General features: G+C 39.2%; 3 protein-coding genes and 1 long non-coding RNA gene across 6 annotated transcripts; 2 read left to right on the plus strand and 2 right to left on the minus strand.

The window, feature by feature from the left end:
* The first annotated feature begins 284 nt into the window (after positions 1 to 284).
* Positions 285 to 7,595, plus strand: rnf141 (ring finger protein 141). 2 transcript variants are annotated; one of them, XM_034587427.1, is made up of 6 exons: positions 285 to 375; positions 2,559 to 2,753; positions 3,520 to 3,628; positions 4,650 to 4,831; positions 6,692 to 6,799; positions 6,931 to 7,595. In XM_034587427.1, exons 2-6 carry the CDS (start codon positions 2,617 to 2,619, stop codon positions 7,079 to 7,081), a joined length of 687 nt encoding a protein of 228 aa, XP_034443318.1. In that variant the 5' UTR covers positions 285 to 375; positions 2,559 to 2,616; the 3' UTR covers positions 7,082 to 7,595. The 2 variants fall into 2 exon arrangements, with proteins under 2 accessions (XP_034443318.1, XP_034443319.1); XM_034587428.1 differs by lacking the exon at positions 285 to 375 and adding an exon at positions 388 to 466.
* A 122-nt stretch (positions 7,596 to 7,717) lies between these two features.
* Positions 7,718 to 10,058, plus strand: LOC117762812. The gene is made up of 2 exons (XR_004614082.1): positions 7,718 to 8,013; positions 8,114 to 10,058. It is a non-coding gene; the product is annotated as an uncharacterized LOC117762812 (long non-coding RNA).
* A 2,041-nt stretch (positions 10,059 to 12,099) lies between these two features.
* LOC117762784 (AMP deaminase 3-like) lies at positions 12,100 to 29,687 on the minus strand. 2 transcript variants are annotated; one of them, XM_034587382.1, is made up of 16 exons: positions 29,531 to 29,687; positions 26,302 to 26,365; positions 21,862 to 22,084; positions 21,583 to 21,751; positions 20,960 to 21,125; positions 19,347 to 19,566; positions 19,017 to 19,146; positions 18,728 to 18,922; positions 18,250 to 18,381; positions 17,018 to 17,181; positions 16,514 to 16,640; positions 15,994 to 16,157; positions 14,892 to 15,012; positions 14,525 to 14,698; positions 14,204 to 14,314; positions 12,100 to 13,124 (listed from the first exon to the last, which is right to left on the minus strand). In XM_034587382.1, the coding sequence occupies exons 2-16, from the start codon at positions 26,357 to 26,359 to the stop codon at positions 12,948 to 12,950; spliced, it is 2,331 nt and encodes a 776-aa protein (XP_034443273.1). In that variant the 5' UTR covers positions 26,360 to 26,365; positions 29,531 to 29,687; the 3' UTR covers positions 12,100 to 12,947. The 2 variants fall into 2 exon arrangements, with proteins under 2 accessions (XP_034443273.1, XP_034443274.1); XM_034587383.1 differs by lacking the exons at positions 26,302 to 26,365; positions 29,531 to 29,687 and adding an exon at positions 24,599 to 25,212.
* A 3,899-nt stretch (positions 29,688 to 33,586) lies between these two features.
* LOC117762805 (ADM-like) lies at positions 33,587 to 36,665 on the minus strand. The gene is made up of 4 exons (XM_034587431.1): positions 36,538 to 36,665; positions 36,060 to 36,175; positions 35,484 to 35,612; positions 33,587 to 35,137 (listed from the first exon to the last, which is right to left on the minus strand). Exons 2-4 carry the CDS (start codon positions 36,161 to 36,163, stop codon positions 34,852 to 34,854), a joined length of 519 nt encoding a protein of 172 aa, XP_034443322.1. The 5' UTR covers positions 36,164 to 36,175; positions 36,538 to 36,665; the 3' UTR covers positions 33,587 to 34,851.
* Between the last annotated feature and the right edge of the window lie 17,210 nt (positions 36,666 to 53,875).

The raw sequence follows: 53,875 nt of genomic DNA on the forward strand, positions 1-53,875 counted from the left end.
CCAGCCAAGATGGAGTTAATTTTGTTTATCCTTCATTTGTGTATATAAACTTTGACCATGCAAGATCAACGAGTTGTTGTCCAAATTAAAATATGTAACTACAGTCTTGCAGTTCATTTCAATATTATTATTGGTCGTACAGTATAAAATGAAATATGATCGAATGAAGTTTGTATGTGTGCAATGATAAAATACATGTGTAACAGATAAAGATTATATGTTCCGAGAAACATAAGTTATATAAGCTTAAATATTGTGTGTATGTAAGCAACGTCATCTACTACGTCAGCAAACAGCGACTGAGTGCGCCAACCCAAACAGAAGCTACAGCAGCAGAGCTGGTTGTGAACTTCTGCCTCTGGTGTTGACAGTTTGGTAAGAAAGCTGTTTCTCTTTGGTGTTCTGTCCCCACACAGTCACACCAGTGCTCCCCACCTTTACAGCTGCTCGTCTCTTCCACCCCGAGGCGCGTCGAGTGCTGAGTTTGATGCTAACTGACGCTTTTCCTGGTTCGCCAGCGGTTTATTGTCGCTGTTATTATGGCAGAGAAGTCTGTTGTGACTGGAGCTTGAAAGAAGGATTATCCTTTACTTGCGTGGTGTTTTTAAAAAGCCACTAGATTCTCACGAAGCCACACATTTACTGCTGTTATTGGCTGAAGTGACGGGAAGGTTGTTCCACCTCCGCAGCGTTAGCATCCTTGTTATTCGATGCTAATAATTAGGCTAATTCAGGTCGCGTGCACTTCCTGTGAGTATAAATGATGAACTTATAACTCGTGTTCGTGTTTAACGGAGATCTGATGCCTCAACGCTACTAATGTTTGATATCTGTTGTTGTTCTCTTCGCCTGACAGGGTTGCTTTCTATTTCTAAGTGAACAATAGTTTCTTAAAGCTGAGCAATAGTTTTACTTTTCCAAACAAATTCAGTTTGAATACACTAGTGTATAACACGCTTGCTGTTAATTACCCTCCACTGTTTTTTACATGGACACACACTGACCACTTTATTAGGAACACGTGTATACCAGTTTATTTCCCCACTTATTAGCCTGTGGTGGCAGGCAGAGCTAGGGCTGGAGGATATGGCCGAAAAGTATATTAATATAAAAAGGTTCATATCGATTCATATTGATTGATAATCATAATATATATTATTCTTTTATATATTGTGTTATAAGTGTTGAGACTGATTTTTCTGAGTGAAGGTTTCTTTAAGGAATGACAAACACTTGATAAACAGCTAAACACATTTAACATATTAAAAAATATGTGAGTATTTCAGAAGCTATCGATGTGGTATTTTCACACACAACACCACACCTATATGAGTATTGTTGGTTACCATGCGCATCACGCTGTGGCTACAGTTTACCATCTTCTAAGGACTATTACCAGAATGATGCAGAAGTCATCTCAAACTGGTTTCATTAACATGACAGTGAGTTTAGTACACTTGTCCTCAGTCACCAAATCTGAAATCAACAGAGCACCTTTGGGGTTTGGTCAGACAAGAGATGGGCAGCTTTGATGTGGAGCAGAAATCTCAATGGAAAGTTTACATCATCTACTGGATCAATACCACAAATAACTGAGGCTGAGTAGAGGGAGGAACCGCCCAGTATAATTATAGTGTTCCTAATAAAGTGCTAGTGACGGTGAGTGAAAGTGTCCTTCGTGGCCTGCAGTAACGTTAAGGTGTAAACACGTCTTTGAGAACTCTATGTGGACAGATGCCCCTCTCAACAAACTCATGTGCGTGTTTGGCTGGGTGATCTTCACACTGCAGGCCACATTTCACTAATTTCACTTGTTTGGGGAAGATCCTGTTCAGTTTCTTGCACAAAACCTGGTGGTGTGGAAGAATTCTACCAGCCTGCACACAACCTTGACCTCAGCCACATCCAGTGTAAAGTTTGGTTTATTTAATTTCCATCAGAAAATAAATTAGATAAATAATTGGTATAGATTAAACTGTCTCATCAAACTAGTGGGTCCAACCAAGGTAATTTCACTTGAGCAGAAACAAGACAAGTCTGGATCAAGCTATTAAGTCCCAGCGCTTCTCTCAGGTGACTGTAGGATTTAAAGTCTGATGGTTTAGTCATAGCCACGTAATGGTGTCACGTGTCGTCAGGCTGAGTAAATTGATGACAGCTTATCTTGGCTAAATACTACTATAGGAATCCTAATGAAAATGTTTGCACATTCACTGTAATGTTAACAGTCAAATAGATTTTGCACTTTTTTTAACCTCTACTGTTTTCTAAGTACAGTTTTACATTTGGTTCACACGGAAGCGAAAGTGGCCTCTCATAACATGAAGGTGATTCTACAAGACACAGCAGCTGAGCAGACACTTTCAATTCAACTTTGTCATTGCACAAAGCAGAAGTGAAAAGACAAAAAATACAATTAGATATCTAAGCAGATGTGCAAAGTAAGGAATAAGTGCACTGTTGTTAGCATGTATAAATACAGGTGATCACAAACAAACCGTCCGATCTGGATTGTGAAAACTGACCCTAATTTCTTTATTTGCTTCTTGGCTCTGCAGAACTGAATGAGGTGCGGTCCCCTGCCTTTGCTGTTTTGTAAGTGCTGCTGCTGCCGGGATGGGCCAGCAGATCTCAGGTCAGTCGGTGATGACCCGTCTGCCTGAGAAGCTGGTGAAACACGTCGGCCTGGTGCGTGACAGTGGCTACCTCAACTACGAGGAGTTCTTGGGACGAGTGGCCGAGCTTAATGACGTGTAAGTCTGTAAAAGTTCAATGCTACCAGCACATGCAAAGTCGGAATAATAGATGTTCAATCATTCAAAAATAAGTTGTACATTTTTATTGTAGTGGAGGTCAGTGGGATAAATGGCAATGACTGACTGAGAGGGATTTAAAGATGGACCTATGTGACCTTAATTACATCACAAAGGATACCTGAACCTGGATGTTTTGTAGGATTTGTCATTTGTACTTTTGGGTTGTTCCAATTTGAGAGCTAAACCCCAGAGCTGCAGCACTATTCCATCAGTGGCCCATTTTATTCCCCTGCTCCATTAGGCCCAGCTTCTGCCAGTTTAATTTTAGCTTCCCTGCCCTCAGAGACAGTATTATGACTGATGGATAATGTGGTTAAAGTGAGCTAGTCTGTGTTGTTCCAAAAAAAATTCAATAATATGAAATGAAACAGTCATTACTTAAATCCATATATAGTTGAGGGTGAGGTTGGGGCTGGAGCCTTTCAAAGTGTTTGTCTGTTATCACCTGTAGGTAAGTGGCTTCAGTATGTTTTACACACTTTATTGTGTTGTAACTTTAATTGTGAATTGATCAAATATTTCTTTTAACGTTTTAACATATATTCAACATAAATTATACTAAAAGTGAATAAGTCTGAAAACTTTCTGAAGCCACTTTATGTCCAGAGCTGATCTGCAGAGTCCGAATCTGTACAATTTCCAATCCTTTGCATTATATCAACATTTTGCACATACCTACTCTTGTCTGCTGGATCTCTCTCAGTACGGCCAAGCTTGCTGCCGGACAGCAGAAGCACCTGCTGTTTGAGGTGCAGCCAGGATCTGATGCAACAGCCTTGTGGAAGGTGGCCGTCAGGATCGTGTGTACCAAGGTGAGACCAAATGTCCTCCTGCACACACACATCACACGCCAACACATGCACCAGTGTGCACCGTTTCATTTTGTGTTGGACAAAGAGACCGATGCCTTTGAAACCGTTCACCTGCAAACTGTGTGTGGCGAAAGTTTGCACAGGGATATTTCTAATGTTTGTGCCAGTTTAATGGAGTCAGACAGATTTGTCAGATTGGAAATAGACAATTATCAGACAGATGCCCCTTTTTTAAGTCAAAAGCTTAATTAGAAGGATTTCTAATATCAGTTTGTAAAGTCAAATACAAACAAAATAATATATAGTTACATTATACAATACACTTGCTCAATGGAGTATTGAGTTTCTTTTTGTCTAATTTAATTTCAGTGACTTCACATTTGTTTCCGCTATTTTCTCTTTTCCATATAGCGCTGCTCACGCAGTGTAAACTAGAATTACAGCACTGCGGTTGTATGCCTTTTCCAGATTCATATAAGGTCACTGTGATCTTTACTTTTCACGTCTCAAATGAAATCACTTCATCTTTGAGTTCAAGTAACAACTGATCAGAAGTTGAAGAAATTCCCTCAATTCGGTGAGATCACATTCAATAGGCCAAATTTGTGTTTTTTTAAACCTTGTTGTGACCTTGACATTTGAGCTTTGACCACCAACATCTTTTTCGTTCATCCTTGAGTCTAAGTGAATATTTTTACCAAAATTAAGGAAAACCCATCAGGGCATTCTTGAGATATCGTGTTTACGAGAATGGGATGGATGGACAACCCGAACACATAATACCTTCAGCAACTGTCTGTAGCCAGCGGGAAGGCATACAAATGTTTTGATTGACTATGAATCCGTGGCAGGACAAAATAGAATATGGCGGGCTGCCACAGTCTAGATAATTAATAGGGAACACTAGATCATATTGTGTCTATTTTCTCTCTCTTATATAAGAAGTTGTAATCCACACTGAAAACTTTTAAAACTAAAAAAAGACCCTATGAGTAATGGGACTGCCTCTCCCTCCTCTCAGATCAACAAGGAGAATGGTTCGTTGGAAGCATCACGGATCATGAACCTGTACCAGTTCATCCAGCTGTACCGGGACATCACCAGTCAGGCTGCTGAGGTGCTGTCTGCAGAGGGCGCCATCCAAGGCCCGTCTGGCCAGCTCCCTTCCACAGGCTCCTGCCAGGCCAGCATGTGGATGGGCAGGTCAGTGACTTGATCCTTGTCAAAGTATTTTACCACAATGTAATATTTTTACATTAAACCGTTTGATTTGAACTCATTGTTTCAAGTGATTCCTCAAAAACTCTTTGTGGACAAATGCGACATAAGCTGTTGAATGCAGGCCCTACTTGACAACACCTACAAAGGCTTTTTAAGGTTTTGAATCAGCTGTGTGTTGTTGTGCTTTTAGTCCGGAAGACTAATGACTAGTGTTGTATAAAGTATCACAATCCCCCATTTTATTCGTGTTGACACTTCAATTAACTATGTTTTATAAAGGGCCATATGCCTATACAGTGCGAAAATGTATGACAGTGGGACAGTGTGTGAGTTTGTATGTGTAGGGCTTTGCTTCCATTCCCTGCATAACAGTGGATGTGCTATTTTTAGCTCTCGTGGTAACACCAAGACCAGAGGCTGCAGCTCCAAGTGCTCCTGCCGACCCTCCGTGGCTTCGTTGACAGACGCAAGAAGCATAATATGACATTATTTAAATTTCTTAGCTGACAGTCTGCCATTATTCAATGCAATAACTCGTGAACAGAGGGGGAGGTTGTGACCATATTTCTGGCAACTTGACAGTAGTTGTCAATAATTATTTCTATAATCAGCAAATGTGCTCAGTGGAGTGCAGGTGTCTGCCAAGGAAGTGTATTAAACACTGATGTAAACTGTCAGAGAAATCGCATTAACTGTCATAAGTGTATAGGGGACCTCGGATGACTGCATACCAGGTTAAAACTTTAATAAGACAATGCCCTTGATCCTATTATGTACAATAATTAAAATATGAATATTATTAATTCTCATGATTAATTATTATTAAACACTTTTCCACAGCTGCTTCAGGATTGGGATAGACACACATTATAGGCCCAGTATCCCGGGCGCTGTTTTACCCAAAATATTTAATAAAGATATATGAAAAAGAAAGAGCCCTGTGGAAAGACTAAGCCTGTGTGTGTATGTGTGAAACCAAAGTTTCAGATTTTCAGTTTGTTCCAGGAGGTTTATAAAGAACTCTGAGTTTGATCCAGTTCTTACTCACGGTGTCAGCTCAGCTCAGGCTGTGACACACGGTGCACTGACTCCGAGGCTTTATCTCGACCTCAGACAGAAGCAGACACACACCTGGACCTTTTAAAAAATAAAAACTTTATAACAGAAGGTATGGTACCCTGTCATAGTCATGTTTCCTGTTTAAAACATGAAACTTCTGGAGTAATTTATTGTCAAAAATATAGGTTTATATGAGTCCCTCTTCTATGTTCTCTCATTATTTTGTCATTAATTCTCCTAATGTGAGTTATTTAGGAAGGTTTCATATTGAAGTCATAATGTTTTTACTGTGACACTACTAACTACCACCTTATACAGGCCAATCTAAATTAACTTTATTGATGACATTGAATTGCAGTTTTAACTATCCTGGGGTTTGGGTTCACACCAGAAACATTTTTGCTCAACCACAATATAATGATTTCAGATAAAGTTGTAATAATTAGTATTTTATTGATTAAATGAGCAAGTGTATGTAAAATGGGTCAATCATTACTTTTGCCACTCTGAGGTTCAGCTTGCTTTTTTTGGTTTTCTGGCCCCCGTTTTCTCAGAAAATTGATTGTTAGCCATAGGAAGAGTTTTGGGCAGGCTGAGTGTAATGTCTCAATTCTCATTCATTTTTATAACACTGAAAGATATTTGTCTTTGTTTGACAAATCCCCAGCCAACAAAGAGCATTTAGTTCACAAATAACTTATCGGCTGCTCAGAAGTGAAAAAACACCTTCTGTCTTTGGAAATAATTCAAAGTTTACCCCCTTTTCTTTGTGTCTCTGTGCAGAGTGAAGCAGCTGACTGATGAGGAGGAGTGCTGTATCTGCATGGACGGGAAGGCCGACCTCATCCTGCCCTGTGCGCACAGCTTCTGTCAGAAGTGTATTGATAAATGGTAAGATGACAGAAAAAGCTTTAGTTTGGTTCAACAGTTAATCTATTACTTTGTAAATCATTTTATTTTTATCACAGAAAAGTTTTAGTCTCACGTGATGCACACGACAAATGGTAATTCTTTTCCTGCAGGAGTGGGCAGAGCCGAAACTGTCCGATATGCCGCCTGCAAGTGACTGCTGCCAATGAATCGTGGGTAATGTCAGATTTTCCCACAGAGGATGACATAGCTGGCTATATCCTCAACTTGGCTGATGAGGCAGGCCACCCACACAGGCCTTAACACACCGAGCCAATAAGATGCTACATAAGGGACATTGGCCCTTACCAAGTAGACTTCACTACACAAAATGTCACTTTTGAATGAGGCGGAGATTTTTTTTCTCTTTAATAGCTAACAATGCAGAGGAAGCCCCTTTGGTTTCCTAATCTTCACGTTCTGACATGTTTGGAACATGAAACCAGTAACCAAACATTTAACAGGTTCCCTCTTTCTAGCAGACTTCCTGGAAATTATCCACAAAATGTCCTAAAACTGGCTCTTATCTAACTGTAAATCACCAGTATTTTTCTATGAAATGTCGACACAATTTAGTACTAATTTTAAGGGAAATGGAGATGGTCTTGCTGCTGTTGTTGAGCACTTGCTTGTTCTATTTGTGAAGGAAAATAAGAAATGATGTAGTAGGTATGTAAAAAATACTTCTATCAACTGACTGAAGTATAACTGTGAGGTCTCTGACGTTTTATTGCATGTAGCGTTTTATTTGTTTGTCATCATTCCTATCGGTTTGAGACACAAAACTAAGGAATTTCCAACGCAGATGGAAAGTACAGATTAGCCTGTATTTACCCTGTGTATATATATATATATATATCCATATCCATATCCATTGGGTTATTTATATATATGTATAAATTACCCAATGGATCTATGATTTATGGCCTTTGAAAGATGAATCCAAATATGGATTTATCTGTTAGTCTCCCTAGAAAACTGAGATAGAGGATATTAGTTTTTTTTTTAACTTACAACCATTTTTTTTAAAGCAGGACATTGTGATTTACAGCTAAATACCAGCTAAATTGTAGGGCATTTTGAGTAACGTTTTCAGGAAATTAGCTGTAAAATATATGATCAGTAAAATAATGTGTTAACACTCGACTCACTTAAAATTCCAGGATGCTATTTGTAACCCATGTATTGTAGATGTGGTGCTTTATGGGAGCTGTGTGTGATAATTTATAGTCTAAAGTGAAAATTCTGTATTTTCAGTATATTATAATAATGATAATAATCTAATTCAACACACAGAATAACCAGGAGCACAGCTCTTACAGTACAAAAACACTTAGGTCCAGACAAACTAGACACTTTAAAATATGAATGCTGATCTGAGGTGAAGTTTGTCATGTTAATATCACACAAAAGAGGTGAACTCATATCAGCTCTCATATCAAGGGAGGGCTGATGAATATGACTCCTAGCAGAGATTTGATTGAAATGTTTGATAGCACTCTTATATCTGTCTTACCTGTCTCTGGTTACCTGACAACATCTCAGAGCCAAGAAATAGTCTGGCCCACAACATAAAACAGCCAACTGACAAGGTTCTATTGTAATTTTTTGTGGATATGTTGATAAGTGAGATTTAGAGGTGCAGGCTGGAGCTGTCTGTGTAACTTACAGATTTGAGAGTGGTGTCGATCTTCTCATCCGACTCCAGCTGATAACAAATAAACATGTTTCCTGAAATGTAGAACTTTGGCTTCATGTGCAAATCTAAGACACTGACACGCGACTTTTTTCCTTCAGAGTATCTGGTCAAACAGTGAAGCCAAATGTATTTTCCACATGTAAAACTGATCTGTAGTCTGTGTAATGTAACCCTGCATGTTTATACCCCAGATGACACGCCTTATAAGCTGTCATGTGAACATGTTATAAACTGATGCTCTGATCCACCTCGGACCTGACTCTCTGGGTGTACAAGACTAATTAGTTTTACATGATTTTATTAACTTGGCTGGCTGTGCTGTCTTTTTTACTCTTGGAATTAACCACTATTTGTGATCTTTGCTGTTCTCATCTTTAAATGTTTTATAGATATATTTTTTCCATTAAATAATTATACAGTATTACGATTATTTTATTCAGAGTGCTGGAGTAGTACTGTTTTTCATATTTCCAAAGCTGTTTGTTTGCTTTGATTTGTCATGCCATTAATTCAAGATTTATTGAGATGGGCAGCTTTTATTTACACTGACCTCTTATAGGATCACAGTGATGCAGAAGATTTTCTTTTCTTGTTTCCAAATGAGTGAAATCACAGGAAGCACTTTTAGGAGTGGTTGTGATTTATGTGAAGTGGATTCCACGCTGATGTTTTTGAAGAAATGTGAATATGTATCAACCTAATTTGAATTAGATTCATAAACTTATGTTTTAATAAAGTCTAATGCTTTATTTAAAGATGTAGAATAATTAATTGCTAATAGTTTTTGTTGACTGAGTCAAATTTGCATTTGATTGCATTACATTTAGAAATTTGTTTTCCCGGCATGAGACAATAGCTTCACTATTATTTAACAAAAATCGGACATAAGAATTTTACACAGTAGTCATTTACTATGTAGCATTTCATTTCTCTTCTGTTAAAAGACCAAAAACATGATATCTTATTGCACAAAAAGTAATTTTTGGTTGTTGATCCTGACAAATCGCACCTTAAAACCTGTAGCTTTCCATCAGTGTATGTGCACTACAACAGCAGTTGATTTTATCTCTGTGGTGTAGAATAGAATATAATCTAATGGCACTGTAGTTCAGTTAAAATGATGTTGAGGCGTTTTTCACCAAATGAATCAAGAGTTTGACCAGAGGCCTTCTGCTCTGCAGGCCACATGACTGCGTGGTCTGAAGACAAATTTATTAAAAAATATATATTTAAAAAATGAATGTTCAATTAAGTTCCAAGGTCATGTTTCATAATTCCAATATATGACTGATATTATTCATTTATTGCATCTGAGCCTACATACGGGACATTCTATGTAAATGTCTTTGAATATGCCCTAATCACTCAACCTGCTGTGTAATGTAATGTTGAATCCAAAAGGTGGAAGCATCGTCCTATAACTTTACTGATAACTGTTCTGGAATCATTGGAGGCATTTCATTTACAAAACTGAATGGAAGGTGTATGTAACCTGGTTTTGTTCACACTGTATAATCCTTAATAAAGAGGTACTTGCTTGTTTGCACTTTCAAGAATTTGTGTTAGGATGGATTTAAAGGTTCACAACACTTCCTCTTGTCGACATGTTGTATAATTGACCATTTAAACTTATTTATCCATCTCATTTAAGCATGCAAAGAAACTTTTATGCGATAAAAACCTAATGATTCAATGTACCACTTATTAAGCATTCAAGCTATGTGCTATATTTTTTTATTATAATTTTTGCCTTTATTGCTTACATATTACCCCAGTGTTGTACAATTATGTTTCACATAACAGCAGGATAATAATCCTCACAGTCCCTTTAATAAAAGCCAGGGATCATAGTGAGTTATAATCATGAAATGACTTTGACAGACTGATGTCCCTGCCTGTGACTTTGACACTTGGACACTTTACGATAACAATAACTTTACACTTTGCACAATCCCTCCCTCTAACTGTATATTTTTTATTTGAGTATAGTATTTTCTATTCAATTTTTTCTATTTAATTTTTGTTTCCTATTTTTTATGTTCTCTATATTTATAATTGCACAAACACACCGCAGCAAATTCCATGTATGTGTAAACCTACTTGGCAATAAACCTGATTCTGAAATTATATGATTTATTGTATACATCAAATATACACAGTGGTGGAGGAAGTACTCAAATATTTTACTCAAGCAAAAGTAGAATTAAATAGACAAAGAATGTACCATTTTTAATTCTTGATTAAAAGTAAGTAAGTACTTGCTTTTGAATACATTTCGTATCAGTATTAAAAGTAAAAGACTTTGTCAGAGTAGCCTGTTCTCGAATGTAACGATCTATGACATTAACTGTGCCTACTGTATATTTTATTTAACACAAGAATAGTTAAGACTGTCACATTAATAATGAATATTGCAGATGATGCAACTGAAAACCCTGTCAAATTAATGGCCGAGTGTCCTCCTCCAAACCCATTGTAGATGTTTCTTCACCAGTGATGCTGCTGCAAGAGGTGGGGTCTAATGTTACCTGAGCAGGCAGGTAAAGTTGTGTCAGATAAACTTCAGAGAAAGTTGTATTTTAGTCATGTTACACCCTAAAGACATGGACGTATTGTAATGGAAATTTACTTAATTAACTTCTTTGTTTATGCTTACAGCAGACATTTCCATCTAGGGTACAGCTCGACATAAACTTTATGATGCACCTACTGTCTGTTCACGTCTTGATCCTGAGGTCACCTGAATTCTATAGTGACCTTTTGTTGCACTCTGGTTTAAATGTGTTTGTCCTTGGTTTGAAGAACTCAGCTGACTGACAAAAACAAAAACCCTTATCATACATGACACTATTTCCTCTCCAACACATTTAGGATGCAGCCTATAAGTCACACATTTACAGACGATATGTTCCAGACACAGAACAACCCATTCACCCCCCTGTGTGTTTTGGGGTCAGGAGGTAACCCAGAGACACTTAAATGTGAGCACAGACACTTCACTTTTCATCTCTCTTGCAACCTCCACCTTGCCTGTGTGATCCTTTCTGCAGAAAGCTTTTACAAAGTCAACTTACAAAGACAACTTGTCTCAGAACCTCGTTTGTTGACCAATTTCCCCCACAGTATTCACACCTGGTGGTTTGCTCAGACGTTCACTTCCTCTCAGGTCAGTTTATATTTTAAATATTCTTTTATAAAGCTTTTGAGCAATGAATACATTATTATTTACTTACTCTGCATGCTAAAGTCAAGCTAACTATAAGCTTCTGCTGTTAATGGGGTTAATCAGGGTTTCCAGGGTCACTAACTTGCTAATTGATTAGCATAGCAAGCTAACTGCAGGTCCTAGGCTGTGCTACAGACAGTAGAGAGAGTACAAAAATTCAAACTTGTCAATAACTGAAACATGGTTCTTCTGTCAAACCTGTGGCAGATAAACTTTTGGTCAACTGATCATTCTTTTGTCTCATTATCTCAAGGTTTAATGATATCTTGTACATGTTCCTTAGACTGAATGGTATGTTAAGGTAGCAACAGGTGTCAGGTCGGACATACACAAATTCAAAGTTATGCCAAAGCTATGTTATTATGTTCAGATCTTTATTTTACATATTAAAAACTATGAGAAATTACAAACATAAGGTACACACAAAGTTTATCAGACGTTTTTGATTCGGTTACATCTGCATTAGTCTGAGAGTATCTCCCTGGCCTCTTGTTCATCTGACAAAATCACGCAATTTATAAAATAATTGTAAAAAGGCAAATCGGACTGCTGCCTTAAATTATTTGTTTTTTTCAAATTTGCAATGGACTATAGGTTTGAAATAAAAATGATTTGAAACATGCATCTATGTGAATGTGACACAAAAAAACAATCACCAAACTGTCCATTCTCGAGGCACAGGCACACATACACGAATGCAAAGCCAATATCACTGGTCAAGGTTGACCAAAGTTGAACTCCATGCTATGCCAGGCTGCGGATTTGCTTTGGCCCAGGAAGCAAAGGTTTTATTTTTATCTCCTTACTCGCACAGATTGGAAGTGAACTGGAGGCAAAGGTTCATCACTGCTACATCCGCGTCTGTGTGACTGTGCCCTACTTAGGGTTTCTCGTGTCTAAAATGTAACTAGATATCACTCTCTTCAAAAGGAAATAAATTCTATTTTAGTAAAATGAGGCACTCAGGGATTGGTAAACTTCATAGACACAACATTGAATACAATCTTAAGAGCAAGTTTTATCAAGCTGTAGTAATATTCCCCCCAAATGCCTGCACAAAAGTCAACGAACAAAAGTTTTTTTTTTTTTTTTTTTCTTACTTTTTTTCTAATCTGGGTCAAAAATATTTATGATGAGATGTATAAAAATGATCTGTAACCTATGCTCCGAACATATCCAGGTACACTTTGTGCTGATGCACTCAGTCACTCAGCTGGGCTATTGCCAACCTCCGTCTTCACTGCGTCCACTAGAAAACTGAGCTCATTCCTCAGAGTCTCATGGCGGTAGGCCATGCGGATTTGTGCCACATTTGTCCGCCGAATGTCGTTGCCCTCTGGTCCATCCTGTAAGTAGTTGGAACCAATGAAATGTTTCTTCTCCTGTGGGTGAAAAGGTAAATAATATATAATGAGAAGTTTGCAAAATGTGGCTGGCTCTTTTTTCAGAGCAGGTAGAGCCAATACATTTTTATAATATTTTTGGGGCTCATGTATACTGAGGACTCGGGCATATTCTGGGAATACAACGTATACTCCAAATTTACAATGCTCGGAATAGGGTGGCTTGAGTACTCTCGCATTGGCCGCAGTTTCGGTTAATCACAATGTTGCTATACTGGCCAATATTAACTTATCACAGATATATCAGTGTTGATGAGAAGACATGTATTTGGGGTCCTTTAGAAGATGTTGCACGAGAGCACTGTCTCCTATGTATTTATTGTCATATCAAACAGCCCTAATCAATGCTCTTTAGGAGCACCATTGTTCCTAACCAGTCACTTGTTGCTGTTTCCACACATACAGTGAGACAGGTCACCACTGTAGTTTAGCCAACAGGTCAATAGTTTGGAGCCTGGCATGATGGAATCTCACTTGTGAGAAGTCCAGCTGCCTCACAAGGTTAGTTGTCAGTTGAAACCATAGACATATACAGTAGGGTTGAAACATTGGATGTTTTTATTTTCAGCCTGCAAGTTTTTACAAAACTGTCTACCTGAAAGATAAATGGTGTTATGAAATATGTAGAAAGGATTGTCACCCCTTTCCTAAAACCCAGTTCAGTCAGAGAACTCACGTTCAAATGTTTATTGCAGCAGTAGAACATGTTTAGTGTTTGGCGTCTAGGCTCAGACTTAATCACTCCATCAGATATGATGGGAGTGATGAGCAAGTACTTGTAACCCCCCCCCGTCGGAGCCTACAGGTGGATGCTGGGGTGGTGGAGGGGCTGAAGCAACTGGTAGCAATACTGCAGCAAAAGTGCGAGCAAAGGGGGAGATGGGAAATTTCTCTCTGCTTAAATAGACCACCTGATAAGGTGGGTGTGTATTATAGATGGTTGTGGAGAGTGAGGTATGTCACATGATTGGAGCAGCGCAGCTCGAGTTGGCTGCCTGAACTAGCTCACAGGGTTCGCTTCATTTATGTAAGTGATAGAGCAAATAGTTGAACTATACCTGGTGGGAGAGGCCGCTCTGCAGCACACTGTTCCTGGCTATCTCACACAAATCACAGGTGCTCAGCTTCCACAGCTGTCCTGCGATGGCATACTCCTCCATCAAAGCCTCCTAAAAGGGTTAAAAGCAACATTTGTAACAAGGTGCTAAGGTTTAGCAATACTTTAAGTATAATTCAGGGATCAGGTGTGAATTGTGTTTCATTCAAAGAATGGATTTTCTTTAGCTTATTTGTTTCAGGTGTAGCTGGGATTGGTTCAAGCCCCCGACCCTCAAAGGATAATGAAAATAAATGATCATGATCATTCTTGTGGTTCTGACCTTGGTGTAGTGGAACTGCATGGGGTCGTCTGTGGACAGAGACACACACAGGCCTTTTTGTAGAAACTCCCGCAAAGGGTTCTTGGAGTACTGCAGGAACAGGCTGTTGTTGCTCAGAGGGGACATGGCGATCGGGACCTGGGCCAGGTAGTACAGGTACTGCAACACTGGAGTCTGGGGAGGAGGACGAAGCGTTGACACCACAGTAATTGGAAATCTCCTGCTATCTCTGTTATTGGTACCAAGATGTTATTTATTATGGCCCAAATATTGGAACAAACTATCCAACATTTGTATTAGCACCTTTTAAGCTATCACAATGTACAGACTTCTGTATAAAACCCCAGTTAAGTATTGAGGAGTGCACCTTCTTGAGGTTGAGTCCATGGGAGATGTTGTCAGCTGTGAGAAAGGCAGAGACCAGGTGGGTGATGGAACCAGCCTCACCACAGTGGGGACGAAACTGGAAGGTGTTCAGTCCTCGCTCCCTGGGGCAGGACAAATAATAATACAGCACGATACAGTTGGTAAAATAATATTTTAGAAACTTCACATTACCGTGTGGACCACAAGATCTAATTGTTCTGTAAATCATGCATTTTTTTATCAGTACTTTATCTCCAAGACAAAATTTGTGCAGATGAATCAATCCTTCGTGTACACACGTCATTTAACAGTAGGTGGTGATATTACGCTGTTACTGTATCTGCACTGCTGGAAATGAGCAGCATAGGGAGACGTCACCTCCTATTTTTAAACATTATTTCCATCAGCCTTCATGGCTTTATCTTTAAATCAATACAAACTTAGCCAAAACTTAAGTGACTTACTGCCTGTGCATATCACCCCCTCACCTGGAAAACGGAAAATGGATAGTCCTCTCATGTACATGGAGACTTTCCACCTACACAACCTTAATTTCCATCCAGATGAGAACACAAAAGTGACGATACAAATGCTCAAACAAGCATGCTGGGCCAGTTGGTGGCGATAAAGTCTCCAACAACGAGCCATCAAATACTAGAAAATAATGTTGTGAGCTTATGTCCAAGTAAGGGCTAGGCAGACACCAGTGAGTGCAGGTAATGTAATGCTGTGATGCGAAATATAGCTGCAAACTTGTAATTAGACCTAGCAGTGTTAACCAAACCTACAGAAACTTGCATATTGCAGCCATTGTTGTTTTCCTGGTGCAACAGTGGACATGTGCAAACTAAATTGTGATTTCCCAAACACCCTTTTTTACATGTAGCCTCAGATACACAGGAACCAGAGTTTTTTTTAATCTGCACTTTTGAAGGCATTTGATAAAATCTCCATTTTAGAGGCTTAGTTGTCCAAATACAGAGGAAAAAGTTTAAAAAGTGTTTTACCAAATAACTGCATTAGTGTGGACAGGGTGTTCATGCCATTAAACTACTCTGGAATCTTTTGCATGGTTGCTCCATGCACAAACATGCAGGACTTACTTGCGCAGGTTGTTTAGCACCATGATGTTGGCATACATGTAGAACAGGTAGTAGGTGTAGGGGGGGTTGTCGTCTGTGGTCCACGCCTCAGGCGTTGGGCTTTTGTAAGAGAACATGTGGTCACTGTGTTTGGACTCATCATCCACACTGTCAAATCCTGTCACCTGCAGAACAGCGAAGATAATGTACCAAGATATAATCAATCAATCAATCAATCAAATTTTATTTGTATAGCCCATATTCACAAATCACAATTTGTCTCATAGGGCTTTAACAGGGTGTGACATCCTCTGTCCTTAACCCTCAACAAGAGTAAGGAAAAACTACTAAAAAACCCTTTTAAAAAGAAGGTAGAAACCTCAGAGAGAGCCACATGTGAGGGATCCCTCTCCCAGGACGGACAGACAATATAACAGCATTTATCTCTTACTGTCTTGTCTGTCTGTTCCCAGAGAGCTGAAGTTTCCATTTTAAAAAGCTTGCTGTCTGTTTCAGATTCCAGCATCATAGTAATACTTACATATTTTAAGAAAACATGTATTTCTTTGTGCTTCTGCGGATTGACTGTTGCCTCAAAGAGCGGACGGAAAATGTTTTCCAGCATCTTAGAGAAGTGTGGGACTAATTCCTTTGACCTGAAAATGTCACTGCAAGATAAAAGGAATGAAATCAGCTTTCAAACAACAAATATATTTTCATGTGTTTGCTTATTGAGAACAGCTCAGTGAGTTATGTTATTTGAGTGTGAGTTATATGACACTCTGCCTTTCTCCATGTAGAGCCAGAGTTGTCAAAACTGAATTAATCCACTCAAGATTTTGTAAACTAAGACTGAAAAAAGACAACATTTTATCAATATCACTCAATATTTAAAATAGGAAACAATATAACACTGTCTAAGATGAGCTTTCCCACTTTCAAACAGTCCCACTCCCTTACATGTGTTAATCTAACCACATTTGTCTTAATGTGTAAGGGACGTGTGTGCTGTGTCTTAGTCGGCCTCTGCTACCACGGAACTTACTAGATCCTGGGAACTTGGATCATCCATCTCATGTTGGGTGAGTGGACCTTGTGTTGGATGAACCAGCTCGCCAGGCTCTCCCACTCACTGGGACAGCGTCCGTAAATTGACAGACGAGGCTCAGCGTGCTGGTACTTGCTCTCCTCCAGCTCTTTAGCTACTTCCTGAAACACACGCCAAGCCACAGGATGTTTGTCATGTTTCGTGATAAAGCTGAAGTGAATGTTAGTAATCACTCACTGGGTAGATAACACATAATTCTGTCATATTTGTGACATTTCTACATGCTAACAAAGGAAGTGCTATTTATACTCCAAAGAAACATTGTAGGAATAATAGATACTTGTACTCCATTAACATTTCAGACTACCACGTTGTGCAAGGGATCTGCAACATAGCCCACAAAATACACTAAAGAAAAGCATGACACATCAAGTACACATACAGTGCACATGTTTAGGAGGAGAAAGAGAACTTTAAACTAAAAGTTAAATGTATGTTTGTATACACAATACCAGGACCTTTCAAATGGAGCCGCTATCATATATCTCATTATTCAGACCAGTGTTTTTCTACACTGACATAGCAAAATATTTTTTATTCTACAATTTGTATGTCTTAAATAATATTGTGATGATGGAAATAAAATTATCATTATCATCACTACTTTGTTATTTTGTTGGTGTTTGGTTGTTATGGATTTACTACTAAAAGCTTTGCAAGACCATAGTGAAGTATTTGATATATTTGATATTTAATACATCATCACCAAGTGACTATCTCCAGTACTGGCAAAAAGGTGGTCAACCAACCCACACTGTGCCACTTTGACTGTACCGAATTGTCGGTACAGATGGGTTCCAGTGTTGCAGCAGACAGGCAGAACACTAACATTCTTCCAAAGTAATGCAGTCAACATTTTAAATAAAATAATGTTGATTAGCCAAAGACTTTTCTCTGCTTTTTTTCTGTTTGTCTGACAGTAAGAAGATTATAACAGTCATGTTTCCTTTTGCAGTTAAGTGACAGGAACATGATTTGGCATACAGTGAACCAGAAGGTTATTCTAATAATCATAGCTATCGCCCTGATTCTTATCATCCTTATGGGTTTATTGAGTTTTACATGTAATTTTATCCTATTCTTTAATCTGAGCAAAAAAACCTATTTAGAACAGATGAATGAAAACACCAGTGTGCAGAAACTTTATGTGATAAAAACTCATACTACACCTTGATGAGACGTGCAAAGTATTCTCCCTTGATGTAGTTGTCTGACTTCAAGTAGATCTCTCTCAGTTCGCTGGCTCCCACAGGGTTGTACTTGGAGTTGAACTTGTCAAACCGGTGAAATGTTTGTCTTCCCTGGGGTAGTAATTTGTGAGAGAGGATGAATCTTATTGATGATCACATTTTTGTTCCAGCAAATCGACTGTGCTAATTATTTTCACATTGCACCCTGAGGACCTTGCATGGAACATCAAATAATTGCGCAACACTAATTGCATCCTTGTGCCAATAAGAACAGGTTACTGAAATGTGCTGCTGTTCTTTGAAAGCAAGAATTTAATTGTTGGCAGGCACGTAGTCATTATTCCTGATATACTTACTTTGAGGACCTGGTGTTTTAATGTAAACTATGCAAGGTAAACATGATAAAGGCTGTGTGGAAGCAATGAAACTGCAACTGGCTTTTTCAAATTATTCTTACAGCGTGCACGTCCAGCGAGTCGACGGTGAGGTCGTATGGGTCCATGTGGAGCTTGTTGAAGACTTCCTTGAGAGTGATTTTCTGACTGTCTTTCTCCAAAACCACTCGATCTGCCTCTGTTTGGTATGTTGCCTTTATAAATTTCAGCAGGTGCTTCTGGTTCATGCAACCAGCAGCATGTATATGTGTGTCCACCTGTGTTGGACATAAAGCAAACAGGGGTTTATTGTGTGTATATATATATATATATTGCTAATGTTTGTATACAGAGATAAAGCTACCAACAAACCTTTCTAACATTGTAGAAGTCTCTGTGGGGAACACTTTTCAGCTCTTTTAGCTCTGCCATTTCATTCATCATTTCATGTAGGTAAAATTTAGAGGCCAAGAAGTTCAACCGTCTGTGGCAGTACGTTTTCCTTTGATGCAACACAAAAGAAAATCAGCAAAACAAAATCGAAACTTCAAAGATTTATCATCTTCAGGAACTTCTTTTAAGGTCCACCCTGTTGACTTCCCCTCAGACCAGGAAAGTAAAACTTAGCAAAACGTTTTTTGGTGAAAAACGGTGTAAAATCCTACTTGATTTTAAAAATATGTAAAACATTTGTGTACTCACGTCGGACCATCAGCTATCATAGCGAGGACATGGCTGAGGTCTATGGCAAAGGTCTCAAGGTCGGGGTAAGGGAGGCTGTGGAGTTGTTGTTGTTTTAGGGCCTCAGCATTGTCGTAAACATGAACTATGCCATCCTTCATCTGCAGCTCATAGTTCAAGTCCTCAGGAATACCCTCCATGGAATATGGGTCCTCCGCTTCATGAGGGATAGGCCAGATGTCTACAGGTGAAGATGAGAGAATGCTTTATGATTGAGTTACACGGGCAAAAGCAGCATCTCAACCTCATGAGAAACATTAAAAGACTCCATTAGATTATCATGATTATATAAATTGTGCACTATAATAAATGTTTATATTGTAATAAAATTGTTGAAGACAGTTTAGCACAAATAAAAATGGAAAACCTTTTTAACTCAGTTGTCCGGCATTCCGCAAGGACATGAGTTTGTAACATTTGAGTTTTTCTATATGACCGAGTTGTTTGTTATCAAATATGTGGAATTATCTATATGTGTAAGTAATGGCATGTGAGACATGGGCGTTTAACAGCCCAGGGAGGAGTAGTAAGGGCTAAAATGTTGCTTTTCTCTGAGCTGAAAATTCACAACTTGAGACAGATGAGTGATATAACGTGAAATCACCTTGAACTCCTTACAGCATTTATATCTTTCTTATGTTATAAAGAAATAAAGCGATATTGTTGATAGGGCACCTGAGACATTTTTTCTTAATCAAACATATAGTGTGTCTTTGTTATACTGATTGTTGTAATACAGTACATGTGATGGGTTACTGCTAAATAGTAGGCATAAATGTATTCATACTTTTAAAACACATGGCACTCTTTATGGCTTTGATTATGCTCAGTAAGAGCACGAACAGTGTGCGTGTAGGTAGGCAGGTTGGTTAGAGACAGACAGGTACGCCAGCCAATCATATCTTTTCATTCAGACTGAATTTTCTGCGAGCGGCCTGGGCATGATGCCCATGTCACCAATACCTGGTGGATAAAGGGCTCTCGTCTCTCAGCCAGCTTAAACCCAAAGTGTTTTCACTTCACCTCCAGCTGCTTCACTGTGTGTGTCGCTCTTTGTGAGTGGGTATGGGGGGGGGGTCATACAGGGCATGTGTGTGTGTGTGTGTCAGTGTAAACTCTGCCTCGCTCTCAGACACAGAGAGAATCAACAACTTGCTAAATGTCAATGACAATTTATCAAGGTCAGCAAACTTATCGTGTTCATGGTTATAAATCGTAAGATAAGTCGATATAGTAATTATCACGACAGGCCTTATGAAAAAGAATCAGCTCAGCAGCGGCGGCCATAATTCTGCAGCGGCACACCGCTAAATGCATGTAGGGGAGTCACTGCAGTGCTTTTCTCTGCTCTCAGTCTGAGCTGTTGTTAACCTGGGATATTAAAGTGCCATCCATACATCCTTCAAACCTTTTTGCATCTTCCTCCATGTTTTTGTTCCTTGCCAAAAAGTGTAGTGTTGGTCAGTTGAGCTGGAGAAACTGCTACTGATCAAACAGGAAATCTCATATTTTGGCTTGTATGAACAAAGTGTATATAAAAACACTTCAGTGTTAACTGTAGAGTTTGTACACACCTGGCAAGACCTCATCTTCCTCCTGCCACTTCTCATTTTCAGCATTGCGGAGGATTCGGGCAGTGGTCCTGGGGAAACGGTGGTAGGCCAGCCTGGAGTACTTCTCTCTGATGAACAGTGCCCCGAGGAGACTCTGAGCTGCTTGCTCATAATCCTCAACTGTGATCTGGAAGTGTCATGTTAAAATGTTCACCTTTTGAAATGGTGTAAATTCAAGTGGTTCAATGCATTTCTCGACATTAATAGTTTTTGTTTTTTAAAGATTAGATGGAGAAGAGAAACAACTACATGGCTTTTTCGAATTACAACAGAACATTTACCGATGGTAAACAGCTTGATTGATGCTCTTGCTCATGCTCCTGCCTATCTGGACATACTGGAGGTATTAAACAGATTGCATTTCAACAACCACACTATTTCATGCTTCAGCAGGATTGATTTGACCTCTATTTAGAGTTATAATATTTTCGTATTTATATTTTGTCTACAGTCTGCACTGTACTGAGAATAAACCCTTTGGGTAAGACACATGTTGGCCAAGATTCTAGAAATTGTTCTAGATAAATCTAGAAAGCAACCCTCACATGTTTGTGGTAGGTGTAGTTGTGCATTAACAGGCTTACCCCTGCACAGTAATCTCCGCTGATGGTAACTCTCTGAAAGTCCGGGAAGCTCTCATGGTCAGCTGCGACTGGTGAGAGCAATGGGGAAACCATAGCCTGGGCCCAGTCACCACTGACTGGCATCTGTAAAGATACTGACTGCGAACGCTTCAACATGAAACTTAACTTCCTAGTAACACACAAAAAAGGGAAAAATCTCACATCTCCTCAATAACATTTTGGAGTATTTCTGTTATTTGGAATTGTATGACCCAAAGGCTGTGCATTTGTATTTCTTACTTCTTAGCAGACTCTTCAGATTGTTGCTCAGCCAGCTCTTTCTGCAGCGCCCGTTCTCTGTTCTCATGCAGACCAATGGGACAGTCTTCTGGCACGGTGAACAGTGCCATAGCATCTTTGGTGTCTTCCTCCTTCAGGGCCGAGGCGTAAACCTTCTCTGCTAGCAGGCGTACCCTCTCGTCCACATCACTAATTGAAATTCTTGGGAAAAGCCGCGGCATTTCTAAAAGGGTCAAGAAAAATGTCAGTTTTACTGAGTCCTTGTTTGTCTTGGCAAGGAAGGCGTTGTTTAAAAAAGTTTTTTAAAGAAAGTGCATGTTTATATGTCTTAGTTTGCAATGTTATCAATGCTTCTGGGCACAACGTTTTTGCATAAGTTCACAGTGAATGCTGGGTGATGTCAAATTAAAACTCCATTTGTTTTTCAACATCAATTTTCTTGTTGGTCCATATAGTTATGTTAAAGGTGTGTATTTCAATGGAAGGACTTAGGTTGGATTGACAAGGGCTGGTTATTCCAATTCGCCGGTGAGCTAAGTCTTGGCCTATCGTCCTGGCACATACATGCAGCAAGCTCTAATATACACACCTAATGACAAGGACACAGATAGGGCTGGTGTTAAGCCAAGTTCGGTACGCGAGCTGAGAACTGCATGCCCGGAGTAGGAACACACATGCAACAAAAGCTAGTGTTACACATCTTCCAGTATGTGCATGGTCCATATGTCCACTTTTCCACAAGTGCACCGACTTTGCAGACTAGTTAGAGAACTACAACTACAATTTATATGGTGTCCACACAAGTTCATAATGATACTGTGTCAGGACAAATTAGATTGTGCAGCCTGCCACAGTCTAGGTAATTAATGGGGAAACATGGGGTATTCGAGTTTCAATGTGATAACATGGTTTTGGAATCAGACAAACTAACAACGCATCATATTTCACCTCAACTCTCAATGTAATAAAATATGACAGCACTTAATGAAGAAATAACATCTTAGTGGTGGCAGTAAATACAAATACCAGGATGATAAATATGAGACGTCGAAAGGAGTTTGAGGGGGGGGGGGGGGCAATGAACTTGGCACGTTTTGCAAAGCCTCATTTTAACTCACATAAGTAAACATGCTGTCTTGTGTTTCAACACTGACTACATGTTCTGCCAGTGTGTCAGGCAAGTTACAGTAAACATCACTGCCCCGGGTGTCCTATACTGGCATTGTGACCTCCTAAAACCCTTGGGGGGAGAACCTTTCTGTGACCCCAGAGCACTGGTATGTAGCCCAGAGAGAACTGACAACATGAGGAGAATTTGCTTCCACAGTCTGTTTGTCTGTTGATACATCTGTGTTTGGTTTGTATGAATGAATCAAACATAGGAATATCAGTCAATTTCCTTTGAATTCAACTGTACAACATTATCCTGCAATATATGTTCTGGATGAATTTGTATTAATTTGCATCGGTGACTGATGTTTAGGAGGCACGCTTCTAGATGCTGTGTTGACAGCTGATTGCAGATTAAGTTTCAAGGCTTAATGTTTTTCCTGCATTTTGCAATGGTATTCTTTTGAGTTGGTCAAAGTAGTGTTTTCTTCTGTAACTCAATTTCTTAGTTAGCATTTAGGAGAAACTACCACATCAAGTTGAACTACAAACATATGAACATTGAAGTGAGTAAACATTCGCAAGGAATTTCATGCTGAGTCACAGGATTCTAGCTTTTACTTTACATAGAAAAACGAATATCATTTAGTGTTTTAATTGTATTATTAACATAATTGTTGGTTCTCAAGACCTTTTGGTGGGAACACAGTGATGTTTATTTGTATTGACCTGGTTCTCTTACATACCCCTGGCATGAACGTGGGTCTTATTTTTAGACTTGACTCTGTGAATTCATTTGTTTATCAGAGCAGATGAAGAACAGCAGAGTAGGTTTTTAAATAGCTCTGGCTGCTTGCTTCATCTCCCTGGAGCAAACGCTACAGTTTCAATCCAACATCCCCTCGGCAGAGATGTTTGGCTGTTCTAATCACCATGTCATCGCTGTTACCAACCGCCACATTGCCAGTTCCAGCATCAATCCCAGGAGCTATTTGAATCAACAAGCACAGGACAAATGGCAAACTTCTGTGCTGCAGAGTCACCATCCTAAATGGTTTAGATGCAACTGAATCCTTTTGAAAAGTGAGAAATCTTGGCGCTTTGACAGATGACAATTGCAGCATTTGCACAAAAGTTGCAGTCTGTTCCATTGCTAGCATATTTCAGAAGCTGTCATTCCTTACGAGCCTCTTTGCAAGTGCACACTCTCCCTCCTGGAACAGCTGAGCAGCCTCTAGGATGACCTTGACCCACATACACTAGCTATAAAAACCTGGCCTTTACAAAGCAGGTTGTTTAACATTTCAATCAGTCTTTTAACATTTCAAACTTCAGTTATTCAGCTGATTTTTTTCTCCAAAAGAATGGACCTTTTGAAATGGCCTAACATTTTACAAAAAGTTTCAGTGTTTCGCAATACTATAAATTTTGTCTTTTTTCAGTATCACTTTGGCTAAAAGCTAATGTACTTGTCATAGAACCAGAAAGTGTATCATCCATCAAATCTCCCCACTTTACTGCCTCAGACCATAGACATGAATTAACCAACTGGTAAATGTCATCACATTGCATCTCAGTGCACTATACAGTTTTATATTCACTGGTGGAAGCTCTGTCCGTCTCTTACCTTCCATATTGATATGGGCCATGTTTGTCCCTCTCAGTCTTTGCCTGTTGAGTCAAGTATTTCAGCTTTTATGTGTTTGCTTCTGTCTCTTCCCTACTTCTTATCTTTGACTCCACTATTTCATATGCCAGCCACTCTATGTCGGGTCTTACAGAAGACTTTGAAGTGTTGCTGAAACCTCTTGATGCTGTCAAGTCCTCGGGTCTGGTGTCTGTATCTGTCTTGTATCTACGGTGCGTCTCTGCTGTGTTTTCACTCCAACTGCTTGGTCAGGCTTTGCTCTGCTCTTTATGTGGTCTGGTGTCTGTATGTATAATGCAGCTGCTAGTTGTTGCTGTGTTGAGTGTCCCTCTCTCCCTATTTTAGGCCACCGAGAGTGTCATGGCAACAGGGGCTGCGTATCCAAGCTGGTATGTCACAACTGGCTGCTAACATGTGAGGGGCTGTCTGTGAGATGGGGCAATAAGATGAGCATGAAATACTGTGGCTCGAGAGGAATTGTCAAGTACAAACAGCACAAATGAAAGACTCAAACTTTACATGTGTTGTGTTTCGTGAACTGCTGATTTAAAAACCTAAATAGACTAATTACTAAATGTGAACAGTTTTTACAGAGGAAATCATTTTGATGTGCAATTTTCAATAATCCATTATTTACTAAAAGAAAACAATAAAATTACTATTGAACCCATTAATCCATCGAATGTTTCATGGTTAAAATAGCATATCTTAGGTTTTTGTACAGTAAATACTTTACTCTGTTGCTAATGTGGTTAATTCATGTTTACATCTGCATGGCAAAGAAGACTATGGATAGGTATTGTTTTACTCTGACCGAGATGCTGCTGTATTACACAGGGTCAGAGTGCAGCTCAGAAACTGTATTGCACTTGAACATAATTTCATATGCACATGTAAAAAAATTCATTTGAGCTTCGTCTGTGGTGACCAGTCCGGACAATGGCGTTTTTTTTTACAGCAGCCATTATGAGCCATCATGTTTTGCCAGGCAGCTCAGTATAGCAAAGTGTTACATTTGATTAATTTCTTCATTTTAGATTTTCTATAATATATTTATATCACTGTTATTATTCACTTACCTTAAGATTATATAGAAAATTGTTTATTCAAAAAAGATTTCATTGTGTTCTGTAAAGATCCATTATTATGGGCTGGTAGGTGGAGTAGGTGGAGTAGGTAGAGTATTAGTTTAGCATTGAGGTGTCAGGTGTGACTGTGAGTCAGGTAAGATGGCCCAAGGAAGGTCAGGGCGTGCTCTGAATGAGGGAAGTGCAAATTCATTGAAAAGTAAAGTGTTTCACATTTGGCATGACAGGAATCAAGGCAGTGGAATCCCACATGCAGGTGTTGAGAACCACAAAATCGCCAAGTCAACCTGCAAAACGATGCCAGATATTTCCCAGTTCTGTTCTACCCTTGCCAACACCACGTGTCCATCCCATGCTCCAATACAAACACAAGGACTAACTGCAACACATCTCTGGCCAACATTCTGGTGAACATCTACACTAAAAGCAATGTTGTGTATGAACAAAGTGGAAAGAAAATCGAGATTTTTCCTTGTGACATTGGAAAAGTCTTGATGTCTTAAGTCGAACTTGCCTTAAGCTGCACGGACATTGTACAATTCCATCCTAGGGGAAAGACTGTGATGGTCAACATACATTGGAGTATTTACTCACCTTTCCCTAAGCATGGTGAAGACATCTGCTTACAAAGGGGAGCGTCCCTTTTACTCATTTTGATCTGTTGGGAGAAACAAAGGCTCAATTAACTTTGGACTAATCCACACTACATGCTGTGGAGTTGTATTTAAAGGTGATGTCTGGGTGAGCTGAGTTTCAAGTCTGTATAAGTAAATTAAAATAGAACAGAGGTGACACAGCATCATGTTGACCTGGCATTTCAAGAATATGTACTAAGAGCCACGTCGAACACCTCTTTCAGGTTAACTTCTATTAAATCAGCTTGAGGGTTCTTTGTCTAAAACACATTGGTAGAGCTGCAACTAACAACTAATTCTGACTAGTCATAATTCAAGTATATATCTGAATCTGCAAAGATGGTAATAAATCAACTAAATTGTGGATATCAATAATGAAAAGCCCCACCCACCTGAATAGCAAAAGTAGTTTGAACCAAATAGTCAAAATATAATTACAGATGCTGAAATTTAGGGGGGTTTGAGTAATTAAAACAGAATCAAAGATTGTTTTGACATGTCATAGATCAGTGGTTCCCAAATGGTGGATCAGTGAATTATGAAGTGCCTGCCTTAATAGTTTTAAGAATGCACCAAGTTAGAGGTTTCCTTGCACAGTTTACAGCTTTCGTTCTCTGAGAATTTCTTTCATATCCAGGCAAAGTTGTTGTACACTGAAATATCCTTAACTTAATCGATATACAAACAAAACTAATAGAATCGAACCCAGCCCTAGTAAGAAAATACCAATGCATATAGGAACTGTCAAGAAAAGGTATAGTAGGTGTATAACTACCAAAAGGTGCGGTGAAATATTTTGGGTGCACCTAACTTTTTCCTTAACATTTTACCAGCACAAAAGTTAGGTGTACCCAAAATATGTAACTGCGCCTTTTGCACCAGTGCAACCAATGTTAAAAGTCAGTCTGGAGCACTGATACGGAAAATTATAAAATTACTTTTTGATTTATCATATCCGATATTTTTATGCACAAATTTCTCAAAACAGAGGTACATTTTTTAAATGCTTTACTCGTTTACTTTAATTAGTGAAAATGACTGATATCTGATAGCTTTACACAGTATGCTGGAAACTAAAGGCTTTCATGTAAAGTGTTCCCACACTTTTAACGACTTGTCTCTGCTGTATCATTGCAGGTTTTATCTCCTCCATTTTTCAAATGTTTGGCATTGGCTGGTTTGCTGTGTGTGCTGTGCATTATAACAGACCGGATTACTACATTACTAAATTAGTTGCCAACTGTTCTAATAATCAATTTGCAATAGTGACTTTTCACTGAACAAGGTCAGATGTCTAAGTACTGAGGTGACCAACTGTAGTAGAGTAACACGAGTACTAAAGAGGAACCTAAGCGTGTAGTTGGCAACTAGAGTTTTGCTTGAAATGGTGTGTTGATTTTGGAATATCCTGTTTCTTTGTTTTCTTTTTCCTGTTTTCAGTTGGCTAATGCACTCACAGCAAGACAGCCGCTTTTATTTCATGATTAAAGGGACTGCATGGACGAAGTGTTCAGTGTTGGTGTATTGACATCATCAATACACTGTGTAGATTTATTTTCCTGAAATGCATCTAAAATGTATTTCTTTTTTTTAGTACTCATTTTCTATTCAATATGATGCATGTCAAATTTCTTGGCTTTCAACGATGCCTTGAAATGCATGTAAAATGTCAAGGCCTCAGTGGCAGCCGAGTTAGTCTGAGGATCAAGAGAGCGTATATTCTTGTAAGCACATAGAGATCAGGATGTCCTTGCCTTGAAATGAGTCAGTTCTATCCGGAGGAGGCCACAAGCATGGAATGTAAACATGAATATATTTGAAGATGCAGGCAACACAAACAATCTTTGTACTTAGAACAGTTTCTGTGAAGATGTTTTGAAACTGGTTTTCTAACAAATATATATAAAAGACAATGAGCGCAGTCGCACGTCACCACATACACTCAACTTCTTTGGAAATACCTGCTCAACAAGTTGTGGCCTGACAATGGAATGCACTGTTTTCTAGGTATGAAGCAATGACGTGAAAACTGCAGTATCATTATCTGAGTTGAGCTGGTAAGAAATATTAATATGACATTCTTTGTGATAATAATCATTATCATTATGATGTTTTTTTACTTTTGGGCATATTGCCCAACTGTAGTTTAAGTTTGATATGAAGTAGGGTAAATTGTCAGTGGGCACTATAATGTAATGTCTCTGTATGTCAGTGTCAGTCAGTATATTGGCTGGTCTACCACTTTGGTCCAGACTGAAATATCTTAGCTTAAACTAACTTTAGTGTCATTAAATTACAATGAACTCCAATAGAATTCCACCTTGAACTCATTTGTTTTACTGAAGTGTGTAAACAGTTAAAGGGGACATAGCATGCCCATTTTACCACAAGTTGATATGGTTCCTTGGGGTCTTAATGAAATGTCTGGGGGGGGGGGGGGGGGGGGGGGGGGGCAAGGCCATGTAGGGAGACTTCCAGTTCCTTGTTATGACACAAAACCCAGGAAGCTCAATCGAGTCACTCAAGCATGACGTTTCTGACTTAGAGGAACCATAACAAAACTCACAAGTGTTTTTTTCCCAGAGTTTTTGGGTTGGTAGACATGCCAGATACCCACATTAACCTGTAGAAGCACTAACAAAGTGGAATTTGCATGCTATGTCCCCTTTAAAACAGGACCCTGTTACAGCCACAGTATCTCTGGGCTTTACAGGACCTAGCAAGAGTATTCCTCATCCAAGCCATGCTGTCTAGGTTCTTAAACTAACCCGTGCTGTAGCAGACCTTTCTTTGGACTGTGTGGAAACAACAGAACAAAAATACACATGCTCAAAGAGGACAACAACATACCATACAACACTCAAAAGGCTGAGAAATAAACACCCCCACCAACATTCTGGTGTAAGCCAACAGTGTAACAGTCACTTAACGACAACAAGTCCTTTTGTAATACTTTAGATGCATGAATATCTGGAAAACAAATTCAGCACTGAAAACATCTACAACTTTTCACAAATTATGTCTATCTTTTTCTGTAGAGTAACTGATCTATATTTACCTCCAAGACAAAATGCACGAGACAATGTTGAAAGCAGGGCAAAAGCAAGAATGATGGGCAAAAGAAAGAGGAGGGTAAGAAGATAAGAGTTAAAGACACAAAGCATGATTGTGAAAGCAGTGGTACTCACCGTTTGCAGGGTGGTGGACAATGTTAGCACTTCTTTGTACAGTAGGGACTCATTTAGGCGTCACGGGACAGAAGACAAGTCCTAACAGAGCAGCCTCCTCCAGCGTGCAGGCACAAAGCCAGTTCACTCTTTCAGTGCCAATGTGAACAAGAGTAGAGAGTGCACAACTGACAGCTCAAAATGAGTTCAGGAAGTGATTTGCATCACTTGAGGAAATGCAGGAGGAAGTTTGAATTTGGACCAGAGCTTCACACCACATTTTCAGTAGTATGGAAACATGACTCGCTGTTTGTATGCAGTATTCTTCATGATTAATCTCATCTGTTTAGATGATATGATTTCACTAAAATATGCTGAGATGAGTGTTGGATTATATTTACACAAATGGAAAGTTTTAATTCAGTCAAAATTAATTCAGTTAATAACTTGCAGATGACCCTTTAATTCATCAGTGCTTGTCTTGACTCAGGTCAGGGTCTGATTCATCTTTGCTGTTTTGCCTGGGCAAGAGTCTTAGGTTCCATAAAAACACCCAACGACCCCAGCATACTTTTGACAAGGTTATTCAAATCTGTCTGTGGATCATCTTTGCAGAGCGAGGCATAGAACATTTCTGAGTGGTGGAATACGACACCACCATCTGGACAGTGAAGGAAAAGGATTTTGATTCTATAAACCTTATACCATTAACTTTACTATAGTATACTATATTATTTTGTATTATTTAAGAACATTGGACAAGATGGAGAATATCCATTGTGTATATATATGCTATATAATAATAATAATAATAATAATAATAATAATAATAATAATAAACTTAATTTGTATAGTACCTTTCATACAAGAATTTCAGAAGTGCTTTACATAAAATATAGATACAAATATGTTAAAATGTTATTCAAATAAGAGAACAGATTTTAAGAAACATAATTAATTTAAGAAACATGTAAAAATGACATGCAAAAGAAAAGGAAATTAAAAAAGAAAGAAATTAGATATTACAAATTTCATAAAAAATTGAAAATGATAAAATAAAAAATATAAGAGTGCTGGTGTACCGACAAGTGTAAGATCTAGTTAAAGACTGAAGCAAAGAGAAATGAGTTTACTTTTCTTTTACATTACAGACATTTGTAATGTTCAGTCTGTTCCAAAACTTTGGAGCGTAGTTTACTAAAGCTGTATCTCCTTTTTTCTTTCAGCTGTTGTTTGGAACTTCTATTTGCTGCAGATGATCTCAGTGCTCGAGAGGGAACATAGTTGACTAGAGAGTCAGCTGTGTAACTCGGTCCCCGCCCATTCAGAGCCTTGTATGTAAGGAGGAAAACCTTAAAGTCAATCCTGTGTGTTACAGGTGACCAGTGCAGAGCAGCTAGAACTGGTCAAATGTGTTCTCTCCTCTTGGTTCTGGTTAATAGCCGAGCTGCACAGATCTGAGCTGGAGTCTCTATTGCTTTTTTCCGCATCTGTCTGAGTTATAAATGGCCGAACCTTGTCTGAGGTGGAAGAATTAGGTTTCTGTCACCTTGTTAATGTAGGCCTTGAAACTCAGATCTGAGTCTAAAATAACACCTAAACTTGTCACCCCTGATTTTATCTAAGGTGTTCGCCTACCCAGATTATTTTGTAGCGTTTCTCATTTTTTGGGGGGACTTTCGAACTAAAAGGATTTTTGTTTTGTCCTCATTAACTTTTAGGAAATTATTGCTCATCCATGTATTTGTTGCTGAAAGACATTTTGTGATGGAATGCAGAACGTCCTCATCATTTGGCTCAGCAGCGATGTTCAATTGTATATTATCTGCGTAACCATGGAAACAAACATTGTGCGCTCAGATGATGTCACCCAGTGGCAGCATGTAAAGTGAGAGTAATAAAGCTCCAAGCCAGCTCCCCTGTGCACTCACAGCACACGCATGCGCAGGGGTGCACTCCAGTATCGGTGAATGCAATTATGGAAGAACTTTTCTTTCATAATTACTAAGAATAAGAAGTGACCGAGCTTCATAGGACTGAAGACCCTGAAGTAAACCTGAAGTTATCCCGAAGTTATCCCGATAACCGTAAATCCTGCTTAGTAGGGCCAAGGCATTTGGTGATTATATACCCATATTCATATATTTCAGCTTAACCCAGCTTCACATTTTCCATTTCTAGGGAGATTTACCACAGTGCTTTACTATCCTCATTTATACATAGTTTACATCAATATTTCAACTCTGAGATGACTTTGTAACCCAGCTTTTTGTGAATTAGCAATTGATAGAATGTCTTATTACAAGTAAGTCAATATCAACCTGGTCACTCAAATAATAAAACCTAGAATTGTGAGTAGAGTTTCAGTCGTTACAAGTATCTTTCATTCAGCACAGAGACGTTTTAATGTTAGAAAATGGATGACATTTAAAGATGCCTTTTGGCCTTAAGTGTATGATGACTCGTTCAGATGACCCAAATATTTGAAAAGAGCTACATTCATGTTGTTTTAGGCACTGTGCTGTTTGTGAAAAAGGGGCATTTTATGGACGGCAGAGAAAAAAATAATTTCATTTGAAGGAACTATGGAAATGTTCTTGATTTTAAACAAACATTTTTTATCAACATTAGTTCAAACCATTAATTTTATGTTGCAATGTACTTATAAATCTGAAAGGGAGGTTCGGATCTGTTAAAGAAAAAAAACAGATTTATGGTGAAATTGTATATTGTGTCAGGACAGTGTGACCAGTCTGCATACGATCAGTGGAGGTCAAATTCCATAGTTATTTATATCTTTATCTGGTCCTAATTTAAATGCTCATGTGCAGTGATACGTCTCTTCTCTCCATTCTTCAGAACTTGGCTTGTCTTTGCCAAAACATAATTAATTTTGTTGAAATGCCATAATTACACAATTTTAAGAACATGTTGTCCAAAGACGGAATTGATGTTAGGACATGCTTTATCCATTTATCTGTTAGAATGGAATGTGCACCATTGCTTCATAGGTTTTGGACTTAATCATATTTAGTCAAGCAAAGCTGCATTTGTCTAGTGCTGTTCGTACACAGTGGCAGTTCAATGTGCTTTAATCAACTTGATAAAATCATTTTAAAAGAAGAGTTTAAAAAATTCTAATTGACACCAAATCAGACTTCACTCAAATAAAAAAGAAGTTAGATTTTTCTTTTAAATGTGGAAATAGTAGTGAATTGTTCCCGGTCATCTGGGAGTTTTCAGTAAACAGGTCCAAAGTGACTTAAAGCTCTTGTACATTTAAAGGTTCAGTGTGTAGAATTTAGTGACATCTAGTGGTGAAGTTACATGTTGCAGCTGAATACCCCACACCTCTCCCTCCCCTTCCAAACATGAAGGAGAACCTGTGGTAGCCTTAAGTTGTCATAAAAACTCAAAAGGCGTTTAGTTTGTCCAGTTTGGGCTACTGTAAAAAACATGGCGGCCTCCATAGAGGGGACCCCATTCCTGTAAATATAAAGTATTTAAATATAAAGGGCTCATTCTAGTGTAAAAAAAAAACAAGAATTCACCCAATTTAGATTAAACACACTAGGAAAACCTCACTAGGATTATTTTACATTCACTTTCTGCTAATAGATCCCCTTCACCTAAACCTTACACACTGGACCTTTAGACAACGACTAGATGACTAGAGTGATCTGTACTGACTGACAGGGTCAGTATTACACTGGAGAACCAGACCATTCAGCGCCTTATAAAATTCTGTGTTGTACCTGTTAATGATTTTCATTCCTCCTCTGTCTTTGATATCAAGGCCTCCTCAAGGTAATGGTAGGAGAAGCACTGTGTATGTAGTCCTCCAAAAATATCCCTACAATCATCCTATCTGCTACAGATGAATGCATGGATTAGTTTACTTGAAACTGCTATAGTTACTAGCTAGTGTGTTACCTGCATGACTTTGAAAGTTCGGCATCGACTCTGGATCTGCTGATTTAACTACAATACCAAATACAAATAACGATGACAATAAAAGATAGCATACTACTATATAATACAAATTACTATAGTATACCAAATATATCAGAGTTCCACTTTTCATTGTTGCCTTCATTCATTTATTTAAAAAACAAGGACATCGCAGCCAGCTGAAAACGATTACAATTTCTGTTGTTTGCCACAACAACAGCATAAATCGTGTTCCCATACAACTCTTCAAGTTGACTCATGAGTACATTGTGATTCATTACATTCAAATGAGCAGATACATCAAAGCTGCGGCTTTTTGGATTAAGCATGTAATATTAACACAGTAAGCACTCTGTTGAAACAGCACTGATTGTGAAACAGTGGACCTAGTATTAGTTATACAGTATGTAGCCTACTGTAAAGCTAGATGGCAGCACAACACAAATTAACATCAGTCCTTCGACATCATAGTAGAAAAGCCTCTCAATAATTTTCCATTGCTTCTGTCTGGACCTAATCTAAATGAGCGCTTTGCTTTCCAGTTGCCAATTCTGATTTTGACCATTCAAACAAATGTCTTAAAAATCTGTAATATGAGAAATTTCCAGTAAATTATAGTGATCACAATAATGTTTAGACAATTGGTATACACATAGCTGAGTGATGATATACTTCATTCACACACAGGACAAGATAACTATTTACACAGCTAAGTTGCATCAGATATACTTCACTGAAGTTAAAAAAAAGAAACTTGTTTAATATGTATATTTGCTGTATAAAAATACAATTGTATTATATGCTTAAATGTAAGGTAGCTTCATATATCCTTTTACACAAGCTGATAATTGCATTTTCTATGCATAAGCTTAGTACACATGGTATCGATTGCACTTCAGCACATTCAGTTCACTTTGAGAGGATCCTAAATGTGGCAGTTTGGGGTCCCGTAACAGCACTTTCTTGATAAAAAAAATCCTCCCCCATTGTGGCCTCGGTTCCTCTTTGGATCATGGGTATTTCTGAGAAGATCTCAAGGAATTGTCCTCTATCTCAGCTGCCAAGCTCACTTTGGAAACTGAAGTAGAGACAGACATTATTGTCAAGTCCCACAGGTCTGACTTGAAATTATCCATAAATCTCACACTCGTTCAGACATACTGAAACCTGCAGGTAAGCATGGGAACACAAGCTTCTCAGTATTTATTATTAGAGTCTCGCTTTCATCCAGAGTATCCTGAGCTCTGATGGGTAGTAAAGAAGTAGCAGCCATTTTTTCTGCATAGCTAGTTGTAAATCTGTAGAATTAAAAACCTCATAGGAAACTTATCTTTGTCTGTATTGAGCAAAAAACCCCAACAAGGATCCTCCTTTGCCTTTCCATGAATGCCCTAGGCCACTGTGCATACATTATTGTATCTGCAGACTTGCTGCTCAGCTTCAGTGGCCCGTCTCCGTCTTCCCACCTGGAGGGCAAGTTGAGTGACATACAGGAGTGAGCGGCGGCGCCGCCCATAGCCTTTTGAGCCAATCTTGTTCTCAGGGGCATTGGTGTCTCTTTGGCTGTTTTTAATTTTATGTAGTCGGTGGAGCAGGTCGTGGTATACACATGTGACCAAGACGCAGCCGGATGGTTTGGATGATGCCGACCTCCTGGGTCTGCCATTTAACCCAGAGCTGGAAAAGATAAATAATTAGTCGCTATTTTCAGACCTAGCAATACATAATAGGTTGATAGGGTTTAAATATAAATTGTCATCAAGATTCATTCACCTAAACAGTTCAGTGGGCGATAAATTATCCACTGTACTCACTTACACAACTTCTGGAAAATATATTATTTTAACATGGTTGACATTATTTGGAATTTTGGACTTTGGAATAATAAGGTGGTAATCTGCAGCACTCAAGAGTGCTTTGGGGGTCTCCTGGTTCAGTTCCATCCTTTGATGCATTTCTTACCCTAACTGTCAGCTGACAGATGAGGGCATGAATGCCCCCAAAATGCAGCTTTTTTTGTTACCTTAATTGAGTTGAGGCAGTATTTGCGCTCTCGCCCTGTTGTAGTCCAACACGGATGTCTGAGTCCTGCTCATTGGCTGTGACTAAGCTGTTGCCCAGGTCTCTCTTTGCACGGCTCCATACTTTAAACCTGCAACAGAAGAGACGGTGAAAGAAGGAACTGGCACTAATTCAAATACAAGTTGTAGAGTACAGACATAAAGTGATGATATAAGAGTATGACATAGTATTACAAATCCATTCGACCAACATTACGTTATCACAGTTATATTAGTATCTGCATATATGCCGACCACTCATTAACAAACAATACTAAAGACATGTTTTAGGTAATTTAGAAACAATGTGTTAATTGATTACCAAATAATCATTTGACCCCTAATCTTTAGTAACATTTAACCATCATAGTTGTTTAATGTGTCAAATTATGTGTGTTGAATAATGTATATATTATGTTGACAATGTCTAATGTTTCATTAAGGTCAACACTTCATTTCAATGCTAAAAGAGAGAACAAAGCTTTTCTTTTGGGAGTGAACACAATGTTCTCACAGTGCTCTCTAGTCATGCAACTCACCTTTTTTTTAGACTGGTGTTGAGCTCCTCAGTGGCATCTTTTACCAGTGGCAGGACGGTGGTGAAAACACAGCAGCAGATGATAGTGTGCAGGGCTAATCTCATCTTGGCTGAAAACTTCAAAAGTAAAGATGCAGAAATGGTATTTATGAGGTTTTGTCTGCAAACCTGCCAATAGTGATGATTGATTAGATGAAGACATTATTTAATTGGCAATTGACTATTAAAGGGGGGCTAAGAAACTGGTTGCTTGGAAATTACAAATATATTCAATATTAATGGATATGTAAGACAGGTTATTGATAAAACATCAGTTGAGCCATCATCACTGAATTAATGAAAAAGACGTTCTAGTCCTTCAAACATGGTCCCAAATTTGACAAAGCATCAATCTATACTCCTAAATACCTAAATACATTTTAACCATTGTTTGAAAACAATCTTAAACTCAAATTAGAATTGTTGAAAAAGTCACTTACCCCAGGCTCTAGCTTGTATCTTGATGTAGAAAAATGATGGCATGCATTCAAGTGTTTTGTGTACTATTTAGGAGAGTAAGGTGTGTTTTTTTTCAAAGCTGTAAAGAGTTTACTATGAGTTGAAGTCTGAAGTTTACACAGCTAACATGAGAGGCTTTATAGAAGGAGGGAGGGAGCTGTACCTGAATGCCAGACCCAGTGGGAGGGGCTGTGGGACAGTTCATGTCAACCCTGACTACCCCACATGTAGACAGTCAAACCAAAAATATGCAGAGTAAGATTATAATCGTATTAGCAATCCCCAAAACAGTGTAACTATTGCATTTTACTCAGTTAATTCAGATTTATTGCACCCATTCTTTCGGGTGTGTTGAAAGAATGGGGTTTATGCATTTCAGAGTTTTATAGGTTGATCTAAATTGTTTATTATTTTCTCAAATATTTATACTTTGCTTTGAAAAAATGTATTAACATTTTTTGTTTCAAAATGTTTCTGTTCACTTGCTTTTGGGTTGATTGTAAGGGTAGGTTTATTGGCCATGCATTGTTTATAGCAGTTAAGTTACTTGCAAATGTGGTTTTACTGAAATATTTCTAAAGATGTTATTAGATGGCTCTGTTTTAACCCAGGTTAGCCATCTGTGAGTTCAAATTGCTAAAGGGGGCTAAGAACATTTAAATTAGGACTGCGTTGTTATGGTAACTGCATGCACTGGGAAAATTAGGAGGAAACTCGTGCTTTATACTGAACTTGTGCAACTCCAGATGATGGGTGCTTTAACTCTGAATGCTACTTATATCCACCGGTAGTTCATTCCAGGCATTCTAAACACAGGCAGTTTCCTGCATGTGTAAAGATTAACCACATATTTAGGTGTTCCACTTTAGTTGCAATGACTTTGCTTTGAGATGTAAGAACTTAGAGCATTAGAAACGCAAAAGTAGTGTTAAGGGATTTAAGGGGATTACCTTAAAAAGATTGTGTACTCCCAAACTTTTAAAATTGCATTTAAAAAATCAATGTGACTGATGGTTTCAAAGTTGATCTTACTGTATCTTTGCTCAGGACCTGTAGGTTCAATTGTCAGATGAACATGTCTTCAAGATATGTACTGTTGAGAATAGGGAGATAAAAACTGAGAAATGCCACGAAATTGCCCAAAAGTCCAACCCAAAGATAGTTGATTTACATTAATATAAATCAGAGAATGTTTGGTTTTTGCTAGAAAAATGACTTAAATGATAATCAATTTAAGATCATTTGTTTGCCACAAATCAAAATTTCTGTCAGTAGTAATATCTTTTTTCAAACCTTTTATCGAATGTATTTTGAACATATTTGACTTCATATTTTTTTTTTATATCATAAGCTCCTGTGGCACATGGTCACCACAGGTGTGTGTAAAGATGTCACTGTGTTCTCAAAAATATTTTTTTACAAGATGACGACAATATCTAATCATATGAAGCATTTTCATCTTTTTTTTGTTTCAGACCTTCTACTGCCATACTTAGCCGAAAAAAATACTATTTGATTTACCTGAAAGATAATATCTACTTTTTGGCAGGGTGTTGTTGGTATTGGGTTGGGTTTGTATTTCTAAAAACAAAATAAAACAGACCTCACAGACCTTGTATAACATACAACTGATGAAAGCTGTTAAAGGGGATATTTATGAAAGTGGGCATTAGTCCTGAAAACCAATGAGTAATCATGTTCACACCTTCAGCAGCTTTGTGTTATTTATGGCAAAGGTGAGCACGAATTTACAAGGCATGTCCTGACCTGCATTTCGGAGGTACTGGAAAGTACACAGTTTATTCAGTTGTTTAGTTGATGCTGTCATGTTATCTTTCTTTTTCTTTTCCTGCCTAATGTGCGGGTCAAGATTTTTTATTATTCGACCCCACCTGAGCCCATGGTGAACGCTAGCTAGTTTGGGTACTGAGAGATGTGTGACAGATGTGTGTAGCCAGGACCTGCTCTCTCCAGTTATTTAAAATGCTGGTGCAGTGCCCGCTCTAAACTTGCCTATTTGGATTTGGCCTTTTACTTGGTCTGTGGTATTGCTAGTTCTAACTTTCTTGAGAGATGCTATAAGAAGCGACTTCACATTTGCCACTGAATGATTACAGACAGTAGTGGGTACTGGGGCCTTTGCTACGGGCCATCAGGCCCTTGTTTAACCAAAGTGAGAATTGTGTTTGCATCCTCGGCACAAGTCAAACACTGAGGAGATTGCCTGGTTCAGGGGGAGTGTGGCCCAGTACACACACTGGACAGCTCTGAGTGTGCATTCACAACTGCCATCAAAATGTGGCCCCACATGAATCTCCGGATCAGATCTCCCCACTCTATACAAACAAACACGTATGTCATGTCTGTTCACGAAAACCAAGTTATGTTGTTTTTACGCAGTCTGAGTACACAAGTGTGTCGTGTGTCGTGTGTGTGTGTGTGTGTGTGTGTGTGTGTGTGTGTGTGTGTGTGTGTGTGTGTGTGTGTGTGTGTGTGTGCGTGTGTGTGTGTGTGTGTGTCGGCACGAGTGAGCGAAAGAGAGACGAGTCAGAATAGTCGGAATGAATCTCGTACAGCTACGCTGTGAAGAAAGATTTTATCAATTTAAGGAAAGATCATAATGTGGTGATCAGTGTTGATATTGTGGTGGTGGTCACAAACAAATCAGTGAGAAGAGAAAAAATACGCTCCATTCATGATGAAACTGCAGTTGGTCAGAGGACGTCAGCTGAGTAGGAGGTCCTTCAAAGGTGGCCCAGGACAGATTTGCGTTCACACTGCTAAAAGAATGTGGACATGTGGCCCAGAACACCTCCGAATGTGGTCTGGCGTGATCGGATTGATATCCGATCTGAGTGCGTTGACACAACTGTCCACTTGAGATCGGATCACAAAAACAACATTTTAATACCGGGTGTATGAAACAGTTGAGATGAGAATTAGCGAGTCCAAGGCCACGGTGTCTTTTCTGTCTGGGAAACAGTGGATAGCTCTCTCCATGTTGGCAGTGAATTTATGGTCGTGTTCACATGTGAACACGACCATTGTTGAGGATTAAGGGCAGAGGATGTCACACCTTGTAAAAGCCCTATGAGACAAATTGTGATTTGTGAATATGGGCTATACAAATAAAATTGGATTGATTGATTGATTGAGGGAAAGATGAAGCAGGAGATGGACAGGCAGATCAGTGCGGCATCAGCAGTAATACTCCAAGTCGGATCTACGTTCTGTGCATGTTCTTGTTAGAATCCCCTGCAGGTCTAGTGATATTTCTTTGAGGGTAGAAAGGGTACTTTCTCCCATTTCCTGTCTGATATGGTTCAATCAAACTGCTGCCTTTGCAGATAAAGTTCAATTTGTTTGGCCTGTTAATCAAAAAATCAGGCCGAGATTGCTTGAAAAGGAGAATCTCAGTCCACTTCCAGGCAGAGTTTGGTGCAGGCTCTGGTGTGAAAGCAGTATTTCTTTGACTGGAGATACAGTATGTAACCCACATGGTTCCAGGTATTACAGATGATAAATGAGGATAGTCACCGAAAACGACCAATCAGTGAGTGACTTGTCAGTCTATATGACCTAATGTGAGCAGCTCTTGGTTCATTTTGAAAAAAGCCAGCGTGAAAAGGAATGGGAACAGTTCTCAAGGGCAGTGCCTTTTAATTGTTTTCCCTTGGTTCAGACAAAATGAACTGATTTACAGTGCTCAAAGTGATTAGCACAATTAATGCTTGGTGATGAACTAAAATATTGCAGATTAAAAGTATTGAAACTTCACCCCAGTCTGCTAAAAACCTTTGTTTTTTACATGTGTTGACCTGCCTGCAACTAATGGACTCCCGCCACTACAGTCGTCATCCTCAACATATTTGTAAACTACATTTCCGCACCTGTGAAAGTGTCAGGCCTGTTATGATATGACTTTATAAAACCCAATTACACACAAAGGATTGATGGGTTCAAAGAAAAAACCATGGTGCCTTAACTAGATACACCCAGTGCTGTCATGGCAACAATACTGCACCTTTCACAAGCCAAAAGATGATTCAGGGATCTGTGTTTTAACAGGATCCTGTCCCATACTTTAATCGGTTTCCCTTTAACTGTTTTACCTGCCAATGTCTTGTCTCATGCGGCACAATTTCACAACTCCCCCAAAAATTGTGTAACTGTATAATGGTTGCAGTTGTAGCTTTTACGTTACATACAAAAGAGATCATGACGGTGTGGTTAGGGTATTAAGCCAGTCATGAGTCAGTAGAGCCAGTATAAGCTCAACATAGGCTCTCGTTTTGTGATGTTATTAGACATTCAGAGATAAACAGGAAGGAAATATAAGGATTTTATTAACTCTTCTGCTCTTGTATGTAATCCCATCCAGTCTTTCTGGCAATCAACTCATTTATATACAACTTGTCTAAACGTGAAGCGTAGGCATTCCTCTTAGTTCACTTCCGAACAATTTGTGTGTTGTTTTGTGTGGAAAAATACACGGTCCGATTTTTCCCATTTACAGGTGTCTGTTTTCCTAAGGGAAAAACAATGTTCCACAAATCACTGACGGATATGGTGAGAGAAATAACAGAATGATCTGAACCATGACTGTTTATGAATGTTTATTACCTAATAAATAGTCTTGGGCAATTGTCCATATTTTGGTTTCAGTACAGGGCCGTTGCTCAGCTGTTGCCATGTCAGAAAAACATAGATATCGTCAGTTAATTTCAACCTAAAACACACTGAACAAAATTAATATCTAATTTTTAATTAATTAAAATCAAAATACCAAGAATTACTATCACCTACTAGGGTTGTGCAGATAGATGATTATGTCTGTGATCAATCATTTCACTTTCTATAGTTTCACATATGCGTATAACGTATAACAAATACTTGTGACAATGACACAACGACTCACACAAACATCAGTGTGTACTGTAAGTGCCCCACTGAAACAGAAATGGAGCGGAGGAGATAATAAACAAACAGACAGAACATATCAGTCTGCTGACTTTTCATTTTTCATGGTTTTAATAAAACTTTTGGCACTAATTCCAAGCAAATGAACAGCAAGTGCGAGAGAGAGCACGAGCTGTAAGCCATAAACAGCTGTCTCTATAACATGTCCCCCCTGCTCAGCACATACGGAAGAAATAATGATCATAAATAATATTTTTTATTTATTATGTTGGAGTGTGAACCAGATAGTTACTGCATTACAACTGAAAGGAATCAAAATGATTTAAGAGGAACTGGATTATAATACGCTTTTATCATGTGTGTTATTAAATTGATACCAATAATTAATTTTTAATACAGTTTATTGTGATACGTATGTATAATGTAATACACATATGTGTAAGTATCCAGCCTAAATCCAACATACTGCTCTCATTTTAGTAAGAAATCGTTTTTAGCTAAGTTTTGGTTTGCATAACTCACAAAGATTTGACCAATGAACCAAACAGCCAGTGTACCATCTTTCCAAACATTATCTGTAAGGCCACTAGCATCTAGTGCACCAGCTATGTTTTATGCAATAACGCCACTTCACTTTGTGTCTGAACAGTATTTTTGGTCGTTTGCACCGACAGTTAAATAGATGTGAACATTCATCATTGTCCAAGCAGGTAGAGAAGAGAACACAGAACTGATTATAACCCTTTTTAGACTTGACCTCCGGGTACTACCCAGAGTCTGCCTTTCACACATGCACAACACAGCGGCTCTCTGCACAAACACGTTCGCAACAGAATTAAATCCTCCACATTATTCAGGTGAGAAGTGGAGCAGACAGAGGCAGGAAGTGACGTATTAACTCTGCTGCGTAGATCACGTGATTTTGTTTACAGCACCAGTGCATGTCTGAAAGCAGTTTATGTGAACTGGTAGTCTGTAACTTCCGAGAAAAACAATATATTTAGAAATTTGGTAAAGGTGACTAGGGGAGCATAAAAAACAGCATATATAGCTATAGCCTAAGCCTACTGTGAATGTCATTAGTACAATTACATACTGACTGCATTAGGAGTCTCTTTCACTTGGGTTCAGAGTTGCCAGTTTTCTCAAGGTCTGATCTAAATTTTGCTGCTCCTGCCCAGTGTGAATCTGGCTTTTGACTGCAAGTTTCAGATTTACACCATGTGGGACCTGTGAGTCCTGAGAAGTTTGCCATGGGAATTTCAGCACATAAACTCAAAAGCAATGTCTCAACAGCTGCCCTGAGAGACTAGTTTATCAGAGCTGGATGAGGCAGTGCAGAAATATTAGTCAGAATATAAACACAATCTTGTGTTAAGTGATAGTTATGCAGTGTTGTGACCGAGGTCAAAGAGAGATTCCAATTTGGCATGAGGATCAAGGTCTGGATCATTCCATCAATGGTCTCGCTGAATATGGGTGTTATTGTTGAGTAGTGGATGGTGGAAATACCTATTTTTATGGAGTCTTGCTATTTTTTATTCACTGCACCTAATCAATCTTTGATGGATTTGAAGGAGTTGTTGTTTGAGTATTTCAGGGGCCTGTTCTCCTGTGAGTGTCAGATGGATTTTGTTTTGAAATGTGCATGTTATCAGTGGTAATGTGGATGTTGTGCCTGACTGATCTGAATAAGGCCAGCTTTTGATTTGTCTTACTATCTACGAGCTATCTACACAAATACAAAAAAAGAGTCTTGGAAGAGTTATGTCCAACTCCCCTGTTCAGAGACTTGGACCCGAACTCAACAGAACCCAACAGGTCAGGTGGGGCTGGGACAGCAAAATTACAATACACATCAGGCTCCTTCATTACTCAATCAGGGTTGGGTCGGACACAGACCACGGATCAGGGTTACTCAACAGTAAACATTAAAATGTTTAAATAGAAATTAGGATTGGCTTGCCTACTTAAAATGGTGCTTCACCCTCTTTTGCAGTGGATATCAAGGTAATGGCACTACCACTTCCACAGTTTCAGGTTGTGATGTATCATTAGTTTGGTGGGGGAATAACTATGCATACAATTAAGCTGCTTTCAGACATGCACTGAACTCCGGAGTTTCTTCGAAGGAGGTGTATGTGTCAGAGTATGAGCCTGCAGAGTTTCTGTGGACTTTCTCCACCTGGCCCCCTACTGTAAAGTCCACAGAAAGTCTGGAGGAGCCAATGTGAGAACACAGCTGGGGATCCTGCTGGATTCACTGCAAGCAAGTGGGGGGTAGGGTTCATAACGCTTCTAAAAAGTGACACACGCAAAAATTATAACAACAAAAAATATATATATCTCCGGATGAAAAAGTGGAGCCACACATGTAGAACACACCGACCAAGATGTCAAGAGAGTTTGGAGCAGAGGCCTGTGCTTTATGAGTTGTAAACAAACAAAAATGTCCTGCCTCTGCATGCCCGCCCCTAGCCTGAATCATGCAGGGGATTTGTTGCTGTTGTGAACGTGTCTGAGCGGAGAAGGGTTAGGGCTAATGCATTGTACATGTGTGAAAGGCAAACTGTGGATAAGGTCCCGACCCAAGTCATGTCTGAAGAATTGTAAGTCAGGGACAGGGGAGGAAAAATTCAGTGCATCTAGTGCATCTAGAAGTTAGATCAGAAAAAAACATAGGCCTGTTGGGCTCGGTCACTTCTAGTTCGGGTTGGGTCAGACAGAAAAATATAAAATGGTGGGCTAGGACATGGGCATTAATAGGTCGGGGTTGAGTCGGACAGTAAAATGCTGCTGGCATCATGCTCTATTGCACAAACAGGCGAGAAAATGTGTTTTCAGTTGTAGGGTGTTGCAAAGGGTGAGGAGCTTGGACACCCCGAAGGAACTTTGAGTATAACCACTGTTCCTTTGCATGGGAAGGAGACAGTTAAGGTTCTTCAGGCATCTGGTCAGAGTACCAACTAGATGCCTCGATCTGGAGATGTGGGGCCTAAAGTTTAGGGAGATCCTCTCAACAGACCCAGAAGACATTTAGAGGATTCATGTCCTACCTGGTGCAGGGTCGCCCAGGAGTTGTTGATGGATCCGCCTGTTTTATGTGCTTGAGTGGAAATGCCATCAATTTTGTAATAAATGTAATATTGCTGTAACTTATGCATTTGGTTCAGGTGGAAGAGCTGTTGTATTAATAAAAGCAATATGTGACTCTGCTATGGAAGCACTATGTGCTGTGGAAACAGACTTGGTGAATAACTCATGATGTGCACAAAGTATTTGACTCAGTCACTAAAGATTCTATTTCACTGAAGAGAAGAAAAAAATGCAACAGGGAAAAATGTCACGAAAAGACAGAAAACATTGAGAATTGCCACGTTTCCAACACGTTTTCCACATTGTTTTTATTTGTTGAAGGAGTGACTCCAGGACTTGATGCTAAATTTTTCCCTAGGAAGAAAGGAGGAGGGAGGAGGACATGTGCTCCCAAGTTGAAATATGTAGGAGTATAGAGACCTTGAAGAGTGTGATGAGAATTTATCAAATTATGTGAATTCCCTTAATAAAGGGATACAAGGAAACATTTGCAAGCAAAATTGTTTATTTGAACACAAGAAGTGCACAAGGTTTTTGAATTATTTTAGCTTCATACTGTATTAATTGAAAATCTCTGTAAAATGAATTATTAGGTCTTCGTTTTTTAAATGCCAAAAGTCTGCTCAGTCCTTTTAGACCTGCTGTATATCACTGGTTCAGCAGCTTTAGTAAGCAGGACGTTAGACTCACTCTGAGCTGGGATCAGATTGCTCTACTAAAGGCCCCTCCCAGTAGATCAGTCTTCAGCTGTAGCTCATTGTTAAATTCGTGATTAGGTTTTTGGCAGCTGAAGTGGGGAACACCAACATGATCTGCACCAATGATATGCCCTAATCAGAAATAATATGCGACTGTACAATGCTTATATTGAGAATGTGTCTATTTCCGTGTGTGTGTGTGGGGGGGTCTCTCTCACTATGGGTCAAAATTGTATTACCTTATTACCTCTCAGCGGTGGAGGAAGTGCTGGTATACCTGCTGGAGGCCACAGTTTATTAGTTAATGTTATTTCATCACCCTCCACATCCATGTGCTCCATATGAAAAATGATTCATAGGTGTCATTTCCACTTCGCAACAGTGGATCATGTTATTTAATTTCCCCCCTGTGAACAACATTAGTCCAGTGAGTACATCATCGTCATTGTTGCTGTGTTATCCACCTTTTTGGTTAAAAAGAAAAAGTAGAGGCTGTGTAGTATGAGATTGTCATGACTTTTATTCACACATGTGCCTGGACTGTTGAGTCCTGGACTGTCTTCCAGACTGCATCGTGTCCCCCCGCACTTCTTCTATAGTGGTTTAATGGTGCGTTCACAGCGATCTTGGCGGTTGACTGGTTGTGTTTATTTGTGTTACACTTGATTCACACAAATAGGTTTGAATGGTTAGATTTCTGTGCTAAATTTAGATAGAAAGTGCTTTTAAAATACAGGATAATCCAGCGAGGAAGTTTGATATGGCTCAACCTTTGCTGCAACACCGCCTGGATAAGTGGACAGATCTGAGTGTGTGCGTTAACACCTGGCAATCAAATTTGTGTGTGTGTGTGTGTGTGTGTGTGTGTGTGTGTGTGTGTGTGTGTGTGTGTGTTTGTGTTGGCACGAGCAAGTCAAAGAGAGGTTGAATGAATCTCGTGCAGAGCTGCGAGCTGTGAAGAAAGATTTTACCAATTTAAGGTATTGGTGATCAGTGTTGATATTGTGGCGGTGGTCACAAACAAATCAGCAAGAAGACAAAAACCATGTTAGTCAAACTGCAGTGGGTCAGAGGACGTCAGCTGAGTAGGAGATCCTTCATGTGGCCCAGGACAGATTTGCGTTCCCACTGTGGCCACATGTGTCCAAAGAATGTGGACACATGTGGCCCACGTCACCTTCGAATGTGGTCTGGCGTGATCGGATCAATATCTGATCTGAGTGCTTTCACACCTGTACTTAGAGCTGTCCACTTGAGATTGGATCACAAAAAACACATTTTAATACCAGGTGTGTACGGGGCCAAACATCGGTGTTATATTCTCTGTTTCATGAGAGCAATAACTGAATCGGATTGTGTTGATTGTGTGAAAGCTACTTTATCTGAAGATATATCTGCCTTATTATCCTTCATCTCATGGGCTGTGATGGGGATGAGCGCCCAGATGCCAAACTTGAAACTTGAATCAGTGGCTGCACTATGCTGAACTCAGAGGTTTGATGTATTTTGCCTCACTTGACTCTGTCCTGTACCAAAGATGTCATGTTAAATAGTTTTTCCACGTTCAATTTTAGATTTGTTACTATTCTCACTACCATTTGGACTCTTACTGGTGGTACCTTAGGCAGTCATATATATTACACCGCCTCTCATAAGTGAATATCCCCGAGATGACGTGCAATAGGCAGATGTTGACAATCAGGCAGAGAGAGCTGACAATATTTAACATTTTTAACACTAAGATCATTCAAGGATGAAGTAGCTGTCTCACAGCACAGTTTTCCATTATTAGTCTGTTTAAAATGTGAATAGCGTGTTAGAATATCAGCGGGGGAGATTTTTTCCAAAACAAACCAGAAAGTGATGTTTGAGGCCAGAAAATCTCAACAGTGTTAAACCACAGATGTAAGTGCATGTGATATCCTGACCATTTTGTAATAAGTTTTGATATTTCCCACTTTAATGCTCTGTCAGTATTTCTCAATGTGGGATTTCTGTGTCATTTCATGAAACGTCAACATCAAACAGCACCATTGCAACACAGACATCAACACAGATGACGTAGTTATGATTTCAGAGGTTTATGCATTAGCTGCAATTTCATACCTTCAGACCAACCAGATGTTTTGCTTAATACATGTCACACATCAGGGAAAAACAATTATTCTTAAAACGAAGAAGAGTTTTACTATAGTGACTGAGTTTAACATGTTTTCTAGGAATGTTCTTCATTATAGTGCTAGGATTTTAATACTTTTTTTATTAGCACAAAACACCAAGTACAGCTGAGGCAGATGGGATATCAGTAGTCATTTAGTCAAATACCTAAGTATTAAGCAAATTTTGACCTGATGATGATGCTAGAGGAGAAATCTGTCTCCCAGAGGGGACACAGGACAGGTGGAGACAGGATTTGGAGGAAGACATGCAAGATAAGATACTTTGTGAGGTGAAAGATCCAGGGGCATATCATTGTTATAAATGCAACCAGGAGAATTGCACCAATGCCCATGGCCCACAACTCATAGAGGCAATATTATGTTTTTAATCATAGCAAGCTTATTCTCCTCCTAACTCCAGAACTTCCCCGGAAATAAATGGTTGGTAAATGGTTTTGTATTTATATAGAGCTTTTCTAGTCTTGATGATCACTCAAAGCTCTTTACAGTACAGTTTTACATTCACCCACTCACACACACATTCATACAGTACATCTATTAGCAGCACTTTGTTGTTCTATGAGGGGCAATTCAGGGTTCAGCATCTTGCCCAAGGACACTTGCAGATGGGGACGACTGGGGATCGAACTGCCGACCACAGCCGCCCATAATAACCAAATAATCAGCTTTTCTCCAGTATCACAGTAATCCATGGGTTTATTTATTCATGTTCATTTGTCAAGTGACTGAGGGTTAAGAAAATTCATGGTTCAGTCCTTTTTTAGTTTTCCAATGACCAATGTGATGAACCAAATGACAACCGACAGATTGACTTCAACATCTATAAGCAGTGATTAGGCAGAAGAAATATTTTCTCAGTTCCATCTAAGGCTTTAACAACTTATATTGTTCATGATTGGTAAATCTGCATATTATCTCCTTGATGAATCAATTATTGGTTTGTACAGACGCGTTTTCTGTCACACCAGAAAAATTAGAAATCCGTACCACGTTATAAAGTGAAAAGTTTCCCGGGATAATGTGGTATGATGAAATGTAGAAATGTGCGTGGCAAGCAGAAGAAAAGGGGGAAATATTCACAGATTCAGACTTTTCAGATCAATACACTAATAAATGAAATGTCCTCAAAACACAAGGGAAATCTTGTTCCAATCAGAGTCATGTACACAACCAGTTTCAGTTTTATGTTCATCAAAACGAGCTCAAATCTGATCAGGAGGGAAACCACTGGTCTCTGGGTATACGGCCTGCAGTTGAACTTATCCCATTGTAATCCTGAACAATATCACATTACAATGAGAACGTTCTAATGTGGGTTTTATCATGTTATAACAAGAAACATGCATGATCACGTTATAGTGAGAAATTGTTTATGTTATTACGTGATACGGATTTATTTAAAATTTGTATGGTGTGACAGCAATAAGCTTCCGTTGGTTTGGTCTGTAATTTCAGAGAAAAAAAAGACACCCATCAAATTTAAAATAGAATGTCCTTGAACACAGTAATGAATCCTTTGATTGCTGTATCTGTCTAAGTGTTATTAGTATTAAGTGTATGAGGGTTCAGCAAAGGGATGTATTTATATTGTTCATTAGAAACTGATTTAACAACTCTATGACACCATGAAGTCACATTTTCGTAATGTGGAGAATTTCTTTTTTCCATTTGCTTCAGTAGAGAAGGACAAGAGGGTTAAATATCAGCAATTTGCTTTTGACCTACAACTGTCACATATTTGCATTTTTATAGCTGAAGTGTCTGCTGATATTGGTTCATCACTTGTCTTGCATCGTTGCAATGAAGTGCGACTACGCCAGGGATTGATTTGGAGAGTCTTGAAATTCCAACGGGTGGGGTGCAGAACGGAAAAAGTGTGTTTGAAAGCCAGAAATCTTTGCACCTGGCAGAGCAGTCATTGATACTGATCAACAACGTCGTCAACCACTTTCAGATATAGTGTTCATTTTGTACTAATGGCTGATAGATATCGTACATTTTTGTCCTTTAAATATTTATAGAAACCTCACTACAATCTGTTCTCACTGTGGGTGTAGTGCATTCACTTGGTTTCAAAACACTGATACATGAGTCATACACAAAAAAACAATGACTTACAAAGAACGCTTACGTAACAAATTGGCTTTAAAATGGCAAATATGTGAAAATTGCCAGCTGATTTTGTATACACCCGAAACTTTTTATACTCTATTATTATACACTATTTGCCATCTTGCTATAGCTACATTCAAAACTGCCTCTTGCTGTGAATAGATGTGTAAATCTTAGAGTTACCATTTATCTTTTTTTATTGTTGTACTGAGGCAACAAGCTGAGCAAACGTAGATCACATTTCCAAGATGCTTTGGGGCTTTATTTCACATTGTCTCCCTCAGTTCCAGCAGATGGATGTCTCACAAGCGGCCCATAAATGTGTTTCGAAAATAGCATGTTTACTATATTAATCCCTGTGAAGTTAACAGCGTAATTGCAACTGATGTTTCCTGCTCCATCACATTCTGCTGCTATGAGTCATCTGCTGTCACGGACACATTGCGTACTGAAAGGACACACTCTTTTCCTGGTGCTGAATTTGTAACGTGAGTAATGTGTGTAACATTGTCCTCATTTCAGCCCGTTAACAATCAGCCGATATGAGCCTTTCACTATTGGTATCAGTGATTATTTGTGCCGATACGAAAACTTTCATTCTACGGAATTAACAATGCAATGGTAATAATTAACAATGTTTACATTTTACATCAAATTTTCTTTTTATTGAGTTTATAGTTAAACTGTGAGTTTATGTCATGAGGGTTTGAAAATGTAAATTTTGGAATCATTGTCAATTTTTTGTATTTATCGGCCAATATATAATACCCTGAAATTTGTTACTGCTTAATAGCAGTATCGGCATCAGCTGCCAAAAATCCAAATTGGTCAGAATCTCCCATTTCCTAATTATTTCCTCACTTAATCATCATGCCCATCACAATGTTTTGTCCATAAGACCAAGAAAAGCAGTGAGTCCTCACATTTGATAACCTTGAACTTTCTTTTTTTTATGTATCTGCTTGAAAAGATGAGGGATTAATTTGCATATACATTTTCTGTCAATCAACTGATTTATATATCACAGTAATTGAGCAGTTCCAGTCCAAAATAACACAAGCATTCACTCTCAAGAAGTTGGAACTGTAAGTTAATTTCAAAACAATCTCATGCTGGACATTCATTAATTTATCCAGTTGTTATGAATACAAATCCCAGATATAGACAGGGTGTGTGGTTGTTTCCTTTTTCCTTTTTTTTATATATATATTTTTTCTAGAGTTCCCACTTGACAAAAAAAACACTTCTCAGCGTGTCGTGGATTATCAAATAGATTTAATTTTCTTTGTAAAAGATGATACAAGATAATGAATGAAAATGTATTACAGTGCTCTATAAGATTTAGCTTTGAATTATTCTTTGTCCATATTTAGGTTTTATATGAATTTGATGACATACAGTTCAGACCTGACTTGTTACCGGTTTAGTGTTAATGCTGTTATGACTTGAATGTGCAGTGAATTGGACGCTCAGAGGAGCGTGTCTGATAATTGTTTTACATTGTCTGTGGGTGTGTCCCATTACGAAATGTTCTAAAACAAAATATCACCATTCTGATTCTGGGAAGTCACATCATTCAACAGGGATGTGGAACATGTACTGTGGTCAGTCAGGGAGGTGGTGTGGAGGTAGAGGATTGGCAAAGCTCCAGGCTGGTGTCTTCACTGCTGAAGTATCAACACAGTTTAGATCAGGTGTCAGTCCCTGCCCTGGATCATTTGTTTCTTATTGTTTTTGACAAGACAATGAAGCCGTTTTTCTTGCTATGTGGTCAGTTGCAATTTTACCTTGATGATAGCCTGATCCACAGGAATAGCAGGGTGTGTGTTTAGTGAAGGGATGATGATACAGGAGTGTGTAGGTAATTCTACCCTTGGCATCGCCTCATCAAGGACTTGGCCTTGCACCCGGTAAAGAAGAGCTCTGCTGACTCGGTGACTGGCTTCCTTTAAGCCTGCTGCGCTTGGGTATTTTTAGCACCATTTCATATACTCTATATAAAACTGCGATTGAGTAGGATGCTGGTAAACAATGCTCTGGTAGGGAGCCAGCTCTAAACTTGGCTCAGCCATTACTCAGACGGTTTCACTGAGAAATGAATAGCTGTATTTGCTGGCAGGAGTGCTGCACAGTCCATGGGGGTTGCAGGTTTTTTTTTTTTTCAAAGAAACACTTGTGTTTTATATTTGCGCCTTGCCACACATTCTTTTGTGTTCATGGGGGAGGAAGAGGATGAGAAGCTGACTTTTGAAGTCTTTCTGTCTTGTCACGTTAAGCATTCCTTTCAGATAGAGTAGATGATTAGTCACTCACTGATTCCTCATTACAGTTCATATCAAGTTGGATTTTTTTTTAAATAATCTCTGTGTGCGTGTGTGTGTTGTTATGCACCTGTGTTTGCACAGGTATGTATTGTGCTTTACTGCATTTATGTGTAGTTTGTATGTGTACATACAGCACTCATACATTAGAGCGTGAGCATTCAGAGGTGTAGTGACTGTTGATGCATGCATTTTAAATGTGTGTGTGCACCCAGGTGTACTTCTACATGCATCCACAGTAACCTCTTACTTATGAGGGTAAAAATACTAATGGGAGGTCAGAGTGGCACACTGCTCACCTTTAGCTTAGCTGTTTATGTTGTCAAAAGATATTTATATCTGGAATGAACAATTGAGAAAGATGGGTTTGATTTCCCTGCTGTGGCCTCGGGCTCGGCCTTCCTGTGGGTGCAGAGTCAACCTCAGTCAGATGCACTGATTAGAGCCAGATCCTTTGTCCCAAATTCCATCTTGCACCCTTGAACCTCACGAAATGTCTAAACTAAAACCTTCAGTTATTGGTGTAAATCCCACATTACACAAATCCAACTCTAATGTGATGTTGTGAAATGTCAAGAGGCCGATGTGGAGAAACATGTGCTGGTGGACGAGAGATGACATTCAGGTGAAATAAGGTTGAAGGTGAAATTCCGCCGGTGAGGCAGAGCCGCTCTGAACAGCAATAGTCACCGTATTTGGTGTGAAGTGGAATGCTGCTGTTAATTCCTCACTCTCTGGACCCACTTTTGGTGTTTTTCATTTTTATGAGGTGGAGGAGGACATCTGTTTGTGCCGTTGACCCTTACTGGAATTCTCTGGGGACCTTTAAATCTTCTGTAGAGATCTATAATATGAAGATGCAGTGATGTGCTATTTTTGTCTACTCTCTCGCCAGATGCTTGCCTGAACTCTTAATGCGGCTCTATCATACCCCTGGGGTCCATGAATTGTCATGTGCGATACTGTGAAAGAAGGTAAATGATCTGCAGGCATTTTATTCTACAGTCCCAAGAGTCCCCCTCTGCTCCGTAAACCTCCACACACCCCTGGGCTCTTCAGAACCCTGTTCGCTATAAATACCCAGAATTCCTGAAACTTTCTAACCCTATATATTGTGAATTCCTCCGATGCCTTTAGACACTGTGTATCTCAGATGCTGTGGTACTCGAGGGGGCAGTGAGACCCCTTAACCCCCCCACATACACACACACACACACTCGCAAAATTTCTGCTGCTCACACACACACACACACACCCCCTGCGATGGATTCCAGATCGGGAATTTAATGCATTTCTGTTTCGCATCACGTCCCAGGAATGCGCCACGCGTGCCACAAGCCTCATAACCTCAGGCTGATGAGTGTGAGGATGTTTAAAAGAGAGGAGGATGATGGGATACAGACGCTGCTGGGGGTTACGATGGGGGGGGCTGTGGGGGGAACTGGGAGGGAATGGGAGGCAGGGGGGTTGACGGAGCGCATCCGGCGCGGCACTTGGCATTAATGACAGGCCATCTTGTTGCATAAAGCCATGTTAGTGCAGCTGTGGTATGTGCCGAGCGCATCTGGACCACAGATTTTTGGGAACATACTTTGTGTGTGTTTGTTTGGTCTGTCCCGTCTCCCTCAAATTAACGACTGTTGCACGATACGGAGGGAGGATGGAGTGAATTAACTTAGTTGGGGATCTTTAGAGGGGGAGCTGATCTAAAAGTGGAGATTTTACAAGCTGGTCTGTTCTAAATAATGTTCAGATACTGTTTTTCTTGTCTCGTGAATACGCGTATCAAATCTTGTCAGCGTTAGGTGCTCGTTGTCAAGTTGTTTGATGGGGAAGGAAAGTTCCTGAACCTGCAGATTTACCACAATCTCTCCTCCAGTTCATTTACTGCCCGAGTTCCTCTGCTTGGAGCAGCTGTATCACAGGAACATTTCTGAAGAGCAGCTTGATTTGTTTCCTGCGATCTGCAGTCCGAAGATGCTTTATGCACTA

The sequence above is a fragment of the Hippoglossus hippoglossus genome, chromosome 6 (genome assembly GCF_009819705.1).
Source record: "Hippoglossus hippoglossus isolate fHipHip1 chromosome 6, fHipHip1.pri, whole genome shotgun sequence".
Lineage (NCBI taxonomy): Eukaryota > Metazoa > Chordata > Actinopteri > Pleuronectiformes > Pleuronectidae > Hippoglossus > Hippoglossus hippoglossus.

Coding starts and splice junctions, on each gene's coding strand:
- LOC117762805 (XM_034587431.1), bottom strand. CDS start 36,163: ATGAGATTAGCCCTGCACACTATCATCTGCTGCTGTGTTTTCACCACC. Junction 35,613..36,059: donor AACACCAGTCTAAAAAAAAG/GTGAGTTGCATG, acceptor CTTCTGTTGCAG/GTTTAAAGTATGGAGCCGTG. Junction 35,138..35,483: donor ACTGCCTCAACTCAATTAAG/GTAACAAAAAAA, acceptor TATCTTTTCCAG/CTCTGGGTTAAATGGCAGAC.
- LOC117762784 (XM_034587382.1), bottom strand. CDS start 26,359: ATGAGTAAAAGGGACGCTCCCCTTTGTAAGCAGATGTCTTCACCATGC. Junction 14,699..14,891: donor ATGGACTCAACCTCAAGAAG/GTGCACTCCTCA, acceptor CCTCCTCCCCAG/ACTCCAGTGTTGCAGTACCT. Junction 13,125..14,203: donor AGAGCGGCCTCTCCCACCAG/GTATAGTTCAAC, acceptor TTTCACCCACAG/GAGAAGAAACATTTCATTGG.
- rnf141 (XM_034587427.1), top strand. CDS start 2,617: ATGGGCCAGCAGATCTCAGGTCAGTCGGTGATGACCCGTCTGCCTGAG. Junction 3,629..4,649: donor TCAGGATCGTGTGTACCAAG/GTGAGACCAAAT, acceptor CCCTCCTCTCAG/ATCAACAAGGAGAATGGTTC. Junction 6,800..6,930: donor CAGAAGTGTATTGATAAATG/GTAAGATGACAG, acceptor CTTTTCCTGCAG/GAGTGGGCAGAGCCGAAACT.